Source organism: Ailuropoda melanoleuca, chromosome 2 (assembly GCF_002007445.2).
Source record: "Ailuropoda melanoleuca isolate Jingjing chromosome 2, ASM200744v2, whole genome shotgun sequence".
Classification (NCBI taxonomy): Eukaryota; Metazoa; Chordata; class Mammalia; order Carnivora; family Ursidae; genus Ailuropoda; species Ailuropoda melanoleuca.
The window spans coordinates 11,584,900-11,646,158 of record NC_048219.1 but is presented as its reverse complement, the minus strand read 5'-3'; the positions used below and the strand labels follow the sequence as shown (position 1 = coordinate 11,646,158).

At 50.1% G+C, this 61,259-nt stretch overlaps 1 protein-coding gene across 4 annotated transcripts; it reads right to left on the bottom strand.

Annotated features, from left to right (window-relative positions):
- Nucleotides 1-11,399: 11,399 nt before the first annotated feature.
- On the bottom strand, nucleotides 11,400-29,562 carry ZSCAN20 (zinc finger and SCAN domain containing 20). Of its 4 annotated transcripts, none has more exons than XM_034648802.1 (8): nucleotides 29,459-29,562; nucleotides 22,694-23,220; nucleotides 18,259-18,445; nucleotides 17,728-17,804; nucleotides 17,352-17,436; nucleotides 15,285-15,971; nucleotides 13,413-13,841; nucleotides 11,400-12,830 (listed from the first exon to the last, which is right to left on the bottom strand). In XM_034648802.1, the coding sequence occupies exons 2-8, from the start codon at nucleotides 23,108-23,110 to the stop codon at nucleotides 11,575-11,577; spliced, it is 3,138 nt and encodes a 1,045-aa protein (XP_034504693.1). In that variant the 5' UTR covers nucleotides 23,111-23,220; nucleotides 29,459-29,562; the 3' UTR covers nucleotides 11,400-11,574. The 4 variants fall into 4 exon arrangements, with proteins under 4 accessions (XP_034504693.1, XP_034504708.1, XP_002921917.1 ...); XM_034648817.1 differs by having other exon boundaries at nucleotides 13,413-13,838; XM_002921871.4 differs by lacking the exon at nucleotides 29,459-29,562 and adding an exon at nucleotides 29,365-29,447.
- Nucleotides 29,563-61,259: the final 31,697 nt, after the last annotated feature.

Below are 61,259 nucleotides of genomic sequence, written 5' to 3'. Positions count from 1 at the left end.
GGCAGTGAGCTGCAGGACTTAACGCCTGGAATTTTAAAAATCTCTGGGAGAGCCAGGAGGGTGAGAGGAAACTGAGTCCCTCCCCTTAAAGAGACTGTACAACAAACAGTCCACAGAGATACAGCATAGAAGCAGCAGTTTGAAAAACTCCTGGGACATATGAGAGGGAGATTTGTTTACTAATGTCAGAGTGTGTCTCAGAGGGACAGTGGTCACTGGGAGACTCCTCCAGGAACAAAGGAGTTACTGAACACCATTTCTCTCCCTCGACCCACAATATAAATACACAGCCACCTGTGGGAACCAGCACAGCACCAATTCTCACTACCTATCTTGCTAACAGCATGCCCTGCCACCACATTCTCCCACAGCCATGTGCCCTCCAGCCAGGCCTCTCCGTCATGTCCTCTCACACAGCAGATGCATGCAAACCTTGCTAATTCTGTGTGTCCCACCCCAACATGCTTCTGCAGACCCTCTCCCCCAACCCAGCCTGCCTTGGTCCTAGGTAGCTGCAGGTACCCTCTTGCAGCAAACCAGTGGAGATCTTGCTGGGACCATGCACCCCATGTTCTCCAGCAGTCCTCCCCCTTCCAATATGCCCTTAGCTGGAGCCCATCCCAAGCATTGCCACAAGCTTGGCAGTGCGCAAGCAGCTCCAACAGGAGCCAGCACTACTCCAAAGTGACTTCTGCCCTGGGTAGAGGGGAAGATAATCACACATACCAGTCCAACTTTGGCCCCAGCAGTGGGCCAGGGGGAGAGATGTCTGGTCTAACTGCAGGCCCTGCCCGCCAATGAAAGTTTCTCTGGGGACAACACAGGGAAAGTGCCCTGCAGTTCAATACTGCATTTCTGGCAAATGCCTCATCTGACTCAGCTCAAGTCTAATGTCTCTCCAAACTATCCACTAACAACACAAGGACCAAACTCTGCCTGCATCGGGAAAAGAGAGCCATTGCAGACAACTGGACTGGAGGAAAAAGTGGCTTAGCCACAATAGCAGGGTACAGGCAACACACATGGGAGACACCCCTGAAGCATCAGATTCTGGTGAACTGAGGATACTGCACTGCATGGCACTATAAGACCCCATCTTTATAAGGTCAACTACTTTCCAGACTGGGGGCGGGGGGTGTAGCTGACTTCCCTAACACAAAGAGGTAGACAAAATGAGGAGGCAAAGGAATATGTCCCAAAGGAAAGAACAGGACAGAAGCACCTGGGTGGTTCAGTCAGTTAAGCACCCAACTCAATCCCAGCTCAGGTCTTGATCTCAGGGTCATGAGTTCAAGCCCCACACTGGGCTCCATGCTGGGTGTGGAGCCTACTTAAAAAAAATGGGGGGGATTAAAAAAGAAGAAAGAAAGAACAGGACAAAATCAGGGCAAGAGAACTAAACTCTTGAAGATAAGTAATGGAGATAAGTAATATACATGATAAAGAATTTAAAGTAATGGTCATAAAGATACTCACTGAACTTGAGAACAGAGTGGAGGCCTTCAGTGAGACCCTTAACAATGAGAAAACATTAAAAATCAGAGATAAAGAGCCCAACTGAAATTTAAAAATACACTAGATGGAGTAAATAGACTAGAGGAAGTGGAAGAATGGATCAGCAAACTGGAGGGCAAAATAATGGAAAACAATCAAGCTGAACAGAAGGGAGAAAATAATAATAAATGAAAATAGATTTAGAGAACTCAGCAACACCATCAAGTGTAATAACATTCACATTATAGGAATCCCAGAAGGAGAAGAGAGAGAAAAGGGGGCAGAAAATTTATTTGAAGAAATAATAACTGAAAGTTTTCCTAATCTGAGGAAGGAAACAGACATCCAGATTAAGGAGACACAGAAAACCCCAAACAAAAGCAACCCATAAAGGTCCACAGCAAAAAACATAATAATTAAAATGGCTAAAAGTAGTGATAAAGAGAGAATTTTAAAAGCAGCAAGAGAAAAGAGTTACATACACGGGAAACCCTAGAAGGCTATCAGCTGATTCTTCAGCAGAAACTTTGCAGGCCAGAAGACAATGGCATGATATATTCAAAATGCTGAAAGAAAAAAAAAAACAAACCTGCAGCCATGAATACTCTATCCAGCAAGGCTATCATTCAGAATAGAAAGAGAGATAAAGAGTTTCCCAGACAAACAAAATTTAAAGAAATTCATGACCACTAAACCAGCGCTACAAGAAATGTTAAAGGGAACTCTGAGTGGAAAGGAAAGACCATAAGTAGGAGTAAGAAACTAGGAGCACAAAACCAGTAAAATTATGTATATCTATAAAAATCCATCAACGCATTCGCAAAATAAAAGGATGTATTTACCTAAAACACAGAGGGGAGAGGAGTGAAAAATTGATTCAAATTTAAATAACTATCAATATAATATAGACCACTATATGCATGAGATGTTATATGCAAACCTAAAGGTAACCACAACTCAAAAACCAGTCATAGATATGCAAAAAAATAGGGAGAAAGAAATCCAGGTCTATCACTAAGAAAGCCAGCAAACCGTGAGAAAAGAGAGCAAGAGAAGAAAGAAACAAAGAAGAACTATAAAAACAACCATAAAACAAGAAATAAAATGGCAATGAATATATCTATAAATAATTACTTTGATTGTAAATGGACTAAATGCTCCAATTAAAAGACATAGGGTGGCAGAATGGATAAAAAGCAAGACCCATCAATATGCTGCCTCCAAGAGACTCATTTCATACCTAAATACACATGCGGATGGACAGTGAAGGGATAGAAAAGTATTTATCATGCAAATGGAAGTGAAAAGAAAGCCAGGGTAGCAATGCTTATATCAGACAAAACAGACTTTAAAACAAAGACTATAACAAGAGACAAAGGACACTATAAATTAAACAGAACAATCCAACAAGAAGCTATAACAATTGTAAATATTTATGCACCCAACATGGAAGCACCCAAATACATAAAGCAGCTAATAACGAACACAAAGGAAATAATCGACAGTAATACATTAACAGTAGGGGACTTTAACAACCCACTTACATCAATGGCTAGATCATCCAAACAGAAAATCAACAAGGCAACAGTGGCTTTGAATGAGACATTGGACCAGGTGGATCTAACAGATATATTCACAACGTTCCATCTTAAAACAGCAGAATACACATTCTTTTCAAGTGTACATGGAACATTCTCCAGAATAGATCACATATTAGGCCACAAAACAAGTCTCAACAAATTTGAAAACACTGAAGTCACACCAAGCACATTTTCCAACCACCACGCCATGAAACTAGAAGAAAACATCTGGAAAGAACACAAATACATGGAGGTTAAATAACATGCTACTAAACAATGAATGGGTCAACCAAGAAATCAAAGAGGAAGTCAAAAATACATCAAGACAAATGAAAATGAAAACACAATGGTCCCAAACCCTTAGGATGTAGCAAAAGTGGATCTAAGAGGGAAGTTTATAGCAATATAGGCCTACCACAAGAAGCAAAAAAAAAAAAAAAAATCTCAGATAAATTGAGACCTGAAAGATAAATGGGCCTCAGCCAGGGGATGAATGCAGGGAGAAGGAGGAATCCATGAAGTGGGAACTGCTTGTGCAGAGGTTGGAAAGAGCTCACCTGATAGAGGAACAGAAAGGGGGTCACCATGGCTGAAGCGTGGTAAAGTAGGGAAACAGTGTATGACAGAAGGCAAGTGCAAAGTCACACACCTGGGGTGGGAAGCCAAGTGACATAACCCGATTTATGTTATAAGAAAATAACGTGCAAGTTTTGAAACTCAAGTTGAAGAAGGCCAAAAGTAGTAGAAATGCCAGTTAGGAGGTGGCTGCGGTTGACCAGTAGGGTGATGGTAGCCAGGACAAAGGAAGTAGCCATGGGAATGGAGGGTGATGGGTGGATTCAAGGTATGTTCTGGAGATTTATTCCACATGATTTGGTGACTGGATGTAGAGGCAAGGGAGGGAGAAGATTCAGAGTTGACTCTAATGTCTGACTTGAGCAACTTGGATGGATGATGCTATCTTTACTGGAAGGAAAAAGGAAGAGGTTGGAGGGCTAGGAGCAGGCTCAGGGGGGATCGGTGTGGACCTGCTGAGTCCCAGAGGAGATGCCAAGTCACCAGCTGTGCACATCTGAGCTCAGAAGAGAGATTAGTGGCTGGATCAGTTGCATTAATGATATCAGAGGTGGTGGGTTCAAGGACAAGTGCGGCTGAGCTGGAGTGGTCAAAGACTGCATGGCCATCTCGTGATCGTCTGAGCCACCCCCGGTGATGACAAGACTGCCAGCCAGGGAATAAGGTCTTCAGTGATTGCAAGGGCATGTCCAGGAGATGGGGGCTGTTGCAGACAGCTCTGGGATGATACAGGTGGACGGCTCGAGCACCACAGGAACAGGCCTTCAAAGGACCTACTGGTGGAGCATGGCCAAGAGTGCAAGCCCTGGAGACAAACTGCTGGACTGAAATCTGGGCTTTCCTGTGGAACTAGCGGTATGGCCTGGGATGAGTCATGAGCCTGAACCCAGGTTGGAACTGACATTTGTAACTGACCTCTGGACTCTGCTAATAGCAAGAGCACAGCAATGAGATGCCTATGCCCTTTGTCCTGTCTTCCAGGAAGACAAGCCCGGTGGAGCTGGTCACTATCGGAGCAACTGCCAGAAAGAAGTCTCATGAAAACATATCAACAAGACCTAGAACTTCTCTTCCAGGGAGACAATGACTAATTCTCCCCCAGATCTCATCTTTGTCCCAGTATGTGCAGAACATGAGTCATCCCAGCCACCACTAGAACCTAACACTCAAGATTCTGGCTCCTACAGGAAGAAACAGTTTCCAGAAGATTCTGATCAAAGCCATGTCAAAATCTGAAATATCACTCTTTCTCTCCCCTCCCCCACCAGTTTACAAGCAGCATTCAAGGACAGCAGAGTTGAAAAGGCAAAGTTGCCTATGCCCCACTCAAATATGCAAAGTGAAAATTAATTAGGAATTTTCAGTCTTGAGCCACAAAGTCTCCTGGACATTATCAGAAGAGGTGGGTGGAGGAAGGAGGGGAAAGAATCCCCATAAAGACCCTCCAGCTATCCCCTCCTTGAGTACCAAGTGTGTCAGCTCTGTTCCTGAACCGGGAGACAGATCAGAGGAGCCAGGTAAAATTCAGCCTTCTGGGAAACCTTCCTTCCTTTTCATCCATAATCATCCTTGTGTTATTTGGGCCCCAGATACCTCAGATTTCCTAGCACAGAGGTCCCAGGGGAAATCACAGCAGGTGTATGGAGAAGGTCAGCAGACCAAGGAGCCCCCGTCACGGATGAAAGTCAATGACTCATGAGTTCATACCATGGAAAACAGTGAAAGCAAGATGTCAGTCCAGCACAAGGGACATGAGATTGTACAGACTTGTGTATCCCGTTTCCCCCTCGCCCTTTGCTCCATGCTTTGAGGGTAATGAGAGAGATGCCAGAAGAGCCCAAAACAAGTGTGTTTTTTCTTTCAGTTTAATCAGTATAACTTATTAATGTATCAGGCCAATTCATCCCAAAATATGATTTAGCTAGCTGAAAAATGAAATAATCAAAAAATGAAAATAACGAAATGGAATGAAAAATGAAATCAAAGGTAAGGCAGTGAAAACAAAGCCAGCCAAAACGGGGATTGGTGCACGAGCTGCAACCAAAAAGGGCTTGCTCGGTTTTTTAGAATTGGATCTTGAAACTCTGAGCCTCCTGGTGGCCAAAATTCATTCCATTCTCATTTTGGAGTCACTAAGATTGATCACAGACATCTGGTTTTCCTTAGATAGTAGTTGCTCAAAGAGAGTCCCTGGAAATAACATGCCCAGAATGTGCCAGAAAGGCTTAGCATGACCTCCGGCCTGGCTAGTCTCACCTCTTTCTATTTCTGGGCAATATCGGGAGTGTGGGGTTGGGGGCCACATGTATGGTCACAAATAAGTCTTTCCTCATCAGGTGTTGTCTGGGGGGCGTTCTCTTGCCCTGCCCAGCCCTCTTCCCAGTGAGGTTTGCAGGGAGGGTTTCAGAGCAGCAGCTCATCGCCCCCACCACCACCGGGGACGGTCCTTGACCCTCAGGCTCGCGTCCACTGCCTCTAAATGCGCAGAAGATGCTCTGTGCCCTGTGAATTCTCCAAGTACTGAAGCCAAGCCACGTTGTACATGGGAGGAAGAAGAGCCCTTTCCCCTGTGTGTCGCAATTGTCACCTGGCACCGCTGTGGGGTTCCCTGGGCCCCAGTGACTCTCCAGGGGTTCTCGTGACAGTGGCTCTGTCAGCCGCTGCCCGGGGCTCCTCTCCTGCTCGGGCTCACGGGAGCCAGGACCAGCCTCGCAGGTACAGGTGTTTTCTTCCTCTTCCTTCCTGGGGTCCTCACCCTCTAGGTGGCACAACTATGGGGTATTTTCCAACAATGAAAAATGTGAAAAACAAATGGGATGTCAGAAAGTATTATGGGATGGCAGGTGGCAGACAGGATCAGAGTCTCCGCACAGACCGGGGGAATCCCTCCCTGACCCGTGATTGGAACAGCGATGTCTGTGTGCACCCCCACTCTACCCATGCGGTGTGTTCGGGCGAAGTTGTTTCCCCGGGTCCTGCCCTTGACCGCTCTGATGCTCTTGACTTAACTAAGTGGCTCTTAGACCAAAGCAGCTCTCAGCCTTGAAATGTAGGACAGACCCACACTGAGAAGAGGAGCCTCTTAAGTTCTCTGCCTCTTCCTCCAGGCAGCCCAGGGCAGGGTCTCCGAGCACAGGCTCCTTCCAGCGTTCCTTCCAGGACCAGGTGAGAGGTGCCGGAGGGCCACGAGGTCCCCAGCGTGGGGTGGGGAAGTACAGTGAGGGCCACCACAACTCCAGATTTGCCTCAAGTCAGACGGAAAACGGGGTGCTAAAGACATGGTCGTGTCGATACAGATGTCGGGAGAGACAGCAGCCAGGAGCTGCGGGAAGAAGCGGCTGCCACCCCGGACTCCTAGGTGCCACCTGACCTCCTCTCTCCTGCCAGGCCTTCCCTGACCTCTGGCCACGTGTCACTATCCTCTAGGAGCAGCGGGGGACCGGGGCAACACTGGTTGCTGCTAAGAAGAGGGGGCGCTGAAGAACATCGAAAGGACAGGTGGGCTCAAAACAGATAAGGGGGTGCTTCCCGGGCTGGATTCTGACTGTGGGCGCTGGCTCCGTTCAAAGGGCTCGCCGGCAGCCGGGTAACTGCGGCCCGCTGGGCAATGCCCTTCGGAGGGACACTGGGGGCCTGAGTCTGCAGGAGTCGGACCGCGCCCGCCTGGCTGGAGGCGTGTGGATGCTGGCTTGTGGCCAGTGTGTAGCTGCAGGTGACAGTGCGCGCCCCGGGGGCTAACGGGGTGCGGTCGGAGGAGCCAGCAGTCTGGCAGGCAGGGGACCGGCTCCGAACAGGAGAGCCCGGGGCAGCACACGGCCGGGGACACGCCTGGTGCAGTGGGGGGAGCCGACGCGACCGCAGCCCCAGGACAAAGCGCCGACAGCCGCCTGGCAGTGAGGATGTGCGCCGCGGCCGCCGCCGCTCCAGACGCGAAGCTTCGACACCCCCTCCCCAAAGGGCGTCACCCTTCTCCGCCAAGTGACTGAGCGCGAGCTCCCTTTGCAGCCTGGAGGCGGAGAGCTGTCCCCCCGGGCTCCCCGGGACAGGAGGAGGCAGGGAGAAGCCGGGGCTCCGAGGTCCTGACCGCCCCCCACCCCCCGCAGCGTGTGAGGACCCAGGCGGCCTCACAGTCCTCCTCACGGGGTGCTGTGGGGACCGCGAGGCTGAGGCGGCCACGGCCGCGAGCCCCCCGCTGCAGCCAAGGCCGGAAGCCAGGGGTACCTGCGGCGGCCGCGCGCTCCCCCTCGCTCTGCCGCCCCCAGGGGCCCGCGGACGGAGTCCTCTCCGTGCTTCCGGTCGCCTGGAGGAGCCCACGGCCTTCTGGAGGAGGGCACAGACGGCAGGTAAGGGGGCGCGGCTCACGGCCGGGCTCGCGCCCGCCGCCTCGGTTTCCCCAGCAGGGTCTGAGGGTGGCTCGAAGGCCGAGGCCCGGGCTGCCGAGTGACCGAGCCCGCCCTTGCCTCGCGTCACCACAGCTCCGGTTACCGGAGCAGCAGACACCTGCCGGAGGACATCCGCGTGCCCGGCAAAGCGACGGGGCGGGACCGACGCGGAAGCCACCGGAATGAGAACTTGCTCCAAGGAGAAGGGTCGGCTGCGCGGGGAGGAGGCTCCACCCGGCCCGTCTTCCCCGCTGGCCCCCGCCGCCTGCGCCCCCGGGCGGATCCAGCTGTTCTCTGGAAGCGTGAGATGCGAGCACACCTCCGAGAGCAGAGGTGCCCGTGACAGTGGGGGAGACGGCTCAGCTTGGCTTCCACAGTGAGGATTCCAGAAGACTTGGGACTACACTGGGAATTCAGGCATCAGCAGCAATGGAAAGTGTCCGAAAAATGACAGGAGTGTGCGGGGATGCGGGCGTGAGGGGGTGGGAGCGGGGAGCGCTCTAGAACTCCTTGGAGGAGCGTCTTGCTCTCCCTCGGGTGCTTCTCGAGTTCTGTCCTAGAACCGGTATTTAGGACTTGAGCATACTCCCTTTCCTGTGGTTTAACTCCCATGCACACAGGGGACTCCCTGGTCCTGAGCTGTCCCCTCGCTTCAGGCCATGAGTCCAAAGGCCTGCTGCAGTCAGTGCCTTTCAGATGTCCCTTGGGCACCTCAAGTTCAAAATGCCCCGAACCAACCTTGTCACCTTCTGCCCTCCTGCATCTCCGCCTCGTGGTCCCAGCTCTGAATGGTGACGTACTCCACCCGTCACCCAAGGCATTCTTGCTTTCCTCTGCTGTCCCCAGCGCTGCCTCTGAAACCTCTCAAATCCATCTGCTCCCCTTCAAGGTACCCACTGCTCCAGTCCAGACCCTCACGTTTAACTGGAATATTGCAGTAGCACTCCTATGGCAGCACAGCCAAGCTCCACTCAGCACACATCCACATCGCCCGCAGCCCAACGTCCCAGCTCCACTCAGCGCACATCCACGTCACCCGCAGCCAGATGCCCCAGCTCCACTCAGCGCACACCCATATCGCCCACAGCCTGATGTCCCAGCTCCACTCAGTACACATCCACATCATCCGCAGCCTGATGTCCCAGCGCCACTCAGCGCCATCCATGTCGCCCGTAGCCTGATGTCCCAGCTCCGCTCAGAGGTGAGGTCCAGGAAGCTGCCCCAGCACCCTCCCATCTCAGCTCTCACCACTGCCCACCTCTCAGTTTACACCCCAACGGTCCTAAGCCACACTGGCGCCCACCCGCACCCTCGGCCATGCTGCCACACCACCACGCCTCTGCCTGGAAGCCCCTTCCCCTCAGCTCACGTGGCACCCTGTGTTTCATCTTGTTACTGCAGATAATCTGCTGGTGTGAACCCAAAGCTCACCCACGACCCTGCCCCTCAGAGATCACGGGCACCAGGAGAGGCAAACTGGCAAGGAGTGGACAGGCAGTGGCCCTGGGGTAAGCTGGTTCTCGGGAAGCAGAGGAAGGCGTGGAAGAGTGATCTCACTCTGTGGGAGTGCAGAGCCCTCCACTGACTCCCTCACGTGTAAATAGAAACTTCTGCTCTTCCCATCACATCCACCATCTGATAGGTACTTCCCAAGCCCACGAAATAACCAGGGCGTGAAAGCATCCCGATGTCATGGGCAGAGATGTCAGGACAGGGATTTTCCTTTAAAATCCTCTGGAAACCAAAGTCCGCGGTCAGTACTTTTAAACCCTCCTAAGGAGAAACTCTGAAAGCCAAAGTATGCAAATTAGCAAACCATCCTGGGTGAGCCCTTCCAACTGGTCTGTGCAGGAAGGCCAACACTTAGGAAGCACTGGGCAGGCCTGGGACAAGCTGGCTCAGGATAAAATTGTGCCACGCACCTGGAATGCAGGGCAGTGTTCAAAGCCCTCTCAGTAGGTACACACCAACTCCTCCCGCCTCCCCTCTGCTCAGCTATGGCATGGCCATCAGGAACAAAGATTCCACCAAGAGGAAAAGGGCCGGGGAGGCAAACACGCAGGCCCAGGTTTTTTGTAAGGCTTAACATTCAATTCAGCCAAGTCTAACTCGAGAAGGACTGACTCTTTGAGAAAAGGGAAATTCTTAAACCCCATTTCCTTTGTGGAAGTGGTATCCCGTGGGAAGAGGTACACTGTGGCTGCCCGTTCTCCCCAGTCTCAACCCCCTGTATCTCTCACCCACATTGTTGCAAAGAAGGAAATCCACATCAAGGACTTTAATATTAGCTCAGCCTTGCTCCAAGCATTGCCAATCCGGGCCATCCCACACCCTTTCATGTTCAGGGATTCTTGGTTTCTGTATTTGCTACAAGGAGAATTCATAAAGGAATTTTAGCAGGAAACATGGTCCACAAAGTGCTTTGGGGTCCTTGCACCTGAGTTACCCGCCCTCCTGTGGCAGGGGGTACAGTACGATGGTTGGGAACACCTCAGGCACCACAGACAGAAAGAGCTGGTGAAAGTCTGCCCCTGCTATTTTCAGACATGCCACCCAAGCGCGTTACTTAGCTTTCCCAAGCCTCAGTTTTCTCCTCTGGGAAATCGGGACATTAGTACCTTCCTCCCAGGGCTGCCGTAAGGAGTGAGGGGATGTGTACAAGGTGCTTAGCACAGAGCCTGCCAAAGAGCAAATGTTCCATCAATACTGGCTACCTTTGCTATTATTAATAGTTAGCAATGACATCACTGAAGCTCCTCCCCTGTGCTGAGGTCACGGCGGTCTGCGTTAGCCCACCGATTCCCAATTACGCCTCTCTCCAGTCTCAAAGTTCTTCTGTATGGATACGCCCCAACTGAAAGCTGCCGTGCATGAGACCTGCTGATGTGCCAACGGACCGTGCGTACCTGTGGGCAGCGTAGAGGCACACTGAGGTCTGGAATCACTGCTCATGAGCAGAGATTTACCTCTAATCTCCTACGTTATCAGTCTGGCTCGAACACTGATAAAGCCTTCCCGTGACGGCAAATATAAGGACAGCCTGAGGACCACATGGGGGACTTTTATAAGAGAAAAACAAATTACACTTAAGAAAAGTGCCTTCAAACCATAAGAGACGCTTCACTCGAGGAAACAAACTGAGGGCTGCTGGAGGGGAGGTGGGTGGGGGGCTGGGGTAACTGGGTGACGGGCATGAAGGAGGGCACTTGATGGAATGAGCACTGGGTGTTATATGCAACTGATAAATCACTAAATTCCACCCCTGAAACTAATAATACACTAAATTTAAGTTAAAAATTAAAAATAAAAAAATAAAAATTAAAAAAATTAAAAATTTTTAAAAATTAAAAAAAAAAGTGCCTTCAAATCTGGACCTTAGCATTTGTAATTCACTTCCAAATAACCTGGATTATACCAAGATAGCTTCCCTGGGTCTACACCAAGCTTAAAAACTGGGTAAGTTTCTAGCATATATCTCACGATCTCAAGAGATTTAAATATACATTTATCTCTTTTGCTGTGGCAGGGGTGAGGGGGGTCTCCTATGACGTTTTCCCTCCTGCATGAGTTCTCCGGTGGGCACTGAAGTGCGAGCTATTGTTGAAGTCTTTCCCACACTCCGTGCACTTGTAGGGTTTCTCCCCAGTGTGGATTCTCTGGTGAATAATCAGACTAGAACTCTGGTTAAAACATTTCCCACATTCTCTGCACTTATAAGGCTTCTCGCCCGTGTGAATCCGCTGGTGAGTAATGAGGTTGGAACGATCACGAAAGAACTTTCCACACTCGAGGCATTTGTAGGGCTTCTCTCCTGTGTGCACCCTCTGGTGTGTGATGAGCTTGGAGCGCTCACTGAAGCACTTCCCACAGTCCACACACTTGTACGGCTTCTCCCCCGTGTGGGTTCGCTGGTGGTTAGCCAGCGTGGAGCTCTTACTGAAGCTTTTCCCACATTCGGCACATTCATATGGTTTCTCTCCCGTATGGATTCTTTGGTGACTAATGAGGGCAGAGCTCTTAGAGAAGGTTCTTCCACAGTCAGAACACTGGTAAAGCTTTTCCCCTGAGTTGGTGCTGTGTGGGCCAGAGTTCAAGTTCTTACTGGCACTCTGAGGTTGTTCAAGAGATGTCTCTTGTGCAGAGTTCCTGCAGTGAGCACTGAAGGGTGGGCTTTGGCCAAAGTTTTCCCCAGGCTCACCACAATGGTCAGGATTGCCTCCCAAGTGGATTCTCTGATGTTTCAGGAGGTTTGAGCTCTGGTTGAAACTTTTCCAACATTCCCCACATTTATAGGGCTTCTCCCCTGTGTGGATTCTCTGGTGGGTGACAAGATTGGAGTGATCACTAAAGCCTTTCCCACATTCAAGGCATTTGTAGGGCTTCTCTCCAGTGTGGATTCTCTGATGGGTATTGAGGTTGGAGCGGTCACTAAAGCTCTTCCCACATTCAAGGCATTTGTAGGGTTTCTCACCTGTGTGGATCCGCTGGTGGGCGATGAAGTGGGAGCTCCGACTGAAACTTTTCACACATGTATCACACTTGTAGGGTTTCTCTGCCAAGTACAGGCCCTGATGGTCGATAAGTTTTTCTAAGTCCTCTTCAGAAGAACATTCTTCCCACTGCTCCTGGGGGTGGTTTCCCCACTGCCCTTCGCCTTCGCCTTCGTTGTCACTGTCTTGCCCCCAGTCAGGAGGGTGGCAAACATCCTCTCTAGTACATTTTGATAAGGCTCCAGGCAAATCCTCAAAAATGTCCTGCTCCGAAATCTGGTCTTCATCCTTATGCCTCATCTCAAACCCTAAAACAGACAGAAATGCAGTTTTTCTTCATTCATTAGTTAACATCTATTTATAGACCTTGTATCTTGTGAATTTAACTAACGTGAATTTATATCACATATTTTCTGTTCACATCTTGTAATGTGACTAACATGAAACTGATCAAGTTTGGGTGCATATGTAAATTTCTGACCTGCAAAACAGAGAGCGGAGCCTGGAACATGACCCCACCTTTGGAGTCATGAGGCCCAGGCCACCCAGCCAGCTAGTCAGTCTCTGCTCAACTCCCCCATCCCTCTACTCAATACTGAACACCTCCTTCTTCTAGCACATTACAAATAGCCCACGCCATGAGAAATTGAATAAACTTTGAATAAAATTATAATTTCCCAGATAAAAACCAGTAAAATCAAGACCTGACTGCTTATCTCATTTGGGGATTACACAAAGCTAGAGACTGAATCATCTGAGCAAATCACAAATGCTTTTTCTATTAATTTCTATTCTCTCTTATAGTTCAGAGACAAACGATAATGAGCTGGCCCCCTTGCTCTCCCTGCATGCTTCTGGATTTTGTGGGCATCGAATTACTCCCGGCTTACCGGTATCCGGGGTATTAGGACGTGGGGCTGGAGATTTGATGGCATCTTCATCTGCCATCTCATCCCAGGCCTGCTGGTCATCAGCCTCGGTACTGCTCTGCCCGGACCTATGGAGACCTGCTGCCTCCCTGAGGGTTACCATGGCTCTGACCGCAGTCCGCGCCCTCATCAGGGAGTCCAGCTCCTCATAGAAGGGGCACGTCCCTGGTGGGTGGCTGCTCTTGGCTTTCCGGTAGCTTCGAAGGAGGTTTTTGAATCTGTAGCGACACTGCTCCAGGGTCCGCAGGAAGCCCTGTGCACACAGCCGCTCCGCAATGGCCCGGTACACCTGGCTGTTCTGGTGACAGGTGCGAAGCTTTTCAGAGAATGGGGACTCGCTGAGAATGGTCAGGAAGGCCTTGGTCTCCTCGTAGCCCCAGTGCACACCTGCTGTCAGGAGGGAAGAGTTCAGAACCGTGAGGCATAATAAGACTTGCCTGGGTCATCAGGGTTCAGGGTTCCTGCCCCACCAAATGCCTAGAACACAGGCACCTCAGAAGTCTTCCAGGCACCCGGGGCACCAGCCAAGACTATTCCCTTGCTTCTCAGAGGTATGCCACAGCCTCCCACCCTGCCCCCTTCTAAGAGTTTCCATTAACTCTTGAGTCTTACCTGAAGAGGACTTCGGTGGCCACATTATACCATGTGACCCACTCCTCTGGCTTCACTGTGGGGAAAGGCCTTAAGCTAGGATCCAAGAGTCTTTCTCTATATCCATTCCATATACATCCTCTAGTTACTTTATGAACTTTCCTCTTAACAAACATGGGAACTGAGAATCCCTAGACATAAATGGACTTCAAATAATCTTGCAATAGCATCCAGCTGAGGATGCCCTTTCCTTTTGTGGAGGAATGAAAAGGACGTGGTCTGTTCTGAGGTCCTCTGTAGATAAACGATGCAGCCCAGGGGGACAGCATGGTGGAGGGAAAAACACAGAAAACTGGAGACGGGAGCTCTGGGCTCTGACCCTGACTCTGCCCCTACCTCACTGTGTAGCTTTAGATAAGACGGTTTATCTCTTGGGCTTCCGTATTTCCGCTTTTACAATGATTGGGTGTTTCCCAAATGTCACGTGTTCAACGCTATACCATCAGGATTTCTGTTACATGGTAAATATCTCACTCAGTATCTTTCTTTACCTAAATTTACTGTCTGTGAAGTCACAGGCTGATGTGCTCATCACACATTAAAATTAAAAGTCCATTCGTGTAACAGGATAACCTTCCCCATCCTTAGTGACACACTCACAAATATAGCTGACCCTTGAACAGCACAGGTTTGAACTGCACAGATCCACTAATACACAGATTTGGTTTGACATATACAGTATATAGAGTACACACTGTAAATGTATTTTCTCTTCCTTGTGATTTGAATAACACTTTTTCTCTAGCTTACTTCATTGTAAGAATACAGTATATAATACATATATAAAACATGTGCTATTGACGGTACCAGTAGGCTTGTGGTCCACGGTATGCGCTATCAGTAGTTAAATTTAGGGGGAGTCAAACGTTACATGTGTATTTTCGACTGAGCAGAGGATCGGTATCCTAACCCCTGCATTGTTCAAGGTCCACTGATACTGAATTAGCTCTTCAGGGTTCCTTAAGGTTTGAAAGGTTGTTTCTATAGCTGAGAAAACTCATTCTAGGAAACTGAACATAGGAGGAAAGAGTAGGAGTTTGAGGATAACCCAAGGAACTTAACAGCTTACTCCAGTGGCGTCAGTCCAGACCTGCCATCCAGTCTACGCCCTGAACTCGGGGAGCAAAGGTTTGGCTGGCGGGAGAGTTGGCATCTGGACCTGCTACGGCCCCTTGTTCTTACCGATACGACTCTGGAACAGAGCTGGGCCCCCTGGAAGCCTGGGCCCCTGGACGGAATCATCGGTGGCCAGGTCATCACCATTACAGTCTTCTGCCGTCTCCTCAGGCTCCCAGCCCCCTTCCTCCTGCTCATCCATTTCCACATCGCTGTCCACCAGCCTGGGGAGCGTCACAGCCTCTCCTGGGCCACCTGTGACTCTGACGGCCGTCCGCGCCCTCACCAGGGCCTCCAGCTCCTCATAGAAGGGGCACGTCCCTGGTGGGTGGCTGCTCTTGGCTTTCCGGTAATTCCGGAGGAGGTTTTTGACCCTGTAGCGACACTGCTCCAGAGTCCGCAGGAAGCCCCGAGCCCTCAGCCGCTCTGCAATGGCCCGGTACACCTGGCGGTTCTGGTGACAAGTCCGGAGCTTTTCAGAGAAAGGAGACTCACTCAAAATGGCCAGAAAAGTCTTGGTTTCCTCGTAGCCCCAGTGCACACCCGACACCTTCATGTCCTCCATGTCCCACTGGTACGGTTCCTCCCAGGGCTTTGAGTCTCTCCAGGCCAATGCCTGAGCTGGTCTTGTTTGCTCACTGCCTGGGTTGTAATCTGCAGTGTTCCTTTTTCCGGAATTTATAAAGCTTGGACGCCAAAATTCTGATCCCTGCTCTCGCTGGCTGTTGATACTTGGTTTTGAAACTGGAACACCTAAATAAAAGAAAGACGAGAAATGATTAAGTAGAAATGATACACTGAGCAGAGCGTTTGTCCAAAATGCCCCTGTAGGAGATCATTTCCCTGCATGAGGCTAATGAGAAATTCCCATGCCAATTCCCCACGTTAACAGACCGGTTTGCTTTGTTCACTTGCTTTCTTTGTTGTAGTTATGAAACATATCACACAAAAAGTAAGTGTTACTGGTCCACAGATGGGCACGTGACCTAAACTGGCCCAACCAGAATGAATTTAATGGTTGAAGGAAAGGTTTCCCTCTCTCTCACTCACGTGCCCTGTGTATGTGTTTGTGTGTGCGCACGCGTGCGTGTGTGTGTTTGTGTGTGTCTCTTGCTAGAAAACTTGTGAGCCCAACTGACATCGGCATCTATCTTTTGATTATGACACATGACAACTCAAGTACGAAACAGACACTGAGGACGGCACGGCAGAGAGGAAGAAGCGAGGTCCGCCAGGACGCTGCTGAGCCACTCCGTACTGTGGTTGGAGCATGCCCTCCGCTCAACTTCCAAAAACGTGAGAAAATACATTTCCTTATTTTTTAAAACACTTAGCAGCTATGTGTAAAGGACTGCTGTCCCAGCAGCTCCCAGCCCTCACGAAACAGGAAGCCTTTAATTAAAAGAAAGATCTGAAGACGACTAGGTCAGAAAGAGCTGGGCGCTTAAAGAAACTTTACGTGGTTCGGCATTTCCCAAAGTTTGCTGTGAACACTTTTCCTAGATATCACGGTGTATGTAAAAAAGGAGTTCAACTGTCAAGAAAGGTGCCACCAAGATTCCCGTGTCTCCCCTCAGCTCCCCTTAGGAGGCACACCTAGCACTGTCTTCCATTTTATCCCCCTCTCACGTCTGACCCCTCGCACTGACCCCAGGCTCCACAGGGAAATGGTTCGTTTTTGTTTGGCTCCCTGAGATGCGTCTACAGAGCCAGGCGCTGGCCACCGGGCTTCAAGAGCTTTGAGCCCCGTGACGTTTACTTCTCACTGTGGTTTAGTTCATCAGTCTCATGGGCTCAGCTCCCTGGAGTCTGCCCCTGAGAGATGGACCCTGTCTGCTGCTGAAAGGACTGGATTTCTGAGACAGCCTAGGACAGTCGCATGTACCGAGGAAATGAGCCCCAAGAGGGCAGGCTCTTGGAAGCCAGCCGCCAGCCGCTGTGCAGGCAGACCCCACGCCCCACACTCCGTCCCTGCCACCAGAGCTGGTCACAAAGAGCATGCCCTCTTCCTGCGTCTCAAGTGCCAGACTTCCCAGAGCCACGAGTCTTAAGGGGGTGACAAACATTCTTTGGGAACTGAGTGTACCAGAAACCAGAAGACAAGGTCTTCTTGAGAGGGCGCTGTTTCCTTACCTAGGGGCACACCGTTCCCACACCCGTCTCCTGGGGGGTCCTTGCAGAACTCCTTCTCGGCGTGTTTGCCAGGGCCCAGGGCTTCCTGTGGGATGTACGAGACAAGGACTGCAATCGAAAACACCCTGGGAATGCTAGCTGGCCCAAGCAGGCCCGAGGAGAGCCCACAGACACAGGCAGACCCTGTGTGAGGCCAGCATCGTAAAGAGCAGCATGACTGAGGAGAGGTCCCGCAGATCGGGGCCCGGGGGCACAGGCTGACGCCCTGTGATATATGCCCTTCTGCTGGGGGCAGACCACGGAGAGAGGAGAAGCGTGCGGGGGCAAGGGCCCAGGAGAAGTCAGGACAGGAAGGAAAGGACAAACAGCGGCTTACCTGGGACTCAGCTGTCACCTCCCAATCTCCAACGCTCCCCATCTTTGGAAGAGTAGGGACTCGGGGAGTGAGGACAGCTAAGGAGAAGAAAAAGTCTCTGACACCCAAGCTCTGGTTCCCAAAAAACCATCCCCTCCCAGACCCAGCTTTCCAAAGGCCACGCTTGCATCAGGCTGAGACTGCCCCTCTAGCCAGGGCAGATGTCCCCTTTTACTTCCATTCTGGAGTGTCTGGCTCCGAAGCCGCCCCGAGAGAGGGGCCATGTGTAAGATGCCAGCTCAAACCCCTAGGATCACCTGGCCCCAACCCAACCTGAACGTGCGGCACGATTCAGCTCAGTGGGGTGTGCCCACATCGCTGGGAACTTCCTCTTCCTGCACGATGCTCACCTGCCTTCCTTCTCAGCGTGGCCATCAGACACTAGTCCACCCCTTGCCTTGAATTCCTCACGTCCCTCACCCCATGCACCCTTCCTTACCCCCTCTACACCTTCCCTCTCTTCCCTCCTGTCCCCCGATTCTTGGCGCTCACCACTCTCCTTCAAGGGCTGCGGCGCCATCTTGGCGTCCAGATGCTTGGGAAGGGCAGGGCAGGACTTCTTCACCCACTGCTTCTGGCACTGTGCCTCAGGCCAGTGATTCGTGGGCTGCAGCTGACAAGGCGGAGATTCCTGCATTGCCTTTAAGGACCGGGTCTCTTCTGCACACAAGCCCAGTTCCTACACATAGACAGTCAAAATTCCCAATCGTCAGTTCAGTAAGACCAATTCTGCTAGGGCACGGAATGCTCTTCAAGCACAGCTGTGGTCCAGAGGGTCACAGGCTCTTTTTTAGATCCAAAGATGACTCACAGTATGACAACAAAGCCATGAGACTGATGTTAGCAAACAGACCAGCATTGATAACACCAAATGACTACTGTTTTGTTCGACACGGGGAGACTGCACAAGTGTCTCAATGAGGCTGCTACTGTTCCCAACATTTCTGAATCGTAAACAAAGAAATCATATAACATGATTTTATGACATGAAAATATAACCTCTAAACATCAAAAATAGGTGGTTTCACTTTTAAGGTATCAAGAAAACATAGAAGTTAACCAGGTATCCGTCAAAAGATAAAAACAGATATAACAATAAGTCTAAATATAACTGCTCTAAATATTCCTGCTGCAAGGCAAAGAAAATTCAAAAATAAATATAAAAGAAAGGAGAGGCAAACAACTACAGATGGAATTTTAAAATGGAATGAAAGTATGCGCTGTTTGAGAAAGGCCCATCTACTCTTAAAACAGAAGGAGAAGCAGAGACGAGGCACTGTAACTCAAAAGGAAAAACGAAGCGGCAATTTCGATTTCAATGCAGAAGTTCAGACACAAAAGCACTCAGACACAGACCACATATATAAAATAAGAGGGAATAATCGATGAATAAACAGCACCCAACTCAGCATTATCAATCACCAAGCTCATTTCTGTTCTGTCCGTTGGTTCTAAATTCAGAGATGGAGGTGGAGATGTTATTTCCTGGCCCTAAAACCTCAACAACGTAACAATCTCACTGCCTTACAGAACTTTAAAAAATGTGTTTCAATGTTTTCTGTAGGTATTTTTAATACCCAGGTGGTTCAAAAATGGAAACTTTGAAGATCTAGTCAGTGAAAAGAGCCCATGCCTAGCCCTGTGCCCATCCCATCTGCCCAGTGTCCTCCTTCTCCCCACCCCTCCCCACCGGAAACCACTGTTGGCCATCCTTTCGGTTTCTTATATACAAGTATCTACGAATACAGACTCTTATTTCTTCTGCATTTTTATATAAAACGTAGCAATTGTATACATCGCTCTGAATCTTATTTTTTGATTCAAAAAATAAGACATCCACCTTCATCGACTTATTGAATTTGTGAAACTGTAACTCCAAAAATCTTTTGGCTGATCTGAAAACTCCAATGTTCTCTCAAAGACAGGGATGTTTATCCTTAAAATATATAGGAATGGGCCATGAGCATAAAAAGCCATTCCAAATGAAGCCATCCACCAATGTCCTGTGTGGTTTATAGGGAGAAAACACCTGCTTACAACCTCCTTCCACGGTTAAGGAAAAAACAAACCAACGTCTCTGTTAAAGCTATAATCGTACAATCTCCAGAGGAATTGTGCAACTGGACTCCGTAACCACCCTCACTCCTAGCCCGAGCTCCTCCAACTACGGCCACGCCTAAGCAACATTCTGATTCCACGGATGGCAGTTGTAGGCACAGAAAGGAGGAGATTCAAGTGAGAAGAAGGAACAAAATCCGTAGAATACTGGTTGGGCAGGGATGAAGAAAGAATCCATCAGACATGCCTGTGCACGCCAAAGCCTGCACGCGGATGTTTATAGCGGTTTTAGTCCTAACTGCCAACCTGGAAGCACCCAAGACGAGCTTCAGGAGGTGAAGAAACTGCAGTACGTCCAGACGATGGACTATCACTCGGCGCCAAAAAGAAATGAGCTATTAGGCCATGAAGACAATGGAGGAATGTCAAATGCACACTACTAAGTGACAGAGCCAATCTGCAAAGGCCGCATACATCCTGTATGCTTCCGCCGATGTGACACTTTGGAAAAGGCAAAACCCTGAAGCCAGTGAAAAGATCAGTGGCTGCTAGGGGTTTGGGGAAGAGAAGGATAAATACGCACAGCACAGAGGATTTTTAGGGCAGTGAAACCACCTTGTATGTGATAGTATAATGGTGGACACATGCTGTTATACATTTGTTAAAACCCACAGAATGCTCAACCCCAAAAGTGATGTCCAACGTAAACTAGAGACTTTGGGTGGTAACGATGCATTCGTGTAAGGGCACCAATCCCGACAGGTGCGCCACTCTCGTGGGGAACGACGGGCATGTGGGCTGGGGGGCTGCAGATGAGAACCCTCTGCACTTTCTGCTCAGTTTGGCTCTGAACCTACGACTGCTCTAAAAAATAAAGTCTATTTTTATTTTTTTAAATGTCTACGCACCTGATGGGGAGAGGGGTTCTGGAAGAGGTGACGACAGAATCAACAAGCCAAAACCCACCCAACGGCAGAGCTGAACGGTCTCTTCAAGGAAAGTATCTTGGAGGACATTGAGCCCAGCAGCGCCGCCTTTTCCAGACGGTTCTCTCTGAGGAGCCTAGTTAGCTGGGAAGTCTTGGAAAAATTTCACTTGCAGAAAACGTAACTGAGTCAGGCAGCCTGCAGTGTAATCACAAGCTGTAACATCTGTGGGGGCAGGGAGCCCCTCTGCTACTTACCCATTCGTTCTGACATTTGTCAGCACTCAGGAGCAGGGAGAAAGTTAAAAAATAAAAATAAAAGTCACAGGAAAATAATACATCATAGAGAATGTTCCATTACCTTACTTCCCCCCCTCCCCAATTTTAGAAGCAGTTCAACCTCGGCTCAGCTCACAGGGGTATAATTTGAGAACTTTTGGTCTAGTCCAACCCTCTGATTTTACAGATAAAGACTCACAAAGACCCTGATTTAAATCGACTCTCATCTCTGGGTCTCAAGTTCATCTCTCAGCTCTGAAGTCCTAAGACTTCCATTTGTTTTTCCACTGCCACTTAAGACGAATGGCTGGTTTCTTGACAAGAAATCATCTACGAGGGTGGACTGGTATATTCAAATAAAGTCCACTTTGTCACACTTAGTTCTGTAACTTCAAATAGGACGCTTTCTGTGTCTTCAATCAGGAATCCAAAAAGCCAACCCACAGACCACAAACCTTTCTTCCCCTGATCTCACATCTGTCCAGGGCTTTACCTTTTACAGAAAACCCCTGCCATTTGCAAGGGATGTTCTCAAACCTATCATTTCCCCCAACAAAATGTAATGAACTGTAACATCACGAAGGTGACTGATCCTGTAAGAAGAGGACGCAGCAGGGTAATGTTGAGATGAAGGTTCTAGGCGGCTGGCTCAGCCTGGAGCCAGCTCAAGGACTCTGCTCTACACATGCCAGATTCAAAAGCAGGATTCAAAAAAAAAAAGGGGTGCCACAGAAAAATCATCATGGCATCATGGGCCTTCGGTCTCCTGCAAATTGGTGAAACTGCAACTGTTAAATCCACGATGCTTTCACTTTCCTTAATCTCGTCTCTACCGCTTCGTTACATAAATCCAGGCAAGCTACTTACCTCTGAGTCTCTGCTCACACAGCCGAAAAAGGGTGGCAGAACAGCAACCTACCTTCCGGGGCTGCTGTGTGGACGAGATGAGCAACACATACGGAAAGCTGAGAACGGCGTCTGACACACCGTGAGCGCTCAGGAGATGTCAGTTACGAACCCATCTGAGCCTCGTGCCTCCGAGGTATTTTAATTCCCACGGTTTGCAGATGAGACATGTGTCGTGTCGTAGAAAGAACACTGAACTTGGAACCTGAGGACCTAGGTTTAGGCTCTGGCTCGTCCTGACTGAGCTCTGCAAGCCACTTGAGTCTGGGGGCCTTAGTGAGGATGATAATGCTACCTGTGTCCACCCAGATTTCTGCTATCAGCACCCAAAGGTCTCGTCACACGTGAAACATAACACAAGTCACCCACACCACGAGTACGGTCCCGGGAGGCAATCTGGGCAGTGGTTCCGAACGCAGGCTTCAGCGTCAGGCTGCCTGCGTACACATCCTGGCTCTACTGTCTGGGGCTGTGTGTCCTCAAGCCACCCACCTATCCTGGCCTGTGCCTCAGTTTCCTCATCGGTAAAATCAGGGTAACAGGACCGATCTCATCAAACTGCTGACAGAATGAGATGAGATAGCACATGGAAAGCACTGAGGACGGTGTCGGGTACACAGTAGTGCTCAATACAGGTCAGCTGGTCAATAACAACAACAATCATGATTATTACCACCGCGGTTTTCGCAATTATTAAGCTAGTCACAGCCCCGCCGCCTCGCCTGACCCGCTCCTTGGAGAAGAGACTGTTTGCCTCACCCTCTGGCCCGCAGCCCGGACCTCTCGGTGCCAATCCTCCACCAAGGCCACCGCCTCCTCGCCGCTCTCAGGGTGGCGCGCCTGCACCCAGGCCTGCACCTCCCCGGGTAAGATAGTCAGGAACTGCTCCAGCACCAGCAGCTCCAGGATCTGCTCTTTGAGGCGGATCTCTGGCCGCAGCCAGTGGCAGCAGAGCGCCCAGAGCTGGCTGAAGGCTTCGTGGGGTCCCGCCGCATCCCTGTACCGGAACTGCCTGAAGCGCTGGCGGGAGGCCTCAGGCCCAGGGACGCGGTCGTGGTCCTCCTCCCGGAGTTTGGATTCTGATCGCCACGAATCCCCCTCCAGTTTCACAATCAGGAGTTCTTCAGGCTCCGGTGGGGGAGAGGCCTGGGTCTGGGATTCTAGGGCCACGGCCATGGTCGGTCCTGGATACCTCGTTTCAGCCGGGCTGTCCTCGTTCAACGTCTTCCTGCATCTAAGGAGTGTCCTTCAAGGGCCTCCCAGGAGAGGCAATGCTCCCCAAGCCTCTGCAGGCAGAAGAGACAAGGGACAGTGTAAGAGGACCCCTGTACCTTCCACTGCCTTTGCCTGGGGCAGCGGAGCTAAGAGAGGAAGAAGCATAAGCGGCAGACAAACCACAACCCGGCCCCCAAACCAGCGGCCAGCACGCCTCGGAGGACAGCACGGTACGAAGTCCTCTGGGACGCGCCAGAACACTGCATTCTGGCATCGAGGCCTTCACCATCCAGCATGGCTGCCTTCCTCCACGCATGCCCAAAGGCTGACCTTTCCTCAAGGTGGGTTCCAAATGTCACCCCCTCCGTAAGGCCTTTTTTCCCCAGACCTTTGGCTTTCTGCTAAGGGTGCTCTCCTTGCAAAATCCCTCTCACTCCACACTCCCTCTTGGTCAACCCATCCATTTGGCGTTTTTCACCATCTCAAAACTGATGACTCCCAAAACTCCCACCAGGACCCACCTCTAGACCTCCAGACCCCAACTCCAACCATCTACAGGACATTTCTACTTGACTGTCTACCAGGTACCACAAACGCAGTGGGCCACAAACTGAATTCAACATTTTCTCCTGCAAACTTGTCCTTCTAGAGCTCTCCACCCAGCCAAGGTATCTTCTTCTTTTTAAGATTTTATTTATTTATTTATTTGAGAGAGAGAGAACACACAAGCAGGGGGGGAGGGCAGAGAGAGGAGAAGCAGGCTCCCCACTGAGCAGGAAGCCCGACATGGGGCTCAATCCCAGGACCTGGAGACCATGACCTGAGCCGAAGGCAGACGCTTCACTGACTGAGCCACCCCGGCCCCCAATGCAGCACCTTCTATCAAGTTACCCACACCAGAAATCTGCTCATCATCTCTCTCCAACAACCCCCACATCCAATTCATCACCAAACTGTGCCCTCCTGGCCTTCGAAGCACCTACACCCCCAATGCCACCGCTTCAAGCCAGTGAGTAGCCAAGCTTTTCACGGCACCAGCCTCTTAGCTCACATCCCTGCCTGCTCTCCCCTCACCCCGATCTGGGGTTCTTCACACAACCACCAGACTAGCTCCAAGTCTGACCAGGTCACTTCCTGCTGAACACCATCAGGTGACCTCCTACATTCCTCAGGACCAAGTGTGAACCTTGCCCACGTCCCCACCTCATCTCTTTGCCACACTCCCGCCAGTCAGGGCATTCCAGCCGCACAGCTTGCTGCCCTCTGAACCCTCCCGCAGGCTGCAGACAGTCTCCTTCAGAAAGTGTCCTCCCTTTCTTCACCTAGCTAGGTCTTGGCTTCAATGGCACTTTTTCCCAGAGGCCCTCCCTGTGCCCTGAAACAAGATTCAGTCGTTCCTGTGCCACCAGCTTCCACGCCACCTACATTTTCTCTGCCATAAGCCTGATCACGCCGTACTGTAGTTCTCTTACCCACGAGCTCATAAGCTTACTAGTCCAGGGCTCAGTACACGCGGGAAGTGCTCAATAAACAGTGAGACAATGGTTAGCTCACGATGGTGACGTGTCATGCAGCAAGCGTATAATTAATCCCCTTCCGCACACACTAGATTTTTTTTAAAATGACCTCCTTGCTCATGCCAGAAGGAATTCTTTTTTCCTCTTTATTTCCACCTACGTCACACAGGCCACATTCTATGTAGTATTACATATGTGCGTATGTGTGGCCCCAGAGAGATTACAGCCTGAGGACAAGGAATACAGTTTGCCCCTTCGCTCCCCCACGCCCACAGCAAGCACGGTGCACGCACAGGAGGCTCTCAGTAAATGCTGGTGGAGTGGACATCTGGGGTTGCTTCTTTTACACAACGAAAACTCTGACAACACTCATGCTGGCTTCTCTGGACAAATGAGCTCTTTGTGTCGCTCCCAACAAATCCAGATGACATAAAAAACACCCACTCAAAGGAGGCTATCAGCTACCCCCAAGTGGGAATGACGCAGCTGAGCTGAGAATGGAGGAGGGGGGTATTTGGATTTTAGGCCCTCTGACTGGACTGTCCGGAAACAAGGCAAGGGTGGTGGAAAATAAAGCCTTCCTGCAGATCTCCACGTACACAAGGAGGTGAGGAACACAACTCACGAGCACCTGGCAACTTCCTGTTTGTTCTCTGGCTACCAGGTCATGCCCTTGCCCTGCCCTGCCCCCACCCCTGCTCTCCCAGAATCGCCTCCCCCATGCCCGTGGTCCCAAAGTAGCTGGCACATGGCTCTAATACAGGTGTTCTCCTACACCATCGTAGCTCCCTGTTCTGACCTCTGACAGCCCCACCGGATTGTATTATTAGGGCCAGGACTCCATCTCACCCACTTCTGTCTCCACAGTGCCTGATAAATAGCAGGGGCATGGGCAGTTTTGTTGCCTTTATTAAAATGGTAAATCTGGTACATTGAAAGCCTAATGGGCTATGGAAGGTCCATCATTTATATTAAGCTAAAGAATTAACTTTTCATGAAATTTCTTTTTTTAACCACGGCCTTACTCATGCGCCAGTCTAAAACCATCTGTGTCGCTCTCTCACACAAGGACTCCTTCACCACCAGTCATTTACAGAGTCCTGCTATGTACCCTCACGGTGCTGGTAGCTGGAGAGCCACCAGAAACTGGGACAGACAGTCTCCACCTTCAAGAAAGTTACAGTCTCATGAGAGAGACAGTCGATAAGCAAGCAAAGAAGTCTGTGCTCCTGCACAGAGAGAACAACATTATAACAAAATAGGCAATTATTTTGTGTTATACGCAACTAATGCATCATCGAACTTTACATCAGAAACCAGGGATGTATTGTATGGTGACTAACATAATATAATAAAAAAAATTTAAAAAAAAAGAAAAAAGAAACTAAAAAAAAAATAGGCAATTAGTTGTTCTGCCAGGCCCAAAGCCTGGAATAGTAGGTATTTTCTTCTGGGAAGACTTGAAAGTCCCAAAGGTTAGTTTCAAATACAAATCTGAAAGCTTTTTCTGCTACTCTCTTAGACAGATAATGAATAGTGGCCTATCCACAGAGGGAGGTCAATACAGTCAGCAAATAGCAGGGGGACTTTACACAGAGCTGAAGGAAAAAAAATAGACAAGAGCATTCGACAGTCCTAAGAGGACCAGGAGTATCTGGGCCACGCTAAGACCAGCAGTCTCAAAGAGTGCCCATCTCCTGAGTGCCCATGAGGTGCTGGCCCTGCTGCTAAGTGTTCCACCTTCATAATCTCACTGAATCCTCCAGGCGAGCAAGTGAGGGGTCACTGGTGTGGGGCCGCACTACACTGATCTGTAATTTATACATACAAAACTGCATGCAAACACCAGAAAGAGAAAGGAAGCACATAATTTAAATGATGCACCCAGTTCCATTCACTAGGTGTCTGTTCCAGAATGAGCATGACTTTCCTGGTCCCCAGGTTGGTCTGAGTTCCCTCAAACCTTTCTTTCTAGGGTGCGAGCAAAGTATGTTGCATACAGCAGGATCCCTAAACACAGGCCAACTCTTTCATCTGACATTCAAACAAGAAAACCCAGCTGTGCTGGTTAGCTTATTGAAAGACAGTGTGTTGGTTTCTAAATGGCTCCTTGCCAAAGGATTTTCAAGGTGACTGTGATTTTTGGCTAAATGTGATTTCCACCTTCTGTGCTAACTTTAGAATATAATTATCCTGTAACGTATGAGTCCATAGCCTCAATTTACATATTGGGAACTGAGCTTCTATGAAGAAGCCTCACTTAAGGTCACACAACTAGAAAGAACCCGAGGTGGGACTCAGCCAAGATTCACTCTTTCCACTCATTTTTCTCAACTGCACCACACAGCTTCCTCTAGGTTTGCCAATCATCCAAACTCCTGAGAAGATGGTAGGAGAGTGGAAACAACATTAAGGGTGGAGGGAGCAAATTAGGGTTTCAGTTCCACTCCTGCCATTATCAGCTGTGTGATCTTGGACAGGCCATGTGGTCTCTGCAGCTTACAGCTTGACCCTACTCCGTGCTTGTACCAGATTCCCCAATTAGTATGATGGGAGCAAATAAAAGGGGCAGGAAGGCTAGAATCAGTGGCTACACATTTAAATGGCTACAGGGGCCAGGCAATGTAAATGGGTACAGGAGTGGAGCGGGGGCTGTGGCTAACGATGGAGCACTAGAGAGAACACTGGCCCAGTTCCCAGGCCTTCTATTTTTTCCAAGAGAAGCTAACTCTGGATTTTTAAATATTGGCAACCAACTTAAAATTGTGTCAAATGCCAGGACTACATAGAGGATGATGATAGGCTTCTTTCAGCATGGGCTGTCGTCACTTTACCATCTTTCAGCTAAATGATCTCAAAGGTCTCTTCCAATATCCCGGAAGACCTAGAAAGGGTACAGATTCCTCCTAAGCAATGAGGGATTGGTGTTGACTGGGTCAGGGTCCCTTTACAAACACAGGGAAGCTAAGGGGCATCCTGGCTCCTGGGGTATTGAGTGTGGATGTGGACGTAAGGAGCCCACCCACTGAACAGTGGGTTGGTAAGAATCCTGCCCCAATCCCGTGGCAAAGGCCAAGACTAGTCTGTGACCTCCAAAGAAGAAATGAGGAGTCCCCAGAGGCTGCCAAGCTTACTGGGCTGATGGTCCGGGCCACTGCTTAAAGTCACTGGACCTCACATTTAAGGGCTTAAACCAGGGAGAGCAAATGGGCTTCACATAAAGCACCAAGTTCAGTCAACTGCACTAAGGACTCTGAAACCCGTGTCAACATGTGTTGTCACCAATTAGCTACAAACACCGGACACAGGACGGAGAAGTGGCAGCACACATTCTATGTATTTGCCACCCCTGCTTAAACTCCCATAGGCAATGAATTCAGCACCCAGCAAAGACAGCCCTGACAGGCAGGAGAAGACTAAAAGCTCATGCCCCTAGAAACCCACCAGAAGTAGCAGTCTTCAAGACCGGTATAGCAAAGCTCACCCTAGACTGACATTACTCACACATGCATCAAGTAGTCAAGTGTTTACTGATTTACTTGATTTAAATCAAGTATTTACGACCCTGGGCTGCGCAATAAGGAAATGGAGGTGACTCGGAAACTGTCCCTGTCCTGGAGATGCTTACGGTCAAGTGGAAGAGAGAGTAAAAAAAAAAAAGTGTCACAGATAATTATGATCAAATGTGGTAAATGCAGTAAAAGAGGTCTGTGGAACTGGCGTGGGGGGGGGCGTGTAACTTAATCTGCTTATAAGGGAACTGAACAAAGTAACATTCGAGTTGGTTCTTGGAAGAATGGTTCTCTTGGCAGACAATGGGGCGAGAAAGTGTGCTCTAAACTGAGAGAACAGCATACATAATGGTGGAAAACCAAACAGCCTCTCCAAGAGACGGGGAAAACCAAACAGTCCTGGAACACGGGGTGCACAATATTAGGCTGCAGAGGGAGTTCATGAAGGTCTTGACCATCAGGCTAAGGTGTTTGGACTTAATTCTACCGGCCATGGGAGCCAAGAAGTTTTTAAGCAGAGGGCACAATCAGATTTGTGGGTTAAATAGATGACACTAGCTACCATGTGTCTGTCCAGGCTGGGAAGGTGAAGAGGTGGGAGGACTCAGCAAAAACCCTGACCAGAAAGGGGCAGATTCAGGACACATGAAGGAAACAGAGGGACCTGAAGATCCTGGATGTGGAAGAATGCAAGAGGAATCAGAGGGTGCCTGGCTAAAGTGGACGACGGTGCCATTCACTTCCATCAGGCAGAAGGAAAGGGGGTGCTGGTTTGGGGCCGAACACAATAACCAGTCCCACCTACTGGGTTCCAGAGGTCACAACTATTAGAGGAAGTGTAAAGGGGTATCAAATCAGCTATGTTTGCCGAGGCGGCAGGTAGAGGCTGGAACACTATTTTTAAGGTCGGGCTTCAAGCTCAGGCCCTTTTCACTTCTTGCCAGGAACTGAGAACCCTCTATCCTTCTCTCCGTGGTCTCCAGACCCTTCTAGGACTCTCCCACCTCCAGAACCTCTCTCGGTCTCCTCACCTACACACCTTTCTACGACCCTCCTCACTCCCAGGGCCTTCTACCTCCCCGCTCATCCCCGACCCCTCTATGACCCTTCCCCATCTCCGGACGCTTCATCCTCTGGCCACCCCTCACCCCCACCCCCACCGAAGAGCTTCTTTCTCCCCTCTCACCTTCCCTGGTCCCCTGGGACACCACCACCTCCTAAGCCTCCATCCCAGAGCCTGAGTCTCAGCTGCCCCCGCCCCGCCACCCGGACTCACTCACCGAGACACCCACTTCACAACAGGGCGGAAGTGCTCCGGAGTTCGCGCAGAGAATGCTGGGACGCGGAGTCCGAACCGCGCCACCCCGGGAATGGAGCGTCTGAGACTACAACTCCCAGAAGGAACCGCGCGAGGGCCAGTGGGCGGCCCCCTCCGTTTGCTGCCTGTCAGATGTCGTCAGCCAATAGATGTCTTACCTTCTCCCGGTCTCGGGCACCGGAACAAATCGAAACAGGGTCTATTCGTGGGGGCCTGTCGCGACCCCGGTCCTTTCCACAGACTCCGAGATCATGGCACCGCCCAGAGGGCGGGCACTCAAGTCGAAGGGGCGGGGCCTGCTGCCGGAAAGAGTGGGGAGCGGTGGGCCCGGGAGAGGTAGCGCAGAAACTGGGAGAAATAAATAGAGAGGGTGACTGGTGGACCGGAGAGAGTTGGGCAATTGTAGGTTCAATTTCCAGCTCACAGTTAAGCCACGTGATTTTGGATCGATGGTGAACCTCGCGTTCTTCACCTGTAAAGTGAGGATAATAATAGCATCCGTTCGCCGGGTTTCTGTGAGGCTTCAGTGAGATGATACACCTAAGACCGTTAAATCAGGGCCTGGGTCCTAATAATCCACAGCGATTGTTAGCCATTATTATGTAAATCAGTACAGAGCTTGGCACTTCGTGGGTGTTGGAAAAATGTTAATCATTATTTGAATAATAATAATCAGAATAATTTCAATATAAATGCAGTTGCTTTGTACCATTATGAATACTTCGTGATACGAGCAATTGAATATGGGGTTGAGCATGTGGGTTTTGCAGTCAGGCATGGATCCAAATCCCAGCCCAGCTACTTCTCTAGCTGTGTGGCCTCGAATGTCTTACTGCATCTCTTTTGTGTTAGGTTTTCGCGTCTGTAAAATGCAGGTGATATAACAGAACCTACATCGCAGGGTGTTGTGAAGATGAAATGCAGTAATGCACGTAAAGCATGGTATCTGGAATCAAGCTGCTTGTGTCTGAATCATCTTTCGAGTGCAGGATGTAGGCTTTGCCACTCACTAGTTGTAAACCCTCAAGCAAATCACCTAACTTCTTTCTTTTCCTTATCTGTAAAATGGGAATTATCATAATGGCATAGGGTTTGTGAAAGGAATAAATGGGGAAAAATTTGTAAAGGACTTGGCACATGCTGGGCAGAAGGAGTTTAATAATCATTAGCTATCATTATTTTTACTAATGGGTATGAGACTTTGGGGAAAGTAATAGTACCTAGCAATACAGCAAGTGCTCAATACGTGTTGGCTCTTGTTAAAAATTAGGGGAATTCTATATTTTAGTTTTAAAAGCCCAGTTCTGGGGCTCCTTGGTGGCTCAGTCGTTAAGCGTCTGACTTTGGCTCAGGGCGGGATCCCAGAGTCCTGGGATCAAGCCCCACATCAGGCTCCTCCCCTGGGAGCCTGCTTCTTCCTCTCCCACTCCCCCTGCTTGTGTTCTCTCTCAGCTGGCTGTCTCTCTCTGTCAAATACATAAATAAAAATCTTTTTAAAAATAATTTTAAAAAAGCCCAGTTCCTCCTCATGTTCAAAGTGAAACATGTTCCAACTTATTCATCATTGAGAACTCAGTGATTGTGCTCAGTGAACATAATAGTGACCTGTATACCACTCCTTGCCATTAAAGTCTTACAACAACCCCATGAGGCTAGTATCATTACCTCCAATTTACAAGGAAGAGATGGGGGCTTACACCGATGAAGTGACCTGCTCAAGATCACACGGTATCAGGTTGGAATTTGAACCGCTGGTCGTGACTCCAAAGGTTCCTTTTGGCCTCCACACTGCATAGGGAAAAGATCATGGTTGGAGTAGGGTGGGGGTTGAGGAGAGAGAGAGACAGTGTGTCAGATATTTGAGAGAGTGTCAGGATCTGAAGCTGGAAAGGCAGATTTTCCAGGCAAAGGACGGCCAGCCACTTCAGGATCCTGTGCCTAGTAGACCTGTGGTGAGGTTGTACAGAGAGAGAAAAACACCATTACAACACAAGAGGGCGCCCCTCACCCTAAAGCCAGCCTGGAATTGTTTGATGGTTTCCCTTAGCTTTTTTCTTTTTTCTTTTTTTAATAATAATTTTTTATTATGTTATGTTAGTCACCATACAGTACACCCCAAGTTTTTGATGTAAAGTTCCATGATTCATTACTTGCGTATAACACCCAGTGCACCATGCCCTCCTTAATACCCATCACCGGCCTATCCTGATCCCCCACCCCCCTCCCCTCTGAAGCCCTCAGTTTGTTTCCCAGAGTCCATAGTCTCTCATGGTTCATTCCCCCTTCTTTTTACCCCCCTTCCTTCTTCCCTGTCTTCTCCTACCAATCTTCCTACTTCTTATGTTCCATAAATGAGTGAAACCATATGATAATTGTCTTTCTCGGCTTGACTTATTTCCCTTAGTATTATCTCCTCCAGTCCCATCCATGTTGCTGCAAATGTTGTGAAATCATTCTTTTTGATGGCTGAGTAATATCCCTTAGCTTTTTTCTAATAAAAGCCTGGCATTTTGCAGAAGAGGAACACTAAGGCCCTAAGAGGCCAGGTGCCCTGCCCAGTGTCACATAGAAATAATCAACAGCCCAAACCAGACCCCAGTTCGTTGCCTCACCATTCACCAAGATTTTCTCACTGCAGTTGTCTACAAGACCCCCTCTGTGGTGGGCCAGCACTAGGCTCTAAGGACGCAGAGATGAATCAAACTGGTCTCTGTCCCCGGGACCTGATCTCCAAACTTTCCAGATCGAATATTTTTTAATCAGATCAAAATATTTTTGATCTTTGATCAACTTTCCAGATCAAAATATTTTTGAACACACAATCCCAACGTACGTGTATTTATTTACTTATAAATGATATACATGCATGTGGTACGTAGGCAATTACACAGATAGCTAACTTTTGTTGAACATTTATAACGCATTACTAGGTCCTGTTCCCAGTGATTTATACATATTCATTCACTTAACCCTCACAAAACGCTCTGAGCAGAGTCTAGTACTCTCCCATATTACAGAAGAGGAAACTGAGGTCCAGAGGTTAAGTAACATAAAACCATATGGCTTAAAAGAATAAAATGAGATTGAAAAATAGAATTATAAGTCTTAACATTTTTCTTCTAAACCCCTGTAAGTTATCTCGTGCACACCTCTTCGGAGACCAGTGCCTGAGGGGCTCCCAGACCTGTGCAGATGAGGACAGTGTGACCAGTACTTTAAGAAAGGGCAGTGCAGAAAGCTAGGGGACCCAGAGGCAGCAGCTTACCCAGCCTGGGAGGTCAGGAAGGGCTTCTGGAGAAAGTGATGGCTAAGCCAAATCTAGAAGATATGTAGTCGTTGCCCCAGAGGAGAGAAACGGGAGGAAAGTGTGCTTCCGGGTAGAAGAGTAGTGTATCCGGGGCAAGAGTGCATGGTATTCCGGACACTCCAAGTAGTTTAGCATGGCTGGACACTGACTGCCAACGGGGTGGATTTCTCCTCCCAGTGTTGTTATGAGGCTCAAATAAGACCACAGGTATGACCATGCCTTTGTGTCTTTGCTGAGGGAACAGGCAATCAGTCTGCTGCCTCCCGGGCAACATCCCAGCTTTTCGATCCTCAGCTGCCAATTCCTCTATAACCCAGATGGCAGAAGGGGCCCCTCTGCCCCTTGAAGATCTGATTGAACTTGGCCTGGTCTCCATCGATGCCACAGCTGAGGACTGCTCACATCCCTCCCTCCTTCCCCAAAGCCTCCATGAATTTCCAACTTTATTTCCTCTGAGCTGCAGTTTCCATGACCCCAGCTCCTTCACCTCCTGCCTCGTGTGGATTTCATCGAAAACAAAAAGTCCAATTAAGCCACACATTCCGTGGATTTAGTAAATTTACTAAGGATTTGGATATCTTGAGATCAAATCACATACCACACGGCCACCTGCCATTTTCCAATTTTCTCATTCAGAGGCTCATCCAGAGCCTTCCCAAAGCATGTGTTCCCCAAGTCAACAGCTGATCCTCCCAACACATGCAGCACCCCCACCTCCCACCAGAAGCTGGGCTCAGTCTTGTGCCCCCACAAATACCCACTATCTCCCCGCCAGGCTGGCTTCCTTTTCCTATCCCGACCTCCAACATGCACACACCCACTCTAGCCCAACCCAGGCTGCGGTAGCCTGCTCCCCAGCCAAGCCCAGAAGCCTTCCTTTCTTTCATTTTCCCTGGGCCACACACGAAAGTCCCCTCTGCAGAGCAGCCAGGCCAGTCCACAGTAGCCAGGGAGATGGTGGTGGGAGACAGGCTCCAGGAAGACCAGCAGCAGCACCGGGGGGTGGGGGAGCCGCCGGCCGGAGGAAGAGAGCCACGTGGAGCCCCAAGAGGCTATGTGGGGTGTGCAGGAGCCGGGAACTCAGCGCGCAGTGTGACCCGGCTGCTTGCCATGCCATCGGCCACATTGTCAGCCACATGCTTGCCTGCCTCCCGATCCTGCTTGGGGAGGCAGAGGCATGGTCCCTGGCCAGCAGAAAGGCCACTCTCCAGAGCAGACAGCGGCTCCTGTTCCACCCAGCCCTGGGCTTGCCTGCAGTGGGATATGCAAACACATCCTAGAGGAACCTCTTACCCTCACCCTTCCAGCCCCTCACACCCGGCAGCCAGGCCCTGAACAAGGCCGGAGACAGAGAACCCGGGAGTTTCTGCCTTCGTGTGGGAGGAGCTAGGAGAGCAGCAGCAGCTGCAGGCAGAGTGACCCCAAAAGAGTTCCGACGCCAGAGTTTTGGGACAGTGACTCCAGAGAAAGGAGAAATGGGGATTCTTGGGGGTGGCCCCCAGCTTCTGGCCAGCACAGCTGGTGTGATACCATGTGCATGTATGTTCTGGGGGATCCACTCAAGAGAGGGCCCCAGCAGGCACTGGCACACTGGCAGGCCAAGGAAGCACCCAGAATATACACATACTGTGGTACCTGAGGGCTGTGCTCCTAGAAGCCGCCATTCAGCACGAGGCCTGTCTCCCAGCCTAGCACCAAGACCTGGAGACGGCCCGGGCTCTGGAAAGCAGCAGCAGACAGTGTCTCCAACCCCACGTTGACCAGATGCAGCCGCTCAAGCCTGGGTAGCTCGTCCACCAGCGCCTCACACCACCCTGGGCAGGACCACAGGGCTGGCGGCTTCAGCTCCCGTAGACCAGGCAGCCCCATGATGCAGCAGGCCCCGGGCTATGCCCATCCACCCAGACCGCAGATTCTGGAGCCTGGCGAGCCGCCAGAGGAAGAAATTAAAGGCACCCTGGGAGCACAGGGCCTCCAAGCATGGCCAAGCAGGGAGAGTTGGCAAAGGGCGGGGAAGATCTTGGCCACGTTCCGGGTCCCCAGCTGCAGTGCCCAGCCTTTGAGAGTCAGGGTTTGCAAGACTGACAAGACAAGAGAAGCCAGCTTCAAAAACTTCCTATCTGAGACCGCACAAAGCTCCAAGATGGTCAGCCTCTTGGGCCAGGACAACGCTACCGGAGAAGGACCAGAGGGGGACTACAGTCTCAGGCTGTGTAAACTCCCTGCGCCCTGGAAGTCTGAGGCCAGGCTCAGCACCACGTGGGCGTCCAGCAGTTTTAGGGGATCAGTGTGGGCAGAGGAGCCGACCAGCCCTGGCCTGGGGCTGCCAGTGAATTTCTGCCATGTCCAGTATCTCCAGCCTCCTTAGGCCCTGGAATCCCTGGCTCCCCAGACAAATCAGCCGGTTTCCCTGAAGCAGCAGCTCCCCAGGAGAAAGTGGCGAGGCACAGGGCAGGCACCCCGTTGTTGGGCAGATCCGGGGCCTACGGTCCTGACACAGCCCCTGTTTCATTCGTGCACAGCAAGGCACCCCGCCGGTCAGGTTCAGTGTCCGAAGCCCGGGAGTGGCAGCCAGGAAACCTGGTTCGACCCTGTTAAACCCGATGAAACCACTGTCCAAACCCAAGCTCTCCCGGCTGCGGCAGGAAGCCAGGGCCTCCGGAGCTACATACCCCCAGAGAGTGGAGCCCAAATTCAGCTCCTGCAGCTCCTGCCCGGCAGGCAGCTCGGCCGTGTGGGTGTTTATCACAGACAGGGTGCCCCGTCTCTGCAGCCCCAGTCCTACCACCACAAGCTGGGTCCATCTTTGTGTGATCCAGACACAGCGTCCCCAGCTGGACACCCCGAAGGGCCCCGGGACGGGCTGTCTTCAGCAAGTTGATGAATGACAGGTCCAACACGTCCAGGGTCCAGGCATCACCAGAGGGGCCAAGAATCAGGTCTGGGAAGGTGTCGGTCGGCTCCCCCACATTCTGAAAGCAACTATACTTGGCAGCCCGTTGTGTAGACTGGAAGGCCACCGAACACCCAAGCTCCCATCTAGGCAGGGGCCGAAGAAAGGAACTGGAGGTACTGAAGGAAGCTCGGGTTGCCAAAGGTGTCGGGGGGTAGAAAGAGGTAATAAGTTCGGGGGGCCAGTGGAAACGCTGCTGCAACTGCCCCGAGCCCCCGAAAGCTCCTGGCAGAAGCTGGGTGAGGTGCAGACTCAGCCCCAGGACCTGAGCTCAGGGAGGTGGCAGAAGGCACCCAGGCTCGGGACCCAAGTGGAACCAGTGAGACAGAGTCCCTCCACATTCTGTGGCATGGCCTCCAAGGCATGTGTCAGTTTGGTCACCGCGGAGCCTGCCACGAGGAGGGTCGGACTGGAGTCCAAGGGGAAGATCAGGAAGAAGCAGGAGACCAGAGGCGGCCGGGAGCCTTCCATCACAGGGCAGCTGGGAACAGTCCAGCCTGCAGTCGGAGGAAGGGATAGGAGTGCCTGCCCATCTCGGAAGGGATAGGAGTGCCTGCAGGGAGGCCGAATCAGGACCCCACTCTCTGCCCCCCTCCCTTTTCCGGGGGGAGTCCAGACCTCTAGGCAGAGGCGCACACATCCGGTAGTCACAGCACTGACAGGGTACGCAGCCTCCTGGGGACCCAGGAAGCTCCGGAAGCAGGGTCAGAAGGCCCCAATGCTTCCAGACTGCGCAACTGCTGGAAGGGTGGGACCCGCCTGGGAGAGGCTTGCAGCCCAGGATCCAAGGGTTGGGGAAAGGCAGAAGTGCACTAGCAGGAGGACGGACCCAGCTCTCACTTTTCTGCTGCAAGCAAGCAGGCAGTGTTTCTGAGACAGGATTTGGGGCTAGAGGTCCAGGATCCCACTCCGCCATTGCCCTTCAGCGCAGTGCATGTCAGCACCCTGAGCTTTAGTTTCCTCCTCAGCATGCCGGGAGTACTGTTACCTGCATCACGGGATGCCTGCAGTTGGCATATGGCTGGCAGAACGGCCACTCAACACTCAACACTCCCTTCCACTACTTCCTCTCCTTTCCATAGTAGAAAGGAAATCCTGAGTAAATCAAGTTTTTCTTTTTTAAGACTTATTTATTTATTTGAGAGAGAGAGTGGGGGCGGGGCAGAGGGAGAGAGAGTCTTAAGCAGACTCTGCACTGAGCATGGAGCCCGACGTGGGCTTTGATCTCATGACCTTGAGAGCACGACCTGAGCCAAAACCAAGAGTCAGCCGCTTAACCGACTGTGCTACCAGGCACCCCGAGTAAATCAGGATTTTTAAAATACACATATTTTATAAGCAAAATAATACATCAAAATGATGCCTCCATAAACATCTTGTAATCCTCCATGTGGAAGATCCCCAAAAGCCCAAGATTTATCCAAGAAGACTATAGGGGTCCATTCCTGCCCTTCAGGAAGAACGGTCTTGAAGGACTTGACCTTGACGTGCACCACCAGGATGGAGTCAGGACTCCAGGGGAGAGCAGAAAGAGAAAATGGAGCTTCCTGATGATCTCAAGCAATGCAATAAACTATTCAGTAGAATTCAATCTGATCATGACTTAAAAAAATAATAATAGGGGCGCCTGGGTGGCACAGCGGTTAGGCGTCTGCCTTCGGCTCAGGGCGTGATCCCGGCGTTATGGGATCGAGCCCCACATCAGGCTCCTCCGCTATGAGCCTGCTTCTTCCTCTCCCACTTCCCCTGCTTGTGTTCCCTCTCTCGCTGGCTGTCTCTATCTCTGTCAAATAAATAAATAAAATCTAAAAAAAAAAAAATAATAATAATAATAAACGCAGAGAGAAGAAAAATACCTTGACTTATAAAAGGGTATTTACCCCAGATCTACAATACATATAATTCTTAAAGGTGAGCCATCTGTTGCATTCGATTTAAAGCCAGGAACAAGACAACTATGATTACTTGCGTTCAACATGATAAAGGAGGCCTTAGCCAGGAGGATAAGAAAGAGAAAGAACAGAAATTAAAATTATAAAATTATAAGTATTTTAGGAAATGAAAGGGTCACCATTTATAAGATGCTATGATTGCCTACATAGGAATTCCAAGAATTTCTAGAAACAAACTATTAAAACTAAAGAATGTTTAGCAAGGGTGCTAGATACCAGATACTTAAACAACTAAAAACAACAACAACTACAACAGAATCTTTCTAATCCACCAGTACACTACTGAGCGTCTCAACAGGAAGCAGCACATTCCAATTACAATTTTTCCAAGGGGATTGCATGTCACGAGACTCATCCCAAGTCTGTTAGCAGGGCTTTGGGGTACCACGACGGGTAGCGCGGAACCCAGAGCTGGCAAACACAGGAGCTGTCTTCACACCTAGAATGGAAGGTTCTGCATTTCCTGATCTAAGATGCTCATTTTTTCATATTTTTAACACCTTTGCAAGAGGGCTGTGTCCTACAATTAATGACATCTTGCTTTTGCTGGTAACCAGGCAACGTTCGGGATATGGTTACTATTGCCTCTGCACGCGCACACTTGCCCATAGCTGTTCAAATTATTAGCACTTCAGCTGACTTACGGATATCGTTGATACCACCCATGAGTTTGGCTGTGCTTTACAATGTCTTCGGAAATACCACACTATAATTCCGCATTGAAATGAGGCGTTATTGTACGTGCAAGAAGAACGTAAAAAGAAAGCAGAGGGGCGCGTATGCTCTGTTGGAGAAATCATGTGGGAGGAGCTCCGAGGACTATAAATATGAAGGAGTTTGAGGAACAATCAATCAATTTTTCTTATATTTTAATTTTTTGTGTGTACAAAAGTTATGTAAGATAAAAATCTCTGAATGCGTGTAAAATAGCTCTAAGTTACAAGTGATGAGAAATCATTGGGTCATCCTGTAACTGGATCGTTTTCCTTAATGGTACATAAAAATAATGGTTTGTTCCACAACTGATTCTTAGAGTCAGTCAAATGCAGTAATGTAACTATTTTAAACTAATTTTTCTCTTTCCTTTCCCTCATCATTATTTAATAGTGTGTTGGAGGTGGTGAATTTTGCAAGTTATTGCTCAGACTGTAGGAATTTGAGACAAGGTAGTCGTCAGAAAAGGCACCGTACCGCGCAGCTCACGGACTGGCAGCTGGATACAATGACTCACAAGATTGAGGATGATTCCTTGAGGGTCAGTAAATACATGACCAGTTTTTCGAAAGATGATTAGTTGTATTTTGTTGATGGAAGCTTTATTTTGAAGTGTAAGTATTGGGAAAGGGGGTTATGTCAATGGACAAGCCAAGGGGTAGACAGTCGTGGGCATTTGTTATTCATTTAGCACCTGAACTCCCTTTCTATGCCTGTAAGTAACCCGTCCCACCTGCCTCTAGTAGTTAAATGCTACTGCTTGGGGTCTGCTCTCTGGGATGCTGGAAGCACCACTGAAAACGGGGGGCCCATGTCAAGTACAGTTTCCTGCAACAACCCCAGTCTTACAGAGAACAGTTACAACAGAGCGTTTCAAAGATGACAGTATTAGCGCTCACTAATGCATTTCTCAATGCTCTCAGAAAGGGATTGCCTTCTGGGCTCATTCTGGGAATACAGTTAGTGAGTGGGGAACACAGTGCACATGGAAATGGACTCGATATTTCCACCTCCCCTCTTCTATTTAACATCAAGGAATTTATGGCATCTTAACTTTGCTTAGTAGACCACTGGTTAGTCCGAGATCCAGTCAACCAACAAAGAGAACAAATGAGAACACTTCTGGCTACTCAAAACTAGTCTATTGAAATAAAAACCTCTGGTAAATGCATCCATAGCAACACATTCAGTACAACCTAAAATCAAGCCGCGTCTTCCTCGGCCGGGCGTCTGCTTCCACGAGTCTTCTTTAGATTGGCCAATGTAAATGAGCAGAACTCTACCCTGATTTGCCTCTCCCCTTGGGTTTACTTTGTAATTGCCTCCTAGGTGTACCAGACTCCGATGCTAGTTATCCATCTAAACTGCAGAGAAGATGGTTTTCCCTTGGTACCACTCCGGGCCTGCTTCTCAGATCCAGTCCTCTCCACACACACACACACACACACACACACACACACACACACACACACGCTCCACATCACTGGCAAGCCAATGCCTGCAAGGTGTATTTCCTGGCTTCTCTGGGAGTAAGAGGTTGGAGGGCGGGCCGTTTCCCCTCCTTCTCCGGCAGCACCTTCAACATCAGTTCCAAGTCTTCCGTGGTTCCGACTCCCGCAGGGCAGGCCTGCCACACTTCCAGCGTCTACCGGTTGACTCTGGGCCCTGGGTTCCAGTAATACTACCTTTCCCCCTTCTTCCTGCCTGTGCAACAAATTTGAGATTCTTCAATCAGAGTCATTAAAAAAAAAAAGGTTTTAGGTGGACAACTGGGTTGAGTAGTTAGGATATGAGCTTGAATTCTCCGGGCCCCCATCCTGCTCTGTGGCGTGTGCCACTCAGCCTCTGGAGCCTTGCTTTCAACAGCACGTCATTCCAGGAGACTGGAACTTTTCGTTTAGTTGACCACCTCACCATTGCAGCTTCGCTGTGACCTGTCAGAGTCCCGTGACTTAAAGCTGGGGTTTCACGCACTTGGTCCCGCTACCGCGGCTGCTGGGGCTAGATTGCGCTGCCGATCCCCCAGAAATTAGATGCTGGAGCGGCTGCCCCCTCTACCCTATTACCAAAAAGGGATTCTGCCTTAGTTTCCCCTTGTTATGGTTACCAGGAGACTGATTCGCTTTACCCTCATTCCCCACGTAGGAGCTGAGAGGACCAGCATTTGATGGAAAACTCCGGAATCCTTTCCTTCCTCGGTCATTCAGGGATCTCAGAGGCTTGAGACTGACTGAGCTGGAAAGGCCCTCTGGGTTCGTCCAGTCCAACACTTTCCTTTTCAGACGGAGAAACTGAGACCCAGCGTGGGGAAAGGGATTCTCCAGGGCCCAGCAGAGAGCAGGTGGTAGAACTGGGATCAGAACCCAGAAGCAGGCCAGGGGAGGGTGGTGGGATGGAGGGAGTATTCGGGGCAACAAGAGGCCTCCACTCCTGACCATGGGAAGTGAAGTGAAGCTCTTGGAGCCCAGAAGACCCCTCCCACCATCTTCCTGGCCCACGGCGCCCCACACACATTCAGAAGACAGGGGTCTCACCACAGCCCCCTTGGGATGTGATGTGAGGAGTTTATGAACAGATGTTGACTGAAGTCAGCCCGATTCTCATGTTGTGGTACTGTTAGGGTGGTCCAGAGAGCTACTCTGGGAAGGAGAATGGAGAGAAATGAAGTGGAATGATAAAATAAAAGGTAGTATATAAAATAAAATAAAATGAAACAGATGTCCTTGCTTGGGTCAGGGGGCCACTTTCTGGAGGTGCCTTCTTTCTCTCTCCATCCACCCATCTTTCTTGCCTCCATGCCCAGCACACCCTTTCTCTCCTACTTTCTCTCCATCTCCTGTCTCCACCCCTTCCCCCCAACCCCACAGCCCTGCTTAGGCACTGCTGTCCTCCTGGAGGACAGGCTCCTGAAGCACCCAAGTGACTGCCTTCTCTGTGAGTTGTTAGTCAGTCAGCAAATATAATTTCTAACCAGTTTGTAGTGATATCACTGTGTAAGCAATTCAGGTGACATTACTGGAATTCGAAATAAAAAGAAGAGACATGCGGGGTGCCTGGGTGGCACAGCGGTTAAGCGTCTGCCTTCGGCTCAGGGCGTGATCCCGGTGTTATGGGATCGAGCCCCACACCAGGCTCCTCCGCTGGGAGCCTGCTTCTCCCTCTCCCGCTCCCCCTGCTTGTGTTCTCTCTCTCGCTGGCTGTCTCTATCTCTGTCGAATAAATAAATAAAATCTTAAAAAAAAAAAAAAAGAGAAGTGCGATAGACAGCTCTGCCATCACCAAATCAAATGGCTTTTGCTTGCCTGAGTTCACTTGGGTTTTTGTCCCAGCTTTAAACGCTTTTCCCATAACCACCATTTCTTACACTTTCCTATGTACCTGGCATCCTGAGAAGCACATTATACAATATCAGCCCAGAAATGATTTATTTCCCAGAATCCCCCTTTTTGGGGGCTACCTAGAATCCCTTTTGGTAATAAAAATAACTAACATTTGTTGAGAACATACTGTGCCAGACACAATGCTCTCATGACCCAGTTTCTGTGTACTTTTCCCTCGCGTTCTCCACATGGAGAGATGTGGTCCAAGGAACTTCAGTGGCCTATCCAAGGGCTGTCCCCAAGGTGGTTAGTTTCTTCCTCTGTAAAAAGGTGAGCATGTGGGGGGGCCTGGGTGGCTCATTCAGTTAAGGGTCTGCCTTCGGCTCAGGTCATGATCACTGGGTCCTGGGATGGAGCCCTGCGTCATGCTCCCTGCTCAGTCGGGGAGTCTGCTTTCCCTCCTCCTCCCCTTCCTCCCTTTCCCTCCCCTTCCTCCCCTCTCCCTCCCCTCCCCCTGCTTTGCTCTCCCACACACTCTCTCTCTTTCTCTCAAATAAATAAATAAAATCTTTTTTTAAAATTTGTCAGTGATTTAAAAAAAAAAGAGAGGCGAGAATGTCCTAGTTACTACTTGCCCATTTGGGTTTTCGGGGACCGTTGGGGTTTGACTGTGAGTTCCTTTGTCGTTTCTGCCTTTGTGGCTTTGGTGCTTTCAGGTCTAAGTCCAGCAGCCCTGGGTAAAGGATGGCCTTGTTTCCTGTTATTTCAGACATCCCAAGGACAGACAGAGGAGTCTAAACAAGGACTACAGAAGGAGGATAGATACGTTCCTACAGGAGCAAACCGGAACCCAGCCGGGGCAGCTGGGCAGAAGCTCGGGGCAAGAGCTCCCCGTGGGCCTGCGGCAGCGGGGGCCCTGCTGGCGAGGGGAAGAGGCCGCCCAAGAACGGCCTGAGCTGCTCTGTTGTCTTAGTGGAAGCTCTTTTTGTGTTCAGGAACAGAAATCGACGCAGACTTCCCCCGGCACAGTTTGTTGGGAAGATGTGGAGGGAGCTCACGGAATCCTCAAGTCAGCGAGGCGTGAGGAAAGGGCTGAAGCCAGGGAGTGAAGTCAGAGACCTTCCAGTAGTTTCTCTCCCATCTCGGCTTCAGCTTTCCATTCTCTCCTGAACAGCATGTCTGCTTCTGGGCTTTCACGGCGGACACTGGCCACCCCAACTGAAAGGAACGCCAGGCTGAGCTAAACCAAAGGTCAGCTTTGGAGGGTGCAGAAGCCCCGCCCCTCCCTGCTCTAGTCATGCTTACCCCTCCCACCCCTTCCCACCACCCACCACATCTGCTTGAGGTCCCTCCCCGCTGCTGATTCTGATGCCTCCCCCATCCCACCTGCCCCACTCCGCCCCCAGATTTACTGCGGGATCCCTGAGGGAAGAGAGGCCAGCATCTCCCTTCCTTGGAGACCACTGAGAAGTCCCTCTCCATATGGCTCACTGTCTGTGTTGTGAGCTGGGCTGGAATGCTCTTCTTGGGCCATGTATGGGTTTCTCTACAGCTCTGGGGAGAGAAGCAAATGGTATCTTGCTCAGGGGAACAGCGAAGCAAACCTCTGTTCCATTCACGAGAGCTTGCAGGTTGGGCTATAAGGGGCCATTGGGTCCTGGTTTCTCAGTGCTCCCTTCTCTTTCGGCCTGCGGATTTCATTATTTAGACAGTCCTCTTTGTTGACGATGTGTGCAAGCCCTGTTAGTTGCCCGATTTCCCCATTTATGCCCACAGCTGTCGTGAGCCTGGCATGGGTACAGAGGCCCAGCGGGCAGAGTTTCTGCCCTTGAGAGGCTCACAGTAGGTGACAAACCCATGAAAAGAGGAATGACCCAGATGTCTTCTTGTTTCCGCCGTGCTCAGTCCTCACTTCCCGTTAGTGAGGAAGCAGCGACAATCTGAGCTCTCAATCCAGAAAGACTTTAGGAAATCTGGTCTTTTACCGGGTTCCCTTTTCCAAGGATCTCTGAGAATTCTCACCTATTCCACCCATTCATTGCGCTTGTCACTTGTCACTGGACCCTGGGTCTGAATACCAACAGGGCATGCCCTCAGCTGAGCTGCTTTCCCCAGGCCCCTGCTTCCCACACAACTTTGCCTAACATGGGCCTATTCCCAGGGAAGCCCCAAGCTCCCTCCTCTCCTCTGCGGTCTCTCCCTGGGTGATGTCACCCAGTCCCATGGCTTTTAAATACCATCTGTCATATTTGCTAATGACTTTGGAAAACTGCATCACCACCAGTGAGCTCTCCCCTGAGCTCCAGACTCTTATACCCAACTATCTTTTCGTCATCTTCACTTGGAAGTCAAATAGGCGATTGGAACTCAATTTAACCAAAACAAATTCCTGATTTCCTGGCCTGCCGTGCCTGCCCCAACCTGCTTCTCTCCGGGTGTCTCCATTGCAGGGACATCTCAGTACATTGCATGACACCATCCACTTAGTTGCTGGACCTACAGATCTGAAGGTCATTGCTCATTTCCCCCTCTGCTCCCTCCCAGCAGCCTGCCCTGGTGATGCCACCTCAGAACCTATCCTGCCTCTGCCCAGTTTGTTCCATCTCTTGTCTACATGATGGCAATGGTACCCTGACTCTGTCTGCTTTCACTCCTGCCCTCTGCAGCCCATCTTCCACACGGGATCCAGCGTGAGCTTCTAAAAGTATAAACCAGATCGTATCGCTCTCCTGATTAAGCCCTTCAATGGCTATGGCTACTCACCATATTTTTTTTTTTTTTAGAGAGAGGGAGAGAGAGAAAGGGGGAGAGGCCGAGGGAGAGGGAGAGAGGGAATCTTAAGCAGGCTCCCTGCCCAGTGCAGACCCCAACGTGGGGCTTGATCGCAGGACTCTGAGACCACGACCTGAGCCGAAATCAAGAGCTGGACACTTAACTGACTGAGCCACCCAGGCACCCCTTTTATAGAATAAAAACTTAATTTCTTACTCTGACTGACAATGGCCTCCTTGAACTGGTCCTTGACAGCCTCTCTGCCATCACTGAGTACTGTCCATACAACTCCCGCTCTTGCTCTCTCTCTCTCTCATTGTCTCCCTCTCCCTCTCTCTCTTATAGCCACACTTGGCCTTCTCTCTGTTCGTCAGAAGGACCAGGCCCACATCCACCAAAGGATCTTTGAAAGAGCCGCTCCCTTTGCCTGGTGAGCTCTACCTCACCATTGAGGGCATGCGTGTGCGTGTGTGCGTGTGTGTGTGTGTGTGTGCGTGTGTGTGCGTGTGTGTGTGCGTGCGTGTGTGTGCGCGTGTGTGTGCGTGTGTGCGCGTGTGTGTGTGCGTGCGTGTGTGTGCGTGTGTGTCTTCTTACTAACCATGAGTTAATCCTACAAACCTAATGGCTTTGCATATGGATTACTACCTTTGGAAGTTTTTGCCTAAGACAAAACAATTCTCCTAGGCCATGAAGAGGTTCTGTTCTCCCATTGTGTTTTCTTAGCAGATAACATGGCTTTGGGCAAAACAAAGCAAAGCACTTTGAAGTCTTTCCAACAATTAAAAAGGCCATAATTTGGGAAGAAGAAGGAGAAGAAGAAGCAGCAGCAGCAGCTGGAGGAGGAGGGAAAAGAAATAGAATCTAAGACCAAATCATTCTGTGAGGTTAGAGAGGATCGCATCGAAATAATGAAAGCTGTGTTACTAGCGTAACAAAACACGCAAACCATGGCTTTCAGAAAGATAAGGAGAGGGGCGCCTGGGTGGCGCAGTCATTAGGCGTCTGCCTTCGGCTCAGGGCGTGATCCCGGCGTTCCAGGATCGAGTCCCACATCGGGCTCCTCCGCGGGGAGCCTGCTTCTTCCTCTCCCACTCCCCCTGCTTGTGTTCCCTCTCTCGCTGGCTGTCTCTATGTCTAATAAATAAATAAATAAATAAATCTTTAAAAAAAAAAGAAAGAAAGATAAGGAGAAGTTAATAGAAGCAAAATGGTAGTTTTCAGTTATACGCCCAACANGTCTAATAAATAAATAAATAAATAAATCTTTAAAAAAAAAAAGAAAGAAAGATAAGGAGAAGTTAATAGAAGCAAAATGGTAGTTTTCAGTTATACGCCCAACAAATGAGAGACTGCTATGGGCCATGCACTGCCCTAAGTGGTAGGGAATAAACAGCGAACAAAACATAACACCTCTGAGCTGTGGAGCTCACTTCTAATGGGTGAGAAAAGATGATTTTATTATTTTTTTAAAGATTTTATTTATTCATTTGGCAGAGAGAGAGACAGCCCAGCGAGAGAGGGAACACAAGCAGGGGGAGTGGGAGAGGAAGAAGCAGGCTCCCAGCAGAGAAGCCTGACATGGGGCTCCATCCTAGAACGCCAGGATCACACCCTGAGCCGAAGGCAGACGCTCAAGGACTGAGCCACCCAGGCGCCCCAGAAAAGACGATTTTAAGTAAATATACAGTATGTTTTATAATCATGAGTTCTATGGAGAGAGATAAAGGCATGAGGGGGTTGGAGAGAACCAGGGGAGGGATGGGTTTGTAATTTTAAATAGCGTGGTCCAGGAAGACCACCTCTAATGAGGTGACATGTGAGCAGAAGCCTGAAGAATGAGAGAGAGATCCATGCTGCTCTCTGGAGAAGAGCACTCAAGGCAAAAGAAAGAGCAAGTGCAAAGGCCCTGAGGTGGGAGTAGGCCTGGCCTGTTAGAAGAAAAGCCAGGAGGCCAAGTTGGCTGAAGTGGAATGAGCCAGGGGAGTTGTAGGAGATGAGGCCAGAGAGACCATTGTAAGAACTTTGGCAGTGCTGAGTGAGATGGGGGGTTCAGTGTAGGGCTTTCAGAAGAGAGGTGACACCATCTGATTTCTACTCTAAAAGAATCATTGAGGCTGCCGTGATGAGAGCAGAATGGCTGAGGGTAGCGGCGGGACCGTGAGAACAGGAGCTTAGGGACATGCAAGGAGCTACTGCAAAAATTTAGGCATGAGATGACGCCATCTTGGACCATGATGGCCAACCTGGGGAAGGAAGGAAAGGCGTGATTAGATTTTGGCGGTACTTTGAAGGTAGAACTTGCGGCACTGTCTCATGGGTTTGAGGGGGGATGTGAGAGAAAAGAAAGTCAAGGGTGACACCAAGACTGTGGGAGAACAGGTTTCGGGAAGTTAAGAGTTCAACTTTTGAAATGTTGAGTTTAACATGACTATGAGAAGGCCTCGTAGGGACAGCAAATAATGTCAAGTATGAGGTGTAGGGGGGGTGTGTGTGCACACACACACATGTGCACAGGTATATCATAATTAGGCCTGGTTCTGTCCCTTGGTGCCTGTGTGATCTCGGCAAGCCGCCAGCTTCTCTGGAACATTGACCCAGTTGGGCCAACTTCTCAGGGTATGGTGTTTTTAAAACTCATCCACAATTTTTTGACCCTACTCCAAGGCAAAGGTAAAGTCTAATTCCTCTCTCTTTGCATATGGCAGACCTTAGTGACCAGCTGCTAACAACTCAAATGGCCAAGTGATGCAATGTGACTTCCAAGGCTACATTAGAAAAGCTTCTGTCTTATTCTCACTCTGGGGACACTCACTTGGATCTTAGCCACTCTGTTGTGATAAAGCACACACCACCAGCAGAGGCCACATAGGTGTTCCAAGGCACAGCATCCGGTGCCAGACGTGTGAGTGACAAGGCCTTCAGATGATTCCATCTGTCCTTGCTGATGCCGCGTGGAACAGAGACAGGCTGCTCCTGCCAGGGGCTGCCCAAATCGCAGGTCTGCAAGCAAAATGAATGTGGTTGCTTAGGGTCGGTGTGTTGTGCAGTGATGGAACGCTAAAACAGTGGGAAGTCGTGAAAGCATTTTGTACACTGGAAAGCCATCTACAAAAACGGACCATTAGTCGTAGACATCCTGAGCTCATCTCACAACTCCAGCTACAGTCCTTCTGAGCTTGGCTGTCATCTCAGACCAGCTTCTGACTCCTTCCAGCAATAGGTAGTATTACCCGTGACACCTCACAGCCATCATCTGGCTCCAGGCCTCCTTTCACATCCCCCGCCTCGATCTGGTGTCCCCTTTGCTCCCACCCCATAGAACTCCTTCAACACGCGTTATCCAGCTATGTCTCTGTGCTTTTTCTCATACTTTCCTTCTGGCTGAACAGCCTTTTCCTCCTTGGGATGCAGGGATTTACTTCACCCAATTTTATCCAAGCAGGACCCCAAACCTTCCCATGGGGAAGAGCTTCCTCCCACATCTCTATTGAGGTCTGAGGGCCACTTGCTACAAATACGCAGGACCCAGTGCCTCTCAGCAGTACGGTCCCAGGGGAATGAGGAGGAAAGGGGCCACCACCACCCGCCAATGGAGAGGGGAGAGAGGGGAGGAGCTGGAACAATTGGTGTGAGTTTGGGGCAGTGATTTTGGAGCGATCAGATGGTCACCAGCTCCCTGGAAATGTATCCACCAACTTTCGTTGGTTCCCAAGCACACCTCACTTAAGTTCAAGGACAAGTCCTTTCCCACAGAAGCCCTGCCGTTTTGCTGACCCTCGGCCCTCTCCGCACTCCTGCTGAGCTGACCCATCATCCTTCGGAGCCTGATTCCCACAGCCGCTCCTGCCAACACAGCTGTTGTGGGCCACTGCCCAGCCTGCTGGACGGCCGGGCACGGCACGCACAGTAGGCGATCATCTGGTGGGGGAAGAAGTGAAAACGGCAACCATGCTTTGTGAACGTCTTCCCAGATTTTGATCTGCTGCCTGGACCTTCCTTTCCACGGCCCCCCAGGCTCAGCTAAACTCCGAGCCCCCGGGATGGCGGATCGTGGCAGGAGGCTCCTTCCCTCGTGTTACAGGGATGACTTGAATGCTCACAGACTCCGTCCTCCCGCAGGGAAGAAAGAGGCCAGGATACCACTTGGGCATACATGTCACTGGCTCAGTACTGCACCATCCTAACGCAGGCAACTGCTGGGCTCAGAATCATCACAAGCTGACTCTGCCCTTGGCATCTGTGGGAGTCCCAGCATCGTCCCGCGCATGCTCCCATGGCAGTCAAAGCTGCTACTCATGCTGCCTCGTCCGCTCTGCCCTGGGCATCGCGGGGGCAGATGCTCACCTGGCAGGGCTGGCCTCTGAAGGCCTCTTCAGATTCTGCCAGACTGCTGGTCACTGTCTGTTCCCCACCTACTCCCCCTGCCTTTTCACTCCTAGGAGGATAGGGAAACCGGTCTCCCCTCTACCACGTCTCTCCCCTAGCCGGGAATCACTGCTGAGTCCCAGGTGGCACATTATTTAGATTGTTGCTCTGTTTTGTCTGTATCTATGGATACACAGATGCTGGAGCTGGAGCCATGACCCGTCTGTGTCATTCCAACTCTGCGTGGAGGCTCATTCTTCATTTCAGGTTCCTTCGTGCATTCATCCGCTCGCCACCAAGTGCCTGTGTTTAAGGGACTACGCAGTAACTTGGCATATTAATTTTGCGTTGCTGTGTTACAGATTCCTGCAATCCTAGGGGTTTAACACACCATCCATACGTTCACAGGGTTGGAGATCAGAAGACTGCAATGGGTATGCAGGTCCTTCTGGAGGCCCTGAGGGAGAATCCATTTCTATGCCTTTTCCGGCTTGTAGAGGCCACCCACGTTCTTTGGCTTGTGGCCCTACATCATGCCAACCTCTGCTTCTGTCACCACATCTCCTTCCCGGACTCTGACCTTCCTGCCTTCCTCTTACAGGGACCCTTGCGATTACATTGGGTCTGCCTGCATAATCCAGGATAACCTCCCCCATCTCTAAAGCCTTAGCTCAATCACATCTGCAAAGTGCCTTCGGCCATGTAAGGAAGGTAATGTATTCTGAGGTTTGGGGGATAAAGACACGGGGAGTTGCTCTTCTGCCCCCCGCCCTGGGTATGCAGCTGAAGGGATTCTATGAGGGATGCAGGATTCTTTTCCTGCAATTTACCCTCGGGCGCGCACCCTTTCCCTCCCAGTTTGCCAAACACACCTGTTCATACCTGAACCCCAATCATGGGCCAAGTTCAAGTTCTTTTCTCAAGAGCTCCCTCTTCAGCCCCCTTGTAAATCAGAATAGGCATATTTCCCTTTCCTGGGGGTCCATTCCACCCTCAGAGGTAAGGCCCCTGGCTCTCCTGTTACTGTCACAGAGAGAACTCAGATACTCAGGTAAGAATATGGAGTCCCTGCTATATGTGTGTGCATCCACACAGAATCCTGGGGAAGCTTCCTATCTCTTCCCACCCAGGCCACTCTCCACCCATCTCCACCCTGTCCTGTACACCAGGTGACAGACCTCCACAAACCACACCCATGAGTATTCCTGTCTTCTGGCTTCCTGTGGGGTTCAGCCAATGGGAACTCTGGCAGGAGATGGGAGGGTGGAGGAGAGTGGAGGCAGGGTTTGCCTTCTCCTGACTCCCTCCCTGCAGGGCTGCCCTGGACTGCTGCATTCCTCACTGAGGGTCTCAGCTCCTGCTGGCCCCTGTGGGTTCAGGCAACTGCTCTTTCCCCCCCCCAGACATCCAGGCCATCGGGATAGCCCCAGATTTCACACAATCTCTTATGGTTTCCCCAAACTCTGCCCACATCTTTGTGAAGACCCTTCATTAAACTTTTCTCAAATTACCTAATTGGAGTGTGTCAACTATTTTCTGTGGAATTCTGACTGTTCCGTTCTCCAAAGCATAACTCAGATGTCCCCCAAGCTTCAAGGGCCTGAAGGAATGATCTCATGATATGATTTAGATCTGAGTATTGGCAGCTCAGTAACCCCACACCTGAGTCACTGCACAAACTCAGTTCCCTTTCAATCTTCTAGAATTCTTGAGTCCCCAAGGTTTGCTCACAACTGCTGACTCCTTACATTTCCTCCATGCCTCCTCTGTTGTGGTCCAAGACACTATTGACAGAATGGAGTTTTCCAGTTCTTTTGGGAGCCAGGCTCTTCCTGAGACCCCAGTACTTTCTCCACGCCAGACTGAGGTGGTTTGGGTAGTCTGTGGATATACAGGTCAAAGTCATATGACTCTGAATCTAACTTAACTTATACATATGCACAGATACGTTCTTTCCTGATCAACTATTTGCCAACAGCTCTTCTGTGCCAAGAACCCCCTGGTTTACTGAGAAAAGGGAGCCATTAGGCAGGAATTGTGGGGGGCCACACCCCATCCCACATCCACAAATTTAACCACTTCACTAGTCATCCTCACCATCTTCCTCGTCTCATAAGACACATTTCTCTTTCTGTTCAAGGCTCATCTCTACATCTTTGCTCTTGGCCCCCAGCCCTCCTGTCTGCTCTGACAGCTGTCTCTATCTAGCCCAGGGAGCTAATTCCTTTTTCCACATCTTTGAACTCTCCTTTATGGAAATATTCCTCTTTGCTTATAACTGTTCTCAGAGTTTTCCCAGTGTGAAGAAGGAGGAGGCGGGGGGTGGGGGGGAGGCAACACCCTCTTTTGTTCTAGAGTTGGCTATTTCTACCCCTCCTTCCCTTCTCCTCCAAAAGAGCTACCTTACACTTCTAACTCCATATCCCCATTTTTTATCCTCAACCCACTGCAATTTCATTCCTACCCTTCTGGGGCCAAGGAAATTCTTAAATGCCAAACCCAATAGGCAACTTCCAACCTCATCTTACAGAACTTCCCCACTGCATTGAACTATTTGGACCCCAAAGTCCTCCATCTCCTCCCCCAAGGGCAGGGTCCTAGTAGCAGAGACTTTGAACTTCCCTCTGTGGGTTCCTTTCCCTCTTCCTTTTTCTCACACCCTGCCCCCCCCACAAGTTGGAACAGAGAACACAGTTGCCCTGCTGGACTCTACACCCCCCCCCAGATTTCCTGCAGCTAAGTGTGGCACTGTGACTTGTGAGGTGAGCAGAAGGGATGTGGCAGCTTCCTGGCCTTACCCTTGGTGCCATGGATGCAGAAATGGAAGCCTCATTTTACGGATAGTAGCATCAAGCCACCAACCTAGGTCCCAGAGAACTCTCTGGAACAGAGTTGGCCCTGCCAGCCGTGAACTACTCATATCTGGACTTTTCACATGAGAAAAATAAGCTTACGTCTCATTTAAGTTATTGTACTCTGGGACTTGGTTATGGCAGCTTAACCTGTACCCTAAGTAATAGAGTATTGACTCAAAAGCAGTCAATCAGTAGGCCTCTTAAAGCCTACCTCACCCCCAATCTAATTTAGATCCGCTTACACTTTCTTATAGCACCCTGTACTTCTCCTTCAAAGCACGTATCACAACTTGCAATTAAATAATTATTTGGGCAATGCAGTGTTCGCTATTGATTGCATTTCCCACAGCTGTCTGCCCTCCCTCCTTTTTATCTCGCAGAATCCTGATGTTATTCAGGATCTCATAGCTTCCTCATTCTGATTCCTGCTGCAGGAAAAGATGAGTGTAAGCCCATCAGACTGTCTCTCTTAGATTTTGAAGTAAGAAAAAATAAGAAGCCACCTAACCAAAGGATCTAAGTTGAAAAGTTCACAGTGTAGAGAGAGCCAGTGGGGCTACCACTGACCATGGGCAAACCAAAACTAAGAATGAGAGTGACCACCAGGTGGGAAAGGAGCAGGCATGAGAGGTGCAGGCAGGTGGTGCCTGTGATGACCCATGCGTCGTGTCTGCTGAGAATCTGCAGCCACCAGGATTCAGGATGCTGTCCCAGCTCCCGTCTCTGCTCTCGGTCCTCCACAGCCAGCATCCACAGTTATCCTTTACAATACACCATCTGTCCCTGGGCCAACAAGACTGCACACTTGTTTCTCGTAATCGAGCAGGCCTAGATAAAGCAGTAACTTTGGGCAAATTTATTCAACAAAGATTTTTGAAGACCTACTACGTTCTAGGCACTGCTGTATGCACTGGGGGACTAGGGAGAATAAGATGGGCTGCCTAAAGCATCTCTCTGAGAAGCAAAGCCAACTACACTCCCCGACCTGCTTCTAATTCTTCAATGGCTCCTCATTGACTTCAGAATGCAGCCCTAAATCCTCAAGGTTTACCGGCAACTTTGCATGAAGCAGCCTCTGTCTATCATTCGAATCTCTATTCTGTTACTTTACCCCTCCCTCCACTTCCACCAGATCAGGCCACGCCCGGGTCCTCCAGTGTGCAAGCCTCTATCATGCTTGCAAGCCTTTGCACCATACTCTTCCGTTTACTCCAGCGTGGTAAGCAACGGCACGAGGCAAGGATAAGGGTGGTGATGAGGATAAAATAATACCACCACCTGAAAACTCAAATGTACTTTATGTATATTCTTCTTAACCTTTGTCACGATGTCGCAAAAGACATTCTGTTTCCCCCATTTTACAGATGTGGAAACTGAGGCTTCAGAAGTTCAGTAATCTGCTTCAGATCACACAGTTAAGAAGTGGCAGGGCCAACATTCGAATCCAAGCATATTTGACTCCAAAGGACAGGCCGTCTAGGCCAGCTGTCATCTCTTGGCCACGCTTTCGAGCTCAGCTTCAGGAGGCAGACAGGCTTGGTTTTGGATTGGGGTTCTGCCACTTCCTGAGTGGGTGGCCTTGAGCAAGTCAATCTTACAGAGCCTAGTTTCCTCATCTGTAAAATGAGGTCAGCAACAGAACCTACCTCAGAAAGTTACTGCAACGTTAAAATGAAAGAATGAGGATAAGGCGCTCGGCATCATGCTTGGCCCAGTGCATTCGGTGAAGGTAGATACCATTTCCTTATCATCGTTACCTTCTTCACTTAGACAAGTAGCTCTCTCCGGGTCAGAGCTCTGCATCTTGTCACAGACACAGCCTACGAGCTGCTTCTCTGCCAGGCCTCCTGGGGCCAGGCCTCCAGGGGCCAGGCCTCCACGAATCGGTGGAAGGAAGCTTGGGCCGGCAGGGCAATGACCACTAATTGATTCCACTTAGAGGTGGACAGGCCCTGTCCTCCTCGGCTGGGGCCTCAGGAAGCAGGGCTCTGCCTGATTTATGTTCCCGCTGCACCAAGGATGACCTGGTGACCTCTCTACGTGTTCTAGCATCAGACAAGGCCATAAAACGGAATTGGTGTTGCACGTTTGTTCCTATCAGGGCCGACTTGTACACTGTTGCACCCAGTTTAGGTCAGTCCTCTGCAGGGCCCTCCCCGGGAAAGGTGGGTGTGTGTGGCCGGTCTGTGCGGTCAGGCCACTGGGAGTTCAGGGACAGTGGACAGAAGTGAAATCACAACCTCCTATACTTTCCTGGCTTCCGTGACCCTCTTCAGTGTAAGACACCCTAGCCACATCCTGGCCCTACAGCTCACCTCCCCCCAGCCTCGGACCCAGCTGTCTGCAGCCTGCTGGATGCCTGCTCCCGCACATCCCACAGGACCCTGTCTGAGCTCATCATGTCCACCCTTCTGCCGACTCTTCTCCCCTCACTGGGTGGACCGCACCTGTGCTGAGGGGGCCGCTTCCTCCCTGGCCTGGGGCAGCCTTTGTGCAGACTCCTCTATGGCTCTGACCGCCCCATTCTGTGATTAGAACAACTCATTGCAGGCTTCACCATTCTGTGTATCTCTGTCTCCTTCGATAGACTGCGAAGTCCTAGAGGCAAGAGACCACATCTGCTCCATCTCTGCTCCCCCAGGACCTAACACAGAGCCTGGTACAGAGGACAAGCCACAAACCTTTGATCAATGCATGAGGGGATGGATGGATGGATGGATGGATGGATGGATGGATGGATGAAGGAACATAGAAGGGTATCTTTTGAGGTAGTTTTCAAATAAAGAGCAAGGCTTCTTAAGAGGGACCCCAAAGTTCCACTGGGAAGTGTGAAATTAGATATTCGCATCTTAGAGCCAGATTAACCTTATTAATTGCCTACTCTGAGCTATACTCGGAGCTCTTCCATGGACAGACGACAGAGATGACAGAGACCCAGAGAGGTTAAAGACCTTCTTGCAGACACACAGTGATTTAGTGGCAGAGCGCCTGGACCAGTCCCCCGACCTCCTCCCTCTACTGTCTGCAGCCTCTTCCTCTCTTTCTCCGTGCTGAGCTGAAGTGAGCTCTTCACAGACTCCAGAGCATGGCTTTCAGAAATGCACGTACAAGGCGGAGGGTGTTGGGGCACCCGGGTCCCACAGTTGGTTTAGCATCCCGCTCTGGTTTCCGCTCAGTTCCTGATCTCGGGGTCGTGAGATCGAGCCCCACGCTCAGCATGGAGTCTGCTTAAGAATCTCTGTCCCTCTCCTTCTGTCCCCCTCCCCACACACTCTCCCTCTCCAATAAATAAATAAATCTTTTAAAAACACAAATACGCACAAGGCAGAGGGCCTTCCAGACTATCTACAAGGTTTTATTAACAGCAACATGATCCGTAACAGAAAAATTGAAATGAGCTTCTCAGAATTTGTGGTTCCTAGAGTAGCATAAGACTATATGCTGGTGTGGCCCTTATCTTCTCTGAGCCTCAGTTTCCTCACCTGCGAAATGGGAATAAGAATAACATCTGTCCTGGCAGAATGCATGTTTTTTGCTTTAGGCTCTTGCAATGGATTGTATTATTATTCCCAGCTATTTGCTGCACTCCCAGTGAAAGGACGATCCGTCTCTGCCCACAGCAATGAGACTTGCAGTGCTTCTCTGGGGGGGGACCGCACCTCACTGCCCCCTTGGCGTCCGCCTAGGCCAATCGCTTCCTTTGGCCAATGGAACGTGAATAGGTGTGACCTATGCCACATCCCAGCAGAAGCTTTAAGAGTCATTCCAAGATTCGGCCATGGCGTTTTCTCTTCTGTCTCTGGCTTGATAGAGGGGCCACTCGTTCAGGCTGAGACACAGAATGGGAACACATATAGAACAGAACCTCAATGACCCGCAGCTGTCATGTAGCATAAACAAGAAACAAACCTCTGTTGTTGTCAGCCATTGAGATGGTGGGGTGGTTTCTGCTGCAGAGCCTAGCAAATGCCGACTAATAATCTTTTGCTTATAATATTAACAGACTCATTTGGGACTTCTTGAAACAGAGGATAGGGTTTGTGGTGATGATATCCACAAAATGCACCAAATCCCAGGTAGTCCTAGAGCTAATAGTCAGATGAGCGGCCCTAATAAGAGACTCCAAAATTAGAGACTTGGGGCGCTTGGATGGCTCTGTCGGTAAAGCGTCTGCCTTCGGCTCAGGTCATGATCCCAGGGTCCTGGGATCGAGTCCCACATCGGGCTCCTTGCTTGGTGGGGAGCCTGCTTCTCCCTCCGCCTGCTGCTCTCCCGGCTTGTGCTCTCTCTCACTCCCTCTCTCTGACAGATAAATAAATAAAATCTTTAAAAACAACAACAACCAAATAAATAAATAAATAAATAAATAAATGTCTTAAATAAGGTACACATTTACTTCTCTCCTGAAACAGATGATGGTCCAGGGTAGTTAGGCAGCTCAGCAGCGTGGATGCCCAAAGATCCAGGTTCCTTCCAACCTGCTGGCCCTGCTACCTTCCATGCTGTTCTCCTCTGCACCACGTCCACATTCCAGCCTGCAGGAAGGAGAGGAGAGGGAGCAGGGACGGCTATTGGTCCTTTAAGGATGTACAGAGAAGCTGCTCATAGACCACTGACCAGAGCTTCCTTACATGACCTTGGGTGCGTAATGTAGGGCGCAGCTGGAGATCACAGCTAGCGTCCAGCCATGTGGCCACGAGCCCTGATGAAACACAAAATGCACTTTGTATCAGTAAAAAAAAAAAAAAGTAAGGGGACAATTCGGTGGCGTTCGGAGTTGGCTTATATGCGCTCAGGAGAGCCAATCACATGTGTTGCCCCCTCCCAGTTCCATATTCGTTGACATGACTTGAAATCGGCCTTAGTGGGAGTATTTACACCGCAGAAGTTGGCAAGCGCTACAAATCCGGACTCCCCTCCCCCACCCCAACCTGCCAGAGAGCCCGCTGTTGCACATTTGCCCGCACCGAGGGTGACAGGTCCTGAAAGGCAGTCAGGACTCTCTGGCACGGTTGGGCCACTGTTTCCTGGTGTTGCCTCTGCCGCCTTCTCTCACTCCTGATCACCCTCCTCGCCTTCTGCTCTACAAGAAGTCCTCCTTGCTTCAAATTTGTGAGTGCAACTCAATTTGCTTGCCTCTTTCTTGCTCTAGATTGCCTCCCCTGGGCCGGACGCCTCTGCCTGGGCTCCTCGGCTATGCCCAGAGGAGCTGCGAGCAGAACCCAGGCCAGAGGCAGACGCTGTGTGTGGCTGAGGAGCGAAAGCTCTTTCCCTGTCCCTCCCACAGAGCTGAGGTTGTATGAGACCATTCTTATGCATTTTGTTGAATATTCCTTTGCATTGCGGTAAAGTACACATAACATAAAATTTACTATCTTAACCATTTCTAAGTGCACAGTGCAGTGATACCAAATACATTCGCAACGCTGGGCAACACTACGCCCGTCCATCCCACATCTCTGACATTCCTTTTGTCTCTCTTGTGATGAGATGGCCCAGTTTGGTGAAAGAGGCACTCGCTGAGGTGGGGGGGGGGGCCTCTGGCTGAGGCATGGCTGTGCCCTATATCACAAGGGCAGTAATTTGTAGTATAGACAGGACAGAGGTGATTTGCAGGAGACTTGCTGTCCACACCCAAGGATCTAGGAAAGGCACCTGGATGAGCACTGCCCCCTCACCCCCAACAAGGCAATCCAGGAGGAAAGAAGGAACGCAGACTTCAGAGTCAGACAGTACCCAGAACCTAGCCCTGTCCCTTGGTGACCTTGGGCAAGTCCACGTAACACCACGCCCTTCACAAATGCTGTGCCTTCTGGGCCTGAGCAGTTCTTGCCTCGCTTTGTCTGATTAGTGCCTGAAGCCCTTCGGAGGCCTCTAAACGTGGGTCTCTGTATGGTCCTCTCTCACAGCACCCTGGTCTTCCTTTTTGTACCCTAATCAGGTTTTTATTACATATTTATCTACTTATCTCCTAATTTTTCATCTGTGTGTTCACTAATCCACATCCTCCATTCTTTTTGCTCAGCATCGTGTCCTGAGCACTGAACCCAGGACCCGCACAGAGCAGCCATTCAATAAAAATGTGCTAAACAAATGAACTGCGTTAGCTAGCTTCTTTAAACCTTACCTGTAAACAGGAGGGTATTTAAAATATCTAACTAGTGAGGCAGAGGCAGGAACCCATCAGAAAGCATGCCAAGTGTTTAAGACAGAGTTCTGGAGTGGGGAGCATGTGGGAGGTCTTTGCTATGCCTGATAGGAACCTTTTAGTTGCTGGATGGTGTCAAGGTCTGAGGGATCCCAGGGAAGAAACTAGGGTTAAAGGGAGCTGGAGGGGCGCTTAGGGGACTTGGAGCAACAAACAATAAAAAATATTTATTTTACTAAATTAACCAGCTTTTGAGGCTGTGCTGGTGCAAGCTAGCTAAATGTCATTCCTGTCTATAAACCGGAGGAACTCCTATCTAGCTGATCAAAAGGGGTGCCGGGGAAGGTAGCATCAATCAGCACTGTGGCACCCTAGGAGAGGCAGGCCGGAGATAAAGAAAACACCAGGAGCTTAGAACATACTAGAACAGAAACAGTTGCACTTCACCTTCCTGCTCACCCCACACCACACCCCAAGAGAGATAGACAAATCCTGGTAACCAGTTCCAGGTATGTGGGGGAAACTCAGCTCAATTTGGAATTGCAAATATAAAAGCACAGAACAGGACAAGGTGGCAGGAGAGACTATGGCTCTCAGGAGATCCCTCCTTAACTAAGAAATAGGGGTCCCTCCCATGAAAGACCTGGCCAGCCCCCCTCTAGCGTTTAAGACCAGAATCCCTTTGCTCATAAAGTTGTCTGACGCAAAAGCTCATTCAAAGTAGGAGCAGAAGCAGTTCGGTCCCAAGACTCCAGACTTGAATTTTCTTCTTCCTTGAGCAGCCCTTGCAAAACTGATCTCTTGAACATGGAAGACCCTGTTGCTGGGGCGGGGGGGGGCAGGGGGACAGCCTGCCTTCCAGGCACCAGGNCCCTGCCTTCCAGGCACCAGGTGAAAGTGAGAGATGCCCTCCATCTGACTTCAACACAAGAAAGAATCTACTATAAGAAAAGAGGACGTGTCACAGAATCCAAGGTTAGGGACAGCATAGGGAGGCAGTCAGGAACCTCAGCACCCTGAAAACTCCAGGCATCGGCTTTGCTTTTCTTTCTTGCTGCAGACTGACTGGTTCTTTTTCCTGATATGCATGGTGGAAAATGTCCACCGCCAACCGCTCCTGGCATCACCTCCATTCAAGAGAGCAGCCAAAGGCAAGCAGCAAGGCTTGAGCTCCATTCCGGGCTCTTGGAGATGGGATGTGACTGGCTCAGTTTGGGTCTGTTGCCTGCCCCCACACAATAATCTGTGGCCTGGAGTGAGGGGCGGAATCACAGGTGTGTTTAACTGCCCCTCTCCTGGCCCTGTGGTTACAGGGGAGGCAGAACCGTTCCTAGAGCACGGATACGAGCAAGCCCTAGACACAGGTACCTTCTACATGTGATTTGTCCAATGTCAGCTTCGCTAGAAAATGGCACACCGGGTCCAAATGACTTCTATGTTCTTTCCATTTTGCTCCGTTTCAAGGAATAAATGAAGGTCATTATGCCGGAGGGACACCAAAAAGGGAAGCCCGGAGCTGCAGACCCCAGTGAGGGTTTGGGAGGCAGTGAGTAGAACTGTGCATCCCAGGCCTGGCTTCCCTGTTAGACTGTAAACTGGGGAGGACTGTGTGTGTCTAGCAAGGGTTTTAGAAGGTAGGAGTCCTCGGTAATAAGGAAGGAAGGAAGAAAGGAAGGAAGGAAGGAAGGAAGGAAGGAAGGAAGGAAGGAAGGAAGGAAGAAAAGGAGGGAGGAAGGAAAGAGGGGAGGGAGGACTGTGCTTCTAAATCACTTGTAGTTTGGTAAAAAGAAAGATTATAATAGTAAGCAACATTTATTAAGCACTTCGTATTTTCAGACTGGGCATGTATTAAATAAGTAATCTTCATGTTAAATCAATGAGCTGAATATTATTATTACCTTTTATAGATAAGATATCAAGGCACAGGAAGGTTAAGAAATGCACCACGTGGCAGAACAGTTGCAAATCTAAGCAGCCTGGCTCCAGCGCCCCCCCCATGCGTCCCCCACACCGTACAGCCTCTCAAGATATCAGCAGCCCAGCCCAGACCTAGAGAATCAGACTTTCTGGGGTGGGACCTGGGAATCTGCATTTGACCAAGTTTCTCAGGTGATTCTGATGCACAGCCAGAGTCAGACCTAAGACCGTGGATCTAAAAAGTAGCAGCAAGCCTGGGGCCATGACTAGAGCAAATGAGGCTGTCTCCAGGATTTTCGAGCTTGTCTGATCGTATGAACATGAGGCCTGAGGGGGAGGCCTCCTCTTTGTGAGGAGGGAACCCAAACCCAGATTAATCACAAAGAACCCTCTAGAATCCTGTGAGCCGAAGGCCAACTCAGGAGACCGGCCTATGAGACACTTTCCAAAGGGGCTCCAGCCGCGGGTCACCATTCTCGGAAGCGCCGGGCCTGACTGTGTACCTGCCTAGTTCCTGGACTTTGATCTCCCATCTGACCTCCTTCTCACCCCTGCTCTGATCTGACAACTCCTGCTGGGTTGACCCCATCTCTGACCCCAGCCCGCCCCAGTTTTTAGTCTCCCTGCTCCAGGCTGATATCTCACAGGATGACAGCTCAAGGCAGACAATATTCGGGTCGGCCACTGATAATGGGAGCAAGATGCCATGTCTTCTAATGACGGAGTAACAAATGGAATAGTCATGTCAAAAGAACTGTGACTTTCAGAGTGGAAGTCGGGGACCTTAAACCACCTCTGTGACCATCCCTGGGCGTGGAACGTCGAAATAGTGAGCAGGAAACAGCCCTTGGTCTTAACTGGAGCAGTGTTCTTGCATTCACTGAGCACATGGCTAGTGCCGATTCCATGACGGTTTCTGTGTCAGCGCTGGGAACAAACAAGATGAAGAAGACACTGTCTCCGCCCTCAAGGAGTTTCTGTATGCCTGATTCTGCTGTGGCATCCAGAGAAGATGATACCTCAAAGATTAGCCAAAGGATTGGTTCAAAAAGAAAAAAGTTTGCAGGATTGTACTTTCAGATAAGGGATGGTTCTAGCTTTGTCCAAGGTTCCAAATCCCTCAATGACAGGACCTGCCTCAGGAAGTCTGGGGGAGCTAGTAATGAGCCCCAGAACACAAACAGCTTTTTAAAAACCTAGATCTGGGGGCGCCTGGGTGGCTCAGTTGGCGAAGCCTCTGCCTTTGGCTCAGGTCGTGATTCCAGGGGCCTAGGATAGAGCCCTACATCGGGCTCCCTGCTCAGTGGGGAGCCTTCTCCTCTCCCTCTGCTGCTGCCCCTGCTTGTGCTTGCTCTCTCTGTCAAATAAATAAAATCTTAAAAAACAAAACAAAAACAAAAAACAAGATCTGTCTGTACAACAGAGGTTTAAGCCCAGGGGATGGGTAGCCTTCCTGGTAG

What these genes read in the sequence shown, in the direction of transcription:
- ZSCAN20 (XM_034648802.1), bottom strand. Translation starts at nt 23,110, where the DNA reads ATGGCCGTGGCCCTAGAATCCCAGACCCAGGCCTCTCCCCCACCGGAG. An exon ending in TCCGGGCTGCGGGCCAGAGG is followed by an intron (nt 18,446 to 22,693) that starts GTGAGGCAAACA and finishes GTCTATGTGTAG; the next exon opens with GAACTGGGCTTGTGTGCAGA. An exon ending in AGGTGACAGCTGAGTCCCAG is followed by an intron (nt 17,437 to 17,727) that starts GTAAGCCGCTGT and finishes TACATCCCACAG; the next exon opens with GAAGCCCTGGGCCCTGGCAA.